This window comes from Neomonachus schauinslandi, chromosome X, assembly GCF_002201575.2.
Source record: "Neomonachus schauinslandi chromosome X, ASM220157v2, whole genome shotgun sequence".
Classification (NCBI taxonomy): domain Eukaryota; kingdom Metazoa; phylum Chordata; class Mammalia; order Carnivora; family Phocidae; genus Neomonachus; species Neomonachus schauinslandi.
In genome coordinates, this window is record NC_058419.1 from 117060796 (window position 1) to 117132534 (window position 71739).

At 47.0% G+C, this 71739-nt stretch overlaps 2 protein-coding genes across 2 annotated transcripts in view; both read right to left on the reverse strand.

The window, feature by feature from the left end:
• Nucleotides 1-28326: 28326 nt before the first annotated feature.
• Nucleotides 28327-44694, reverse strand: TLR8 (toll like receptor 8). The gene is made up of 2 exons (XM_021683956.1): nucleotides 44594-44694; nucleotides 28327-31499 (listed from the first exon to the last, which is right to left on the reverse strand). The coding sequence occupies exon 2, from the start codon at nucleotides 31491-31493 to the stop codon at nucleotides 28374-28376; it is 3120 nt and encodes a 1039-aa protein (XP_021539631.1). The 5' UTR covers nucleotides 31494-31499; nucleotides 44594-44694; the 3' UTR covers nucleotides 28327-28373.
• Nucleotides 44695-63318: 18624 nt separating this feature from the next.
• TLR7 (toll like receptor 7) overlaps nucleotides 63319-71739 on the reverse strand; it is a 22580-nt gene continuing 14159 nt past the window's right edge. The window contains exon 2 of the mRNA XM_021683970.1: nucleotides 63319-66979. Within this exon, the coding sequence (XP_021539645.1) occupies nucleotides 63830-66979 (3150 nt within the window). The 3' untranslated portion in view covers nucleotides 63319-63829. The remainder of the gene's footprint in view (nucleotides 66980-71739) is intronic.

Here is a 71739-nt window from a genome sequence, read left to right on the forward strand (position 1 = left end):
AAAGACCTAGTTGAGATTATTTTGAGACGCAAAGCAGTACACACAATACTTTTTATCCCTTTCCTCATCCTGAGGAAATGTTTCCAGAAACCCCTTGCTAATCGTGTTTATGGCAGAGGCTTTTGTCCCGTGAGGATTAAAGTCAAGTGTTAGATAGACCCTCAAAAGCCATTGCAGGAGCAGCTCGGACTTCCCCATTTCTTTATCCACTTGACTTCCTTCTTGGGGGGGGAGGCGGGAAGGGGGGCAGGGGCAGGTGACTGTCTGGCTCCTCAGTTCATGCTCTGGTGGGTGACGGCCATTCTGCTCTTCAAACAGGATGTCACCTCTCTGGTTACACCTCCCCCCTGACCCTACCCTAGCTGACTGGCCTGAGAGCTCCCTTCACTGGGGAAGCTCTTTAAGGATCACGCAGAATGAATTTTTGGCCCATGGCAGCGGGCAGTTGCATGATACACCGTCTCTAAGTTCCATGATTCCATGTTGCCTCATCCAGCTGCCGTCAGAAATCACTTCTTTCCTCCCGGGTGTCTCTGGATACAAAGGAAGGCCACTACCAACCCAGTGCTGCTTCTCCCCAAGGCCTTTTCCTTAGAAAGGCTTAGGCCTTACAGAGCCATGTCTCCAGAAGAGACAGAGGAGTGGAAATTTGGAAATGCCTGGAGAATGTTTCTCGTCTGGTAGCAAGCTGCCTTCTGTTGTGTTTAGATATTGACAGAAAAAAAGAAGGGGACTCGTTAAAAGGAAGAGAGTCTTCCATACTGGGCTTGCCTTGCCCCTGGTCAGTGACCCAGAGAGAGCCCGAAGTGGGGGGAGGCAGATGAAGGAGAACGCAAACTAAAGGAATATTTTTAAGGGTTGTGTGACCCTGGCCATGTGAATTAATTTTTCAGGGCCTGAGTTTTCTCATCTGTAAAATGAGATCATTGCAGTAACCTACCTCATGGGGCTCATGGGGAGCCCTATAAAGGCTTAGGACAGTGCATGACACTTAGTAAGTGTTCTGTATTATTGTTATTTAGGATGGAAAGTTGAGGGGAAAAATATAATGTTTAGTGTTTGGAATTGCAAATTTTGGAGGTTTTTAGATTCGTCATTTCTCTTAAAAAGTACCAGTAAAAATGAGAGCTTTTGTTAGTTTTATAGCAAATAAAAACTAACAACCCCCGTTGGTTCATGCCTTGTAAGAGCCGGACACGGTCATGGGTGCTTTACGTTTGCTTCTGCCTTTCCCCTCTGCTGCCCCCCCCCTCCATGAGGAGAGGTTTACAGATGGGGAAACTGAGCTTAGAGATCCATCCTTGTGATAACTCAGCCGGTAGCCACTGTCTGTTATTTGTGCTAAGGGTTTCATAAAAGTCTTCACACACACACACCACCACCACCACCCCACTCCCCCCACTCCGGTCCCCCAAGTCTGCGCCTGAGAATCATCAGGAAGCATGTGAGGGGACAGGCTGCTTTGTTTCCTGCAGCGCCTGGGAGAGAGCACTTGCTCAAACAGTTAGGGCCTTGCATTGAGCTGACTTGCTTGAGCGAGGAAGGTCCCTGAACCCGGCTCAGCCAAACTCTGAACCTGTGGCTCGAGCCATCTTGCTTTCTTCCCCAGATCATTCAAACCTGTCGGTATTAATGTTTCACATGTCAGGGTTAGTTCCCGCCTCACTGAAGCTACCGTTCTAAGTGGGTTAGCGTGTGCTGGGCACGACCAGCATGGAGGTGGGGGTTTTCAATCCCGAGTGGAAAGACAGAGGCTGAGAGCAGCAACGGAACCGCAGGGTGCGCTCCCAAGCTCGGGGCTCTCGGGGAGAAGAACTCACCCGGCACCCATGTGCCAAGAGAGCCTGCCTTGGACGGTGGCCCACCTCCAAAGCCCATGCCCGGTGCAACCAGGAAGAGGTGTCAGGGCACACTCTGTTTTATTTTCCTTTCCAGGGTAGGCCTGGGGCAGATGTGTAGCTATTTCCAAGGCTGGAGAAACAGCCACAGAGGTCTGGGTACATGAAAATTAGTCCTATTATTTTTAACCTATTAAATTCTGTGCAGAGCGCTGAAAGGAACAGAAGAAAGTGACCACAGCAAGGCTCCCAACCCTTTGCTTTCTCGAGCCCAGGTCCCTTTGTCTCGGTTTCAGGGCCTCCTACCATCTGCCCTCCCTGCCTGCACCCCACTCTCCCCGGTGACCCTGCGATCTCTATCGGTTCAGGTAAATCCCCTTAGAGGCACAGCCCGAGTCCCCTCCCTAACGACAGGGAAGGGATATTCAGTGGGCTCTCTGTATACCATATCTAATTCAATTCTCACCCTCTGCAGTGGGCATTAATACCTGCATTTTACTACTGAAAACCCTGAAGCTCAGAGAATCTAAGCAAGCTTGCTCACGATCAAACACACAGGCTCTGTCTCCCGAGCCTCTGCCCACCCAACGGGGCCATCTGTCCCCGACCTAAGTGTGTCTCCAGGACTCCCACCTGCGGCAGCTCCACCTTGCGCTCAGTGTGATGGAACAGAAGGTTCCCTCGGCTAGTGTGCTAAAAATGAATGCAGGAGACCGGCGAAGCAGAGAGGAATCAAAGAACGCTCTCGAGAATGTCAAACGTGCCCGCTAACTCTCCCGTTCACTTTGTCGATCTGATGGAATCTTAGAGCCAAGAGGAACTTTCAGGGGGCTCTCATTCAACCCAGTTCCCTGTGGTGGCTTGATTTCGCCTCTACAACATCCCCTCCAAGTGGTTGCTCAGTCTATGCACAGCAAGGGCAAGAAAAAGCAGGCAGAGAAGCTTCAAGCATATACAGGGGCAGTGAGTAGCTTTGTTTGGCTGGGGCTTGTGCAGAATGAAAGTGACAGGAAATAAGGTGGGGAGGCAGGCGGGGGCCAGATTCAATAATAACAGTAATAATAATAATAATAATTAATAAGAACAACAGCAGCAGCAGTCCTGTCTGTAATGCTAACATTTTCTGAGTGCTTACCATATACAGGGGAGCTCTCCATGCATAATCTCCCTAAACCCTTACACAACCCCATGACAGAGGCACTGTTATGTTCCTCATTTTGCCGATGAGGGTGTCCTGGGGAGATTAAATAATTTACCCGAAACCGCACAGCGAAAACCAGAGGCAGGGTTCGAGCTCAGACTGGCTGGTTCAGAAGCCACCTCAGTTAAATATTCCGCTTTTCTAGAATCCTAAGATAAGACCCTTAGATTTTGTTGTGTAGGCCAGCTAAGGGTAAAGTTCTATCCCATCACAATAAACCATCCAACGTTTCCATCACTAAAACTTTGAAACACAGATATCATGGTCATGTATCATATAAATTAAAAAGTTGCCTGCTTCAATTGTCAAATGATTTCATTACACAAATTCAGTCTGCTCTCTGCCTCATCCGACAGAGCCCAGTGCACTCGCTATAAAGGGAATTCTTATCTTGAACATTGGCAGTTTCACACAGCTTTTCACTATTTTAATATTTTTCGCAGCAGTCATTCATATTACACTGGTTACAAAAAATTAGCAGGTCAGGGGCGCCTGGGTGGCTCAGTTGGTTAAGCGACTGCCTTCAGCTCAGGTCATGATCCTGGAGTCCCGGGATCGAGTCCCGCATCTGGCTCCCTGCTCGGTAGGGAGTCTGCTTCTCCCTCTGACCCTCCCCCCTCTCATGCTCTCTGTCTCTCGCTCTCTCTCTCTCAAATAAATAAATAAAATCTTTAAAAAAAAAAAATTAGCAGGTCAAATCACATATTGAAAGGGGAGGCATTCCATACTCCAGATGGCCTTCTGTGTTAAAAGTGATACACTTTTTATTCTGTCGTGAAGCAGAATTATCATTAGCAAGTAGTAAGTGTTCATGTATTTTAATGTGCTTCTTCTGGGGACGTCAGTGCTCTTTAAATAGAATATAGCTCCCACACCATCAGCAGAAGGTGGCTAATGGCTTCGTGGTAAGGAAAATGAAGCACAGGTGGGCACTGGATTTGATCACATAGGCCAAGATCAACCTCCTTGGCCGACCCAGACCCTCTCCCCTCTGCAGGGCTGGCTCCAAGGGCCCCACACTCACAGAGACCCTTTGCTCAGCTTCGTGCTCTGCTGCCGCCATCTTGAAATTGTTAATAATTTTGAACAAAGGGCCCCACGCTTTCATTTTGTAGCAGTTATGAAGCCAGTCCAGCCCCTCTTATTCTCCTTCTCTGTGTGCCCCCAATGCCCTCCCTAGTTTTTCCTAGGACCCAGGGACGGGCCCATCTACTCATGTGCCCCTTCCTCTGCCTGCAATGCCCTCTCTGATCCTTCCTGCCTGTGCTACCCGGGTGTGAGAAGGTCTGAGTGTGTGCACGGGATGGTTCAGCCTCTGCACCCTCTGCTAAGCTTCCATCTGAGCCCAGTTGCCCTTGGAGCTGGTGATCGCCACGCATTTCTAGGGACTGTGCCAGGGACGCACACCAGTTCTCCTCCCTTCCTTTCTGCCTAGCGGTTTTGTCCTGTCCAAGGGATGCTTGCGGCTCTTAGCTTCCTCGCACGTCAGAATTCCCCAGCATGTGCCAGGGCCAGGGAAGGAGCAAGCCTTTACCGCCATCTCTGCCCACTTCTCCAATGCTCTCTGATGCCTTCACTCACAGGAGGCTTCCCTGCGGCGGAATTCCACAGAAAGAATTTGCACCCAAGCCAGAAGAGGAGGATGTCATTTTCTCACACGAAGGCCAAACGCGGGGCAAATGAAAGCACCAGGAGAGGATGCTTGAGTTCTAGGCTTCTACTGTGCCATTTATAGCCAGGACTCAGTTGTCTGAATTGGTCAAGATGACATGGACAATTGAGATTCACAGACCCTACAGTTACTAAATCGCGCTTTAGCGAATAGATTCAGTCAAAAGCATGTATTCAAACAAATACTTGTCTTCTTGTCCATAGCAACACCAATCCAATTAGCCAAAAGGTGGAAGGAGCCAAATGCCCATTGACGGATGAATGGATAAATGAAATATGGTGTAGTCATCCGATGGGACACTGTTCCGCCATAAAAAGGAATGAAGTCCGTGCACGCTACAACATGGATGAACCTGGAAAGCATGCTGTGTGAAAGAAGCCAGGTCCCAAAGACCACACATGGCAGTATTCCACTTCTGTGAAACATCCAGAATGGACAAATCCATAGAGAGAGAAGGAGATTAGAGGTGGCCAAGGGCTGAGAGGGGGGAGCCAAGGGGAGCAACTGCTGTCTGGGTACAGGGTTTCATTTTAGGGTGATGAAAATGTCTGGGAACTAGACAGAGGAGGGGGCTGCGCAACACGGTGATGTATGAAATGTCACTGAAGTGTTCGCTCTCAAAGTGTTAATTTCATGTTATGTGAATTTTACCTTGATTAAAAAAAAAAGCGGGGGGGGTGTAAAAGGAGAGAGAGAGAGGAAGAAAGAAAAGTAAATCATAGTCCCATTTCCTCACACCCCTGTGTCTGGTTCAGAGGAAATGGGAGGGGAGTCAGGGGTGGAGTGAGAGTCTGGTTCTTAACTCTTTCTGTGCCGTGCCAATTTGATGAAGCCCAGAGACCCTATCTCAGAATTATTTAAATACCTAAAATTAAAAAAAAAAAAAATGAATGAAAGCAATTAGATTGCCATACAGTTACCAAAAGAGTTTTATTAAACACTGTGATGGAGTCATCTACGTGCTGCTTTGTGCATTAAATCACACAATCCCATAGTCGGTCTCAGATCCAGCATAAATTCAAAATAGTGGGGAGTGTGTAGATAGCTGCAAAATGTTAGCAGATAGAAAAATATCTGTGGTGTCTGTTGTTGACACAGTCACAGGAACTGCTAATGCTAGAGAGTTTCCTTGCCGTTATGGACTGAACGTTTGTCTGAAGGAAGGCACTGTCCGTAAGCCAAGCAAGAAGCAGGTTCTTGTTAGGAACTAAATGTGCCCACACCTTGATCTTGGACTTCCCAGCCTCCGGAACGGTGAGAAATGCATGTGTGTTGTTTGAGCTGCTCGTTCCGTGGTATTTTGATATGGCAGCCCATGCTTAGAGACTTGCTTGCCGGCGTCCCTGAAGGAAATGCTAACGCTCAGTTAGAGGTGAATGAAAAGGTGTAATTTTTTCCTTTCTAAATTTATGGACTCCCTGGATTCTCTGGGATGTCTGTGCACCCTGGTCTATCGAAGGGAGAGGGTCTCTGGAATGAGAAAAAGTCACCAACAGAATTTCTGAGAGGGAATGGAAGAGATAATGGGGTGGCTACCAATGAACCAGATAAACCACCGAATATCTGCTTTGGAAATGTAATTTACCATTGCCTCCTGCATCTTCTCGTCCCGGCCTCAATTCCACGGTCCATACCAGCAGCTTACTCAAAAGGGCTTAGGCACCAGCTCAGAGCAACCTGTCAGTTGGACAACAGTTGGGAAAAAAAAAAAAAAAAAAAAACCAGCTTATAGGTGTCACCTTACATCTTGGGCTCCAATAATTCCTTATGTAACACGAGTCGCATTTATCTGGTGTTTGTGAACTTTGTCAATGCACTTTTTCATCTTTTGTGTCATTTTATCCTTAAAGCACTCTTAACGCTGATAAAGGGGCTAGGTATTGGCATCAATTTTTTGCAGAGGGTGAAACCCAGCACAGAGAGGTTAAGTGACCTGCCCAAGGGCATTCAGCCGGTTAGCAGAGCCACGGCCAGAAACCAAAACTCCTTACTTTGAGCCGTGGGCCTATAGTCCTTTCGGCATGATTTTAGGAGCAGGAGGTCAAATACTTCAGGAAGCAGCTTATACGCGTCAGATGAGCAGGAGCCCAGGCCCGTCCTTTATGAAAGTCAGTCATCTAGGAGCAATATCGTAGCTCACTAGAGGACGATTTATTGGTACTGGAAGTGTTCCCGATGCTAAGTAAGCAGCAGCACTCCTGGTTTTGTTGTGGTCGTGGCAGGGATGGTGATGGTAGTGTGCTTGGTTACTTAGTTTTGTCATCCAAGAATCCATTGCCCAGATTTGAACCTGCATGCTAGGCTTCCAAAGACCTCAATTTCCTCATTCCTGGAAATGGCTTTCCTGACATACCACCCCCACCCCCCTTTTTTGACTACCAGTAGTCCTCGGCACAAAGAAAAAGCATACATCTGGACTTAAATCTTTCCATTTTTCTGTCTACTTACAGACTGGGGCACAACTTTAGTTTGGGCCAGAAGGAGGTATTTTAATGTTTGAATATTGTATTTTGTACTCTACAGAGATGTTTGCACAAATGTCTTACTTTTATAGCTAGGAGGCTGGATCTGGTTTTGCGTCATAAACAAATGTGATTGACCTTGGTCTAAACCTTTTCCATTTCCCAAGTGGTAGGAGTGTCTTTGTTATTCCTGGTGAGCCCCTTGGACTGTGCCTGATTGTTTATGATAATGAGGTGGCTTGCGGAAAAGTTGCAAAAATACAGTGAAGAATTCCTGTATACCTTGCCCCCAGATTCATCAGTTGTTGAATATTTTGCTCCGTGTGCTTTATCATTCTCTCTACGTATCTTCTAAACCCCGAGAGCAAGTTACGAATCTAACAAAAAACAAGACATTCTCCGACACAGCCACATTCCCATTGCTACAATACTGCTATCTACAAATCTTACTCAAATTTTGCCTATTAGCCCAATAACGTCCTTATAGCAATTTTTTCTTCTGGTCCAGATTCCAGTCCAGGAGCATGCATCGCATTTAGACGGCACGTCCCTTTAGTGTCTTTTAATTTAGAACTTCCCCAGGCTCTCTGGCTCTTCCACGACACTAACATTTTGGAAGACAACAGGCCACTCGTTCTGTGGATTTCCCCTTTATTTCGGTTTGTCCAATGTTTCCTGATGATTAGATTTGGGCTTTGCCCATTTGGCAGGAATCCTACACGAGGGAGGCCGTGACCTTCTCGGGGTCTTGAGTCCGGAGGCGCATGATGTTGGCCTGACCCGTTATTGGGGGTGCTCACTTTGATCACTTGATGAAGGTGTTACCTGCCAGGTTTCTCCACTGTGAAGCTATTCGTTTTTGAGACCTGCTCTTTCCCGCATCTCTACTGCCTATGTGGTGTGGCCGTGTCACCTGTCTTCACAGAGTGCCGAGCTCAGGGTCTCCGGGCATTCAGGCCGCCACAAGGAAATCCCACAGACTGGGGGCTTACAAAAAACAGACGTTTATTTCTCGCAGTTCTGGAAGCTGGCCGTCCAAAATCAGGGGGCCAGCGTGGTCGGGTGAGAGGCCTCTTCCCAGTCACGGACTTCTTGTCCTGTCCTCGCGTGGCGGGAGGGGGAGGGCGCTGGTCCCATTCAGGAAGGCTCTACCCTCCTGACCTAGTCACCTCCCCAAGGGCCGCCTCCTGCTATCGTAGTCATGGGGGTTCCGATGTCAACATGTGAATTGGGGGGAGACACGAATATTTGGATCATAGCTCTCTGCACTGGTGGGATTAGATGTAGCCTCAGGGGAGGTGAATTTCTCTCCCCACCCCGCACAAGCCCACGTGAGAGTCTGTGGCACTGAAGGAAACCATGTCAGTGCCAACCCCACTTACAAGTGACTTCGATGTCACTGGAACCACCCCACAGGATTCAGAGTGCACCCCGCTTCCAAAGGAGAAAAAAGAATAAAACATGGCCAATTATCTTTTCACAAAGTAGGCCCATGAAGGTCTTACCCCAGCCACGGGAAATGGGGACTTGTTCACTCCACGGGCTTGCTGAGCGCTGCAGGATAGACTTCTGTCTCCAAGGACAGGCCAGAAAATTGCAGCCTGCCCTTTCCAGCCAGTGCTCCTACTGCAGTGTTTATGGTCCCCAAGGGCCTTCAACGAGGCCGGCATTGAGTAGGTGCTGTGCATCATCCAGAGTCCAGGGGACTTCACCTGTCCTGCTGGGGGACATGGGCTGAGCAGCTGGGGGCGGGGGATCTATGGCTAGGAATAACCACACGGGTCATCCAGAGTGCTTGCCAGAGCCAGGCACTGTCCTGTGTCCCTTTTGATTCCCCGAGCGACTGGGCTGGGTAAAGTGAACACCCCATCTTACAGAAAAGAAACTGGGGCTCCAAGACATAACACACGCCAGGTCACTCGCTGGTCAGACGCACCGTTTGATGTGATCATTTCAGTTTTCTCTTTCAGCATTTTATTTGCATTTTCCTCCCTCAAGCAGGGGCAGCAAGTAAGAAGGGGAGATCTCAGACATTGCAGAAACTGTTCCCGGGCCTCGGACTGGGCCAGTCGAAATTGGGTTTTCTGGTTTTCGTTTTGCTTTGGTGGGAATCACACTAACATTTGTCCTGCTGGCTTTTGGACTGCTTGCTTGGAGCCTTTCCATCACCCCATGGTTTTGGTCTTAGGGTGCTTATTTTATTTTATTTTTATTTATTTATTTATTTATTATTTTTAGATTTTATTTACTTGTCAGAGAGAGAGAGCAAGCACGTGCACACAAACGGGGGAGTGGGAGAGGGAGAAGCAGACTCCCTGCTGAGCAGGGAGCCCGATGTGGGGCTCAATCCCAGGACCCCGGGATCACGACCTAAGCGGAAGGCAGACCCTTAACTATTGAGCCACCCAGGCACCCCAGGATGCTTATTTTACAGAAGGAAAGACTGAGGCCCTGCACATCACTATCGGCAAGTGCCTGAACTAGGATGGCATCCAGCTCTCTCAGGTTCCAAAGTCTGGCCCCTAAGCCCCTCCTCACTGAGTCAGGATTAATACGGGAAGATGCCCCTGGGTTGCAGGCTTTCAAATGCAAATCAAACAACCAGGCCCTCTCTGCCCCCTTCCAACTGACAAAAATGAAAATGTTGAGTACTGTCTGAGGTTGGGCAGAAGGCAGGGAAAGAAGAGTGAGAGCCGCGCTCACGTGCTCTTGCTGGAATTGTAAACTGGTAAAGACTTTTCAGGGGTACCACCCGCTCTCACAGTCAAAACAGCATTTCCAGTTTGATGCAGCGGTTCCACTGTTAGAAATGTTTTCTAGGGGCACCTGGGTGGCTCAGACGGTTAAGCGTCTGCCTTCGGCTCAGGTCATGATCTCAGGGTCCTGGGATCGAGTCCCGCATCGGGCTCCCTGCTCCTTGGGAGCCTGCTTCTCCCTCTGCCTCTCTCTCTCTCATGAATAAATAAATAAAATCTTAAAAAAAAAAAAAAAGAAATGTTTTCTAGGCCATATTTGAACAGGTAGGCCAAGATATGTGTCTATATATTTGTACACATGCACATACCTATATATATTTTCCCCATAGCATTGTAGGTAAGAGGAAACACTAGAATTAACCTAAGTGTATATTAATTAGGAAATTAGTTAAATACATGATAGAACACCCAAACAATGGAAAGTTACGCAGCCGCTAGAAAATGACTGAGGGTACCCTGGGTGGTTCAGTCGGTTGAGCGTCTGACTCTTGGTTTCGGCTCAGGTCATGATCTTGGGGTGCTGGGATCGAGCCCCGCGTTGGGTTTCCTGCTCAGTGTGGAGTCTGCTTGGGATTCTCTCTCTCCCTCTCCCTTTGCTCCTGCCCCTGCTCGGTCTCTCTGTCTCTCTAAATAAAGCAAGAAAAAGATTGAGGCAGCTTTATTCATGATGCCATGGAAAGACAGCCAAAGTATACTTTTTTAAAGTTTTTTTGTTGTTGTTGTTTTTGTTTTTTAAGAAATCTCTACACCCAACATGGGGCTCGAACCTAGGACCTTTGAGATCAAAAGTCGCATGCTCCACCAACAGAGCCAGCCAGGCGCCCCTCATGTATACTCCTAAGTAGAAAAAAGAGAACCTTATAAATACCGTATGATCTTTGTCTGTGTAATAAAAAAAGTGAGGTTATAGAGACAAGTTCCAGAAGGGAATTTTAAGAACTATTAACAGAAGTGACCTCTGGGGAAGGGGAATGGAGAATCTTCTACCACTTGCATTTTTACTGGAAGCATGTATTACTTTTATATTTTAAAATATTTAAAACACCATTTATGTTTTACCTTCATCTTTTATATATTTAAAAATATTATTTGTGTCAATAATGGGGAGCCTGTGCACGTGTGTGGAAAGGGGGCATATGGGAAATCTCTGTACCTTCCACTCAGTTTTGCTGCGAATGTAAAACTGCTCTAAAAAATAAAGGCTATTTAAAAATAAAAAGTAAAAAAAGTATATATATATTTGTGTATTTTCCTGCCCCAGAAATCTCATGAAACCAACACAAAGGCAGTTGAGTATGCCTTTGAAAGAAACAGACGTGACCTTGGACTTGGGGTTTCTTTAGTAAGAAAACACCTCTGGAAGGAAGTGAAACACACAGCCAAGATAGAGTAGGGGCACTTCCTGCTTATCTGCAATTGACGGACTTCTGTTCTTAAAGGGGCAGGAGGACAGTTACTAAGACTATCACCCTCATAATCCTAAATCAAAGGGACTGTAGACAGGTCCGCAATAGGCCTCCTTTCTAGAATGCAGCTGAAGCACACACCGAGTTCAATTACAGAAGCTGTGTTTTCCATGTTTCCCTGTAAAATGCCAGCACAGTGTTACATTTTGGTGAACCAAATCATATTTTCAGTGAGGTAGAGAAGCTACTCTTTGAATCATGCAACAATGTGTGTATGTGTCAGAATATTCATGTATTGGATTTCTCTAAGTAGAAGCACCTCTAGCCGGGTTGAGCCACCATAAATTTGTACAGATGCTTCATTTTAAATGTTACCAGTATTTTGCAGCTGCCAGCTCATTCCTGCCTCCTGGCAGCCCCGGAAGGGTACGACTGGGCAGCTGCATCCCATCTACAAATGCAAATCCGGGGCACATGGTAAGTGACTTGTCCAAGGTCTCTGGGCATGTGGTGAGGCCAGAAGTGGGTCCCAAGCCTAGCAGGTTGGCCTCTGGCCTGGTGCCCCGGCAGGGGAAGAACGGCGGTTTCCTGGAGTTTCATCATCCGTCCATCTGTTTACTTGCAAGTAATTTTCCACTGACTTCTCCTATGCCGACCTAGAGAGTTCGGTGCTAGGGCAGCCCTGAGGTGAAGGTTCTGAGGAGGGAGGGGCCACGTGGGTAGCGGGTGGGGTGAGCCTGGGAAAGCAGGTGAGGCGGGTGGCGCAGGAGGGGCATCTGCCTCCCTCTCAGCCAGCCCCCCCGCACCCGCCCGTCTACCCCAGCTGGCTTCGAGAACGGAGGGAGGAGCCACACAGCGGAGGTGGCTGTCGGGAGGAAATGGAGCACATTCACAGCCTGTTCTGCCAACTGCTGTTCTCCCATGTGAATTATGGGATGATCGGATAAGTCGAGCAGAGCACCCTCGCACCCACCCTGTGATCCCCATTATGGACATTGATTCCGATGCCCTGGGGAACAACCATGAAGGCTTGGCCCCCCCCTTGCTCCCCTGAAAGTGCTGTGTGCGGGTTTAGCAAAATAGGCTCTTCTCCCCTTTCCCGTGGCTGCCCACCACACCCCAGTAGGGTTGTTAGATGTAGCCAATCAAAATGCAAAACAGCCAGTTAAATTGGAATTTCAGATGAATAACAAGACTTTTTTTTTTTTAAAGATTTTATTTATTTATTTGAGAGAGAGAGTGAGAGAGAGAAAGAGCACAAGAGGGGGGAGCGGGAGAGGGAGAAGCAGACTCCCCGCTGAGCAGGTAGCCCGATGCGGGACTCGATCCCGGGACTCCAGGATCATGACCTGAGCCGAAGGCAGTCGCTTAACCAACTGAGCCACCCAGGCGCCCAAAGACTTTTGAGGATAAGTTATCCCGTGCAATATTTGAGACATAGTTAAAAATTATTTCTCTGAAATTCCCATTTAACTGGGAGTCCTGTATTTTATCTGGCAACCCTACCTTGGCGGGAGGGAAACTGAGGCCCTTTCACCAGACTGATCAGTACTTTAGCTGTCTGTCCATCCAGATCCACCGAAACACAAGAGACAGACACAGAAAGACAGACAGACAGACACACACACACACACACACACACACACACAGGCCTTGGTAAGTCTCAGGCCTCACAGTTCTGGCTTAGGAGCTCCCGCCAGCCCTGCCCCAGCTGGGTCTGCCGCCTGGGGGAGGGGGGAAGGGAGGGGGGAAGAGAAAGAGAGAGAGGCTCGGAAGAGAAAGAGAGAGAGGCTCGGAAGAGAACGGTATTGGGGGAGGGGGCTGACAGCTCAGCCCCGCAGAGTCTGTAGGCCATGAACTCCAAGGGCAGATGGGAGCCACTGACTGATAAATGTGCCCTCAGGGCTTGGAGCTGGTCGGCCAATAGGGCCCAGCATTCAGAGCAGAAGACAAGTAAGCAGGAAGACTTCCCTGAACCGCCTAAGGCCTGGCGAGGTCAGCGCATTTAGCGGAGGCTCCTCCCCTGCAGAGGCCGGCTTCAGCCCCCGGCTCCTGGTGGCCGCACAAAGGCGGGATTCAGACCCAGGAGCAATAGGGAGCCGGCTCCCGGGGACACAGAAAGCTTCAGCATGCTCAGCCCTTCAGGGTGTCATTCAGCAGAGAATCCACTAAGTACCAGGCAGTGTGCTGACGCGACAACACGGTCCCTGTATGTGCGGACTCTGTTCACACTCAACTTGATTGAGGTTTCATTTACAGAAAACAAAATGCATTCATTTTATGGCTGCTTAAGATGGGTACTGACGGCCACGCGTGCCTGTGGAACCACCATCCCCAACGAGATACAGAATTTTTCCATCAGCCCAGAAAGTTCCCTGTCTGGCAGCCATTTTAGAGACTTGTGCTTGAATGCTGGCCTTGGGCGGGGGTGAAAGCCTTCTTTACTCCCTGAGGCAGAATGCTGTCCTCATACTCCCGTGCCTGGGAAAGTCTTCTCTTGTGACGTTTGTCCCTGTTTTGCTACCTGTTTCTTCCCTGTCTCCTCTCCCTGTCGGGCTGGGTCCCCTCAGTGGTGGGCCCAGGTCTTCTCTCGGTATCTCCGGCGCATGACAACGTGGGGCCCGAATGAGTGCCTGTTGAATGCTGGGCCACAACCATACTGGGCAGCAGAATTCCAATCCCGCGTCACGGAAAGTAGCGAGACTGTTATTCATCCAGAGAGCTCCTCTTTCAAAACACGTACGGATGTAGATCTGTTTCTCTGCTCCTCTGTGGCCTTGCTCACCTCACCTCAGGTTGCTGAATCCGTCAAAAACTGTTGTCAGCCCATGTGGGAAGAAGAGCCCATGAGCCCTTCTTTCTAGGCCTTCCAGGCTTGACCTTTGTGGCCCACTGGGGATAGACACGCAATAATAATGATAATACAACTTCATGTAGATGTTTCTGATCTTAAATGTCACTCGGGATCATTGTAGATCATCTAGAGAATGTAAGTGACATTTATGGCCTGCTTTCTGCTAGCCACGGACTAGTCAAGGCATTGCTCAGTAACACAATAGGATTGAGGTAAGAACTAGTATTGTTACCCCCACTTGAGAGAAGGGATCCAGGTTCCCTAACTTGACCAAAGTCCCACTGCTAGTGGGTGGGAGCTGGGATTTGAGCCCAGGCGGCTGGGCCTGAGGTGCCCCACTTCTCAGGGCCCTACCAAGTTTGAGAGAAGAATATGGTAGAGATTTGGAAGAAGATTTTTTTTTTTTTGGTTTTGGTTTTAATCGTAGGGTTTCCTCTGAAATGTACAATTATTATAGGACATAATTACCTGCAAATATGAGCTATAGGATACATAGATTATATCATAATCAAAGGACTGATAAATGCCTCGGAAAATCAGAAAGGAAGATTTCAGGGGAAAAAACCCAAATTGAGAAATGGCTGAGTTTATAGACAGTAACAGCTGTTCTTTTTAGGAAATTAAACTGATTTTTTTTTCTTCTCAAAGAGTTTCTACTTCCTCAAGAAATGTACCCTGTCTGCTGTGTGCTCCAAGGCAAACTGCGTATGTGATTAACATGCTCAGATGGGCCTGATGTCCGCAAAACAGAAGGCCGTCAGGCATCAGCAGCTTTTTCTTTTTCCCCTCGGTTCTTGATATCCAGCTTGTAACCCAGACTTGTCATTTCCATTTACCCCTAAGTTGTCTGCCTCTCCCCGTTTCCCCTGCCCCTTCTCCAGGAGCCCCTCTTCACGGCGCCCCGCGAGTGTTGCTGTACCAGTCTCCTCTAGGGGGCGCTCTCTCTCCCCAGCCCGCCCTGTTCCACCCTGCCCCCTAGGGTAAGTCCCCTGACCTGTGTCCACATGGCCTCCAGCTTCTAAACCGTCCAGCACTCGCCACCACCCGCAGCTTCAAGTGCAAGGGCCTTCGGAGTGCCACAGCTTGGAACCAGGACTATCCGCCAGCACATTTCTCTTTCCTCCAAGTCACCACAGCGGTAGCCACAAGGGTTTATCATTCTTTAGGCATATCCCTGGCCGGACCATTATTCATGCTGTTCCCTCTGCCAGGAATGCATTAGTCTCACTCACAACCTCGCAACCACCTTAGGAGACGGCCATCATAGCACAGATGCCAAGATAGAAGGCTCTGGAGTCAGACTGCCCAGGGCCGGCTTCTTGGCTGTGCAACCTGCGGGGTCACCTCGTGCGAGCCCCAGGCTTGGTCCAGTGTTGTGCTGCTGCCATCAGGAGGTTTAGTCAGTTTGGAAGAAGGTTGCTGGGCTCACAAATTACGTAGCCGGCCCCGATTCCAACACTGAGAAGCTGTATGACGGTGTAAGAAGGGTAATGGCGAAGGGCTTGAATGGGAAAGGGTGGGCTGCTTGGGAAGTGATCAATAAATGGGACCTGTCATGATCGCCACCTCACCCCCGAGGAAACAGGCGCTCGGTGACTTGCTCGGCAGCACACAGCTGTCACATGACAGAAAGTGACGCAATTCACTTTCACTTCCCATGTCAGCGTGAACTTTCCTAGGTAGTCCGGGCTCTTCTTAGCACGTGGTCACATCGGCTCCTAGGCTATCAACTACGTGACAGGACTCAAGGCCTGGCCAGACCTCTTTCATTCCTTTTTTCATAAGCCTTGAAAGCAAGCAGAGCACAGAGCGGCTCTTTTTCACGTTTGATAAATGAGGCCAGAGTAAACAAGTGACTAGCCCGAAGGCCCAAATCCGACACAGGCTTTGCTGAGACAAAGATGGGAGCAGCAGAGTCTGCGGCTCCGGGAACCCATCCATCGTGCCTGTTTCTCCGCGCTCTGGAGCCAGAACCCTCCTTGCTCTGCAAAAGGGGCTGACACACGCTGGGCTGGGGGCAAGGCTTCTTGTGCGGAGCCATGGGGAGAATGGGCCGTCTTGCTCTTTCCTGCGCCTCCCGGGGCGCACTGGAGGGAGGGGGGCAGGTAGCTCCCGATGCCACCAAGAGCAGCTTTGAACGATCCCGCAGCATTGACAGCTCAGCGCCAGCATTTCTGGTGGTGACGAAGGGCTGGTGCCGTTTCTACGGTCCGAGTCAAGCGTTCATTCATCTAACCCCCCATTCAGGCTCGCTGGGTCTGGGGCTTATGCTCTGCTCCTGGGGAAGGCGCCGCGCTGGTGGAAAGGCAGGCCAAAGTGAGGGAATGCTATCTTGCCCTCAGGGATGAGGCCGAGGATGCAGAGCAGAAGCACCTCAGGGTAAGTGCTCAAAGCCAGATATTATGGCAGCTCAGGGGAGAAAGCCCAGGCCTAGAAAGGGCGAGAAAAAGCAGCCTCCCCACCTTCCCCAGGAGCTGAAATGTGCACTGAGACTTGAAGAGGAGGAGGCCTAACTGAGCTCAGCTCTTTGGCGGTGGGAACAGTTGTCGCACACTTAGCAACTTAAGCCACACAATGTACGCGCTTACACTTCTGGAGGTCCGAAGTCCCAGGCAGGTCTCTCGGGGCCAAAGTCAAGGGCCTGGAGACTGTGTCCCTCTCTGCAGGCTCTGGCGGGGGGGCATCTCCTTTCTTGCCTTTTGGCTCCTGTGGCCCCTTCCTCCATCTGCAAAGCCAGCAATGTTGCATCTCTCCGCCCCTCCGCCTGCCGTTCCCTTTCCCTCTGGTCTCCTGTCCCGCCCCCCTCTTCCACGTGCAAGGGCTAAGGACCCTTGTGATGACACTGGCCCCACCTGGCTAACTCAGGACTCTCCCTACTTTAAGGTCCGCTGACTAGCAGCCTTAATTCTAGCTGCAGCCTACCTACTCACAGGTGCCAGGGATTAGGATGTGGCCATCCTGGGGGGGGGGGGCATTATTCTGCCCACGCTGCCCATTTTACGGGTCACTCACTCCGCGGCCTTCAGCAATTGGTTTCAGTCTCTCTGAGCCCGGAGGCTTCTCATCCCCACCCCGCCGTTGCGCAGTGTTGCCCTGAGAATTTAATGAGAGAGTGTCTGTAAAAATGCTTTAAAAACGGGAAAGCCCTGGGTGGGCATAAAGGTTCCTCTGGGGTGAAGACAGGGGGGATGTGATGGGTCGTGAGTCCCCAGTTCCATATTTGCCAGCGTCACCTCAGTAGCTTGCAGTCAGCCGGCGAACACTGCAAATCAGGGTGCACCCCAACCCCCGCCCCCCGCCCTTTAGACAACGTGGAAGTGTTTTAAGGTCAGCAAATACAAGTGCTCTGTTCCAAAGATAAAGTAAATAACAGGCCCGTATTCTTTGGGAGCAGTTAGTGGTGGCAATTCGAGAGAGAGAGAGAGAGAGAGAGAGAGAGAAAGGAAAAAAACACCTGACTTGGCTTTATGTTCAGTTTCAATCTGCTTCCTATCCCTCTGACCCTGTGCTAACTTTCTCTGAACTAAGCCTTGGGTTTTATCTTAACTATGCTCAAGGCATAAGGAATGTATACTAGTTGGCGGGTGTGAGAATTTCATTAACCCGGGAGGCCAGGTCACGCATCTAACAATGGCATGCCGTCTTGGCGGCACACTGGCGTCACCCGGGGGTCTTTCCAAACTCCAGGCGCCCAGGTGGTATCCAGACCAGTTCATCAGAACCTGGGGAGGGGCCCTGGCATGTGCGCGGGCACAGGAAACTCCCAGGTGGTTTCCGGGTGCAGCCGAGGGCCGCCCCGGCGGTTTATTTTCCTCGCTCCCACTTTGCATTGCTGTTTCTTGGGTTTTCTGTTGTTTTCAAAGACGTTTGGCAAAAGCTTCGTATCCACTTACAACCAAAGGCTCTGGTTCGGCAGGAGGTGAAAGGGCTCAGGGCTTTTTATTTATTTATTCTCTAGATGTTTCAGGGATTAAGAAGCCCCACACCGAGAAAACCAGTTCTCCCAGCTTCGTGTGACATCACCCGGAGCCAATAAAAAACTTCCACTTGAGTTTACCAGTTAATGTCTAAATTGATTAAGCCTGGACATTGCTGGACAAACCGTGTAGGATGAGGGCCCCCCAAAACTGTTTTGGTTTTTTTTTAATGAGGGAGAGCCCATTCTCTGATTTGCAGTCGACCCGGCCTTTCCTGAGCTCTCTTAGTTCCAACACGTTTGCTCCAAGTCGGCCGGAGTGCTGTTGCGAGGAAAATGTGAGCCCACCGCGAGGTGAGAAGCCGGGTTTCAGAGTCAACAATGAACCTTCCACGCCCTTGAACGCTCTCTGAAGCGAAACCCAAAGCTTTAGGCAGGCTGTTGCTGCCACCTGTCGGCGGCAGCGAGTCATTGGTGTGGGACCCCGCCCCCCGCCCCGACCCTGCGCCCCGGAAAGAGTCGCAAGCCCCCTGGCGGCGGGCGGGTGAATCCCAGCCCGACCGTCCCCTGCGGTGGCGGCGACCTCCCCGGCCGGGCGGAGGCAGAAAGGGCTAGGTCCTCAGATGTAGCAGGTGGCGGTAACGAGAACGGGGAGGTGCGCTCACCTAGTGCCGTACATGATCTTTGGGCCGTGTTCATGTCACTCTTAAACGAGCGTCTGAGAAGGTTAATGTTAATCATTCTATACAAGAATGATATTGCTAGTGATAATTGGTGATAGTGATATTTACTGGATCACCTTCCAGAATTTTATTCCACACTTTTTTAAACAACAGCTAGCCAAGATTTACTGTGCTTGATACTCTGGGTGATACTGTCGCTGTGAGTAAAAACTGTGGTCCCTGCCTTCAAGGAATTTTTCATCTTGTCCGGGAGAGAGATGAGATCACTGTGTCCAAGACAGAACAAAGAAGTGCACTGATACGGGAGCAAAGTGCTATCCACTGTGGAGGTGGAAATCATTGATTTTGAGTGTGCTACTTGGCTGATGTTTAGACCGGTGGTTCTCAGGGTGCCGTCCCCAACCAGCAGCAGCACCTGGGAACTTCTTAGAAATGCAAATTCTCAGGCTTGCCCCAGACTGTTTTATTTAATTTTATTTTTTTAAAGATTTTTATTTATTTATTTGAGAGAGAGAGCGCGCGAGTGAGAGAGACAGCAAGAGCAGGTGGGGGGGGAGGGGCAGAGGGAGAGGGAGAAACAGGCTCCCCTCTGAGCAGGGAGCCCAATGGGGGGCTCGATCCCAGGACCCCGAGATCATGACCTAAGCCAAAGGCAGCCGCTTAACTGATAGAGCCACCCAGGCGCCCCCCCCAGACTATTTTAATAAGCCCTCCCGCTGATGCACTCGTCAAAGTTTAAGAACCACTGCTTCGGGGGCACCTGGGTGGCTCAGTCGTTAAGCGTCTGCCTTCGGCTTGGGTCATGATCCCAGGGTCCTGGGATCAAGCCCCGCATCGGGCTCCCTGCTCCGCGGGAAGCCTGCTTCCCCCTGTCCCACTCCTCCTGCTTGTGTTCCCTCTCTCGCTGTGTCTCTCTGTCAAATAAATAAACAAAATCTTAAAACAAAAAAAAAACACTGCTTCAAAGAGAAGATGATATAAGATAAAAAGAGGCCTCAAAAGACACATAGTACTTTTCCAATTAAGGGATGGCGGGAGGGCATTTATGCTACTGATCTCTTACATCGGCATAATGCATTACACCCTATTATCTGATTTGACCTTTACAACAGCAGACATGAGACAGAGAGGGAAGTGCAAGAAGTTTAGGTTTGGAAGCAAATAAGAATTGGATACAAATCCTCACTCTGACACAAAGCTGTGCTGGCTGGGGCACATCCCTTACCCTTTTGGAACCCACTTTGTCACCTGTAAATGGGAACGGTGATATTCACAGTGGGGGGAGGGGTTCAGTAAAGATTAGATAGGATACATATAATACAGAGAGTTGTTGCTCACCGAATGGCTATTATTTCTATTATTTTAAAAAATATTTATTGATTTTAAAGAGACAGGGAGAACACGAATGGAAGGGGCAGAGGGAGAGAAAATGTCAAGCATACTCCCTGCTGAACGTGGAGCCCGACGCGGGGCTCCATCCCAGTGTTAGAGGACCGCAGGGTTCTCGTCTCACGGAGTCGAAGAATGAATCTTGCAGACACAAAAGGGTGAAGTGAAGTGAGAGTTTATTAAGTGAAGGTGAGAGCAGAAAGGAAAGAAAAGAGCTCTCTAGAGTGAGAGGGGTCCCGAATGGGTTGCCACGGGGGGCTGTCACTGGCGGTCTTTTATTGAGAACCGACCAGAGAGTCTGTGGCCTTGAGATGGTTGTGCCATCTTGGTCTGAGCAGGGACTATTGATAACACCCTTAGGGACTTAATTCTTTGAGGTTTGGCCATTTTCTATGATTACACTGTAGTCACCAAAGAAAAATACTCCCTCACACCTGGGACCAGGTGGCCTGTTTCCTTATCTCTTGTCCACTCTGGCTTAGCACTTCTGCCTGCCAGGAATAGTTTCAGAGCCCAGCCAGAGGCCCCCTACCTCTCCCTGCCTAGACCTTAATCCTTTCCTTATTCACCAGGACCCTGAGATCATGACCTGAGTCGAAACCAAGAGTCAGACGCTTAACCGACTGCGCCACCCAAGAGCCCCCTATTTATTATGTTTATAATCCCCTATTGGCCACGAGAAAACCCAAGCTTAATTGTGGGCATGAGGCTGCCACTTGGGTTCCTGGAGAGTCTCAGTCCTGCGCTGGTTTCCTTACCCCACAGTTTTCACTACAGATGGATTCTCTATAGATGCCTTCCTCCTGTTCATAGATTTATTCGCATTTCTGGGGTTATCCAATGTGGAACTGTGGGGAGCTCCACTGTTCGGTGTGCAAATGGCAGCCACTGAGGCAGAGCTGGAACAGACGGAATTAAATCAAGAAGTATCGAGGGGGCTGAGTCGCCCACAAACACCTGTGAACATCTTGCTTTCTCCTCCAAACAAGCCACTTTTGGGAAACAGATATGCATAAACCCTCTCTTGTTTTTCCCAAGTTTAAGGACAAAAGCGGTCCACTTTCTATAAACTATTGCTATTGGATAGAGACGTGGACTCTTTTAAGAATTTAGTAAATTGGGGCACCTGGGTGGCTCAGTTGGTTAATCATCTGCCTTCAGCTCAGGTCATGATCCCAGGGTCCTGGGATCGAGCCCCGCATCGGGCTCCCTGCTCAGCGGGGGGCCTGCTTCTCCTTCTCCCTCTGCTGCTGCCCCTGCTCATGCTCTCTCTCTCTCTCTCTCAAATAAATAAACAAATCTTTAAAAGAAATTGCATTCACTTAGTATTTTAATATCTACTCATCAGTCAATAATGACCATCTTTAGATAGTTCTCCACATACATCCGTATGTGTACATTAAACATACATACACTTGGCTGGATCTGGTTTGCTGATTTAATGGTGGAAATTCTTTCCAGATCAGAGACTAACCGCTGTAGTCATTCCCACTGGATTTAACATCTTTGAAGCCACAATATTCCTTAAGTCACTAGAGAGCTCGTTCAGCCACAGCAAAGGTTAGCCCAATCAATGGAAGTACCATGTCCGTTTTCAGTTCATGTCAAGTACTAAAATTACCCTTTATATGGCTACTAATGTTTTCGAAATGAACATGAATCACCTCATCCTAAAGAAGAATCTATCATTTTACAGTTTCATTATTTATTGCTTCTGACTTATAATCTGCTGTATTGTCACTTCTCTCTTTGGAAGCAATAATGTGGAGACCTGGTAGGCCTAGTTCAAGGAGCCAATCGCTGGACTATAAAAGCCTCAAGGCATGTGGCCTAAATTATTATTTCTTTCTGCTTTTATTTATTTGAGAGAGAGAGCACGAGAGAATGGGAGAAGCAGACTCGAGCCCAATATGGGACTCGATCCCAGGACCCTGGGATCATGACCTGAGCCGAAGGCAGATGCTTAACCGACTGAGCCACCCAGGTGCCCTTCTTTCTGCTTTTTTTTTTTTAAGATTTTTTTTTTTAAAGATTTTATTTATTTATTTGACAGAGAGAGAGCACAAGTAGGCAGAGAGGCAGGCAGAGGGAGAGGGAGAAGCAGGCTCCCCGCCGAGCAGGGAGCCTGATGTGGGACTCGATCCCAGGACCCTGGGATCATGACCTGAGCTGAAGGCAGCCAATTAACCAACTGAGCCACCCAGGCGCCCCAAGATTTTTTATTTTTTATTAGAAAGAGAGAGTACAAGCAGGGGGAGCAGCAGGTAGAGGGAGAGGGAGAAGCAGGCTCCCTGCTCAGCAGGGAGCCCGATGTGGGGCTCGATCCCAGGACCCTGGGATCATGACCTGAGCCGAAGGCAGATGCTTAACTGACTGAGCCAGCCAGGCACCCCTCTTTCTGCTTTTAAAACAAAACAATCCATGTCAGAATAATGACTGCCAACATACACCTGGAAACATTTCCAGGGGCTCACCAGGTTGGCTGACTCTCTATCAGGCTTTCAAATCAGCATTTCCCAAAGAGAAAGAGAAACATTAATTCCAGCAGATGCCTTGCAAGAAAAAAAGGAAGCCATGGTCAAACAAGTTTGCGACACAGCGTAATATCGCTCCCTCTTGGAGATCACAATGCCTATTAGAAATACTATAATAACCAAGCAGTTCCCAAACGTATTTGACCTCGGAAACATTTTTGGTGGAGTGCTTACTAACATGGTATGGGATTAACTTGGGGAAACTTTGCTTTGATTGGGGCCATAGAACCTGTAAACCAGCCCATGCTGACACCGTTCTATGAGCCTGATTTCAGACTCACTGTTATGATGTATTTGTTTATGGACCATCACATGATCTCTATACAGTGGTAGCCAACTTCTTCTGTTTCATGACCTCTTCCCTTGGTTCCTTCTCTGTCTATGCTATACTTGCTCTGAACCAAAGCCTGACATTCAGATGAGAATGCAAGTGACTGCGGTGCCTGGGTGGCTCAGTCGTTAAGCGTCTGCCTTCGACTCAGGTCATGATCCCAGGGTCCTGGGATCGAGCCCCGCATCGGGCTCCCTGCTCCGCGGGAAGCCTGCTTCTCCCTCTCCCACTCCCCTTGCTTGTGTTCCCTCTCTCTCTGTGTCTCTCTCTGTCAAATAAATAAATAAAATCTTAAAAAAAAAAAAAAAAAAAGAATGCAAGTGACTCTTGCCCAGGCTCAGAGCCTCCTGGAATCAGCATCATGGCCTCCAAGATTGTTGGTGCTATATGGTACCCAAGAGTCGACCAGCATGCTTGCTACTGGGACTGGGAAAGGGGAAAATGAAGGGGGAAGAAGCCCAGCCCCCTGCATAGATGTCACAGTGTGACATTTGACAGTGTGACCTCCTACTCATAGCTCATCTGTCCTAGTGTGCAGCTCGAGAAGTCTCTCTGAACTTTCATTCATTCACTCATTCACTTGAAAAGTATTTATTGAGGGCCCTTATTGTGTATCAGGCATGGTAATCGACATTAGGGACAGAGTGATGGGCAAAAGGCAACTTCCCTCATCTCTGAAGCCTACAGTCCTAATGGAACACCCATGTGTTAATACCACTCCATCCATTTCGCTATTATCTACCCAACCAAACTTGTGATGAATGCTAAGACGATAGTATAAGGGGGCACCCAAGTGAAATTTGGAAGTTAGGGGAAAGTCTCTCTATGTGACATTTAACCTCTTCCTGTAGGATGAGCAGGAAGTAGCGAAGTGAAGTCTGCAGGAAGAGGTGACTCAGGGCAGTGGCATGTGTGTGGGTGCTGAGGCAGGAGAATTTGGTTGTTCTCAGCATTAACCAAAGGCTACTGATGGGGGTGCTCAGAGCGGAGGCTGGAGGGGCAGGAAATGGGAGGTCACAGAGGGCCTTGTGCATCTTGCTCAGGAGTTAAGGTTTTTAGACTTAATTCAGCAGTCACACCTTTTACAAGAATCACTCTGGCCGCTGGAACTGAATTGGAGGGGCCAGAGTGGATACCAGGAAGCCAATGGGAAATGCTGGCCAGGACAAGGGGTGTCAACGATAGAGTTGGAGATGGAGGATGGGTGGGAAAGAAATTTAGGAGGTTGAATCAAGAGTGCTTGGTGAATGGTTGGGTGTGGAGTCAGATGAAAGAGTCAACAAGGAGCCTCAGGTTTCTGGCTTGGGCAACTGCATTTGGGGCTTTTCTTGCAAACCCAGACATTACTCTTGATCATCTCTGCTCTTCTGGTGTCATCATTACTGTGATAACTAAGGAGTTATCCCTAAAATAGTCCAGATACAATGTCAAAGGAGAGGAAGACTGGGAAGATAAGACAGAGGGGTCTTTTCTTTCTACCCTTAGAAATGCATTTCTCACTAGAAAAGAAATAAAAAGAGTCAAACAGCTTCCCAGTGGCAAAATTCTGCTATCATAAGTGGCATTTTGGTTTCTGTTTTTCTGTTAATATCTTATGAATTTGAAATCTAGTCTCTTCTCTTTGTACACTGGAGGGACATTTATAAAGACCATTTTCCATTTTGGGTCATTAGCACAGGAAGTCCTGAGATGTCCCCTTCAGGTTTAAAACAGTTATCCCCTGCCTTGTATCCTCCAAGACTACATGATTTCTGAGTAAGACATGGGGCTTTATCAATTCCCCCATTCCCTAAAGGTACTCAAGGGCAGAGGGGAAGAGAACACAACTGTGTAAACTTCTTTTGTACTCATTGGAAATAATGGCTACTATTATGGCTTTAAGTTCAAGGATAATGACAGTGGAAACCTGGCCATATCACCATAATAGTTTTATTAATAGCTGAGAGGGAAATTGCCTTTATTCTTTCAACAATCATAAATGACTTTCCCATTCACAAGGGCATTTTCAACTTCCACGAAATTCTGAGTAACTTCCAAAGAAGAAAAGCTGTGGTCGTTTGAACTGTGTCCCCTGGCCCCCCCTCAAATTTTATGTCTAAGTCCTAATCCCTAGTATCTCAGAATGTGACCTCTTTTGAAAAATAGGGCTATTGCAGATGTTCTTGTTAAGATGAAGCCTCACTGGAGTAGGGTGGGCCTTTGATCCAAAATGACTGGTGTCCATGTAAGAAAAGAAGAGAGACATGGAAGGAAGACAGCCATGTGACATTGGAGGCAGAGATTGGAGCGATGTATCTACAAACCAAAGAACACCGAGGATTGCCAGCAAACACCGGAAGTTAGAAGAGGCAAGTAGGGACCCTCCCATCAAGGTTTCAGAGGGAGCATGGCCCTGCAGATACCTTGATTTCAGACTTCTAGCCTCTAGAACTATGAGACAATAAACTTACATTGTTTTAAGCCACCTAGTTCATGGTACTTTGCTATGGTGGCCCTAGGAAACTAATATAGTTGTAATATTTGAGAATACCTTGGAGGGGAAAACTGTTCGTGACCTTCATTAACTTTTGATTTTGTCAACAGAACACTACCAAACTGTGTGAGCCTCACATAGATCCATAATTACTAATGCTACTGAAAATTCTACCTTTTTCTTTTACCAAAACAATCAGGAAACAAATGAATGAGTTTCTACTAGACAAGGAATGAACGTGGCCTCAACAGGAATGATCTGTACCTGCCCCCGCCCACCATTCTTTTGAGGGTGTACCTTCCTGGAATGATCCTGCTTTTAGATATTTGTCCCCATGCCTCAACAAACTCAAGCATAAATACCTTCCTATAAACATCATGGTCATGGTCACAAAACAGGGTCCAATGTGACAAAGCTAAAATTGTCCTTGGCAAACTTGTGCTGATTTCCACTTTGTCCTTATTAAATAACACTATGACATACCATTTTGTTCAGTTCGGGTTTTTTTTTGAGGGAGAGAGAGCACGAGCGGAGGCAGAGGCAGAAGGAGAGAGAGAATCTCAAGCAGACCCCACGCCCAGTGCGGAGCCAGACAAGGGGCTCGATTCCAGGACCCTGAGATCATGACCTGAGCCCAAATCATGAGTTGGGTGCTTAACCGACTGAGCCACCCAAGCGCCCCCATGTTGTTCAGTTCCTTAAAAACACATAATTAAAGATAACTCATCCTACAAGATTAACTAAGAGACTACTTAAGGATGGATGGTGCATTGGGGAGTTTTCTTCCTTTCCTTCTGAAGGGACTTTTTTTTTTAGATTTTATTTTTTTTTAAAGATTTTATTTATTTATTTGAGAGAGAGAGAATGAGAGACAGAGAGCACGAGAGGGAAGAGGGCAGAGGGAGAAGCAGACCCCCCGCTGAGCAGGGAGCCCGATGTGGGACTCGATCCCGGGACTCCAGGATCATGACCTGAGCCGAAGGCAGTCGCTTAACCAACTGAGCCACCCAGGCGCCCTGAAGGGACTTTTTTAAAGCTTGGCTAATTTCCAGTTATTCTCAGGTAAATTTCCTAAGGTGCCTCTTCAAGATTCATACTTGTAGTGGAGAGAGGATGCCATAAGCTGTGGCAGAGGAACTACGGGGGTAGTAGGGGTGGCAGAGAGAGCCAAAGTTGTTTCATTTGGGAGAACTGCATAAAGGGCACCAGGAGGTAGGCATTCTGACTTCGTCTTCTGAGTGGGGAGTAAAGATAGAATTAATTCCTCTATTAATAATTACCTTAATATATAAACTTCATCAAAACTTTTTGCCCTTTGGTTTTTGGGGTTTTTTTTAAAGATTTTATTTATTTATTTCACAGAGTGAGAGAGCGAGCACAAGCAGGGGGAGTGGCAGGCAGAGGGAGAGGGAGAAGCGGGCTTCCTGCAGAGCAGGGAGCTCAACATGGGGCTTGATTCCAGGACACTGGGGTCATGACCTGGGCCAAGGGCAGATGCTTAACCGACTGAGCCAACCAGGTACCCCATGCCCTTTGGTTTTTACCAAAGATTTTTTTTAAGTATTCCCAAAAAATCCAGTGTAGATGGCAATTTCTTTTACATTATAGATCTATTCCCCTACTGTATATTTAACATATGCTCACCATGTGAAATGAAGTATTCTTAATCATTCAGGATTTACAGCAATGGCAATCGGCAGATACTTCAAATGCATCTAATTTGGCGGCATACTTTAAAAAAAATGGTTAGATGGGCGCCTGGGTGGCTCAGTCGGTTAAGCGACTGCCTTTGGCTCAGGTCATGATCCTGGAGTCCCGGGATCGAGTCCCGCATCGGGCTCCCTGCTCGGCAGGGAGTCTGCTCCTCCCTCTGACCCTCCTCCCTCTCATGCTCTCTGTCTCTCATTCTCTCTGTCTCAAATAAATAAATAAAATCTTAAAAAAAAACATAAATAAAATAAAATAAAATAAAAAATAAATAAATGGTTAGGAAATTTAAAAAAACACCTGAAAATATCCCTCTTAAGCCTTTAAATGGCCTCTAAACCTTAGAGGTCAAATATTATAGCCAATATTTATAAAAGTATTTGTAAAAGGAAGACTAATGCAACCACAGCGTAATATAACCCTGTAGCCATGGATAAATCTAAATAGCAACTTGACATCAGAACCATGAGTTATAGTTACAAAAGTTCTTAGATACTGAAAAGAAGGTGTAGCAAGCCAACTGTTAAGCTGGCCGACAATAATCCCTGCCTCCTGGTATTCACAATCTATGACCAAGAGGGCAGGCCAAACGTGGCCATTTTGGTCATGGACTAGTTTCCCTGGACTGAGGTGATGACTCCCACAGAGCTGGCAGGACCTGCGATTTACTTCCAACAAACAGAATATGGCCCAAGTGATGGGATACCACTTCCCTGATTAGATTATCAAAGATGGTGACGTCCACCTTGCTAGCAACCTCTCTCTCGCTGGCTTTGATGAAGCAAGCTGGCACGTGGGAGAGATCCCTGTGGCCAGAAACGGAGAGCAGCCTTTGACCGACAGTGCGGGAGGAACTGATTCCTGCAAACAACCACATGAGTTTGAGCTTGCACGTGGATCCTAAGCCTGGGAGATGCCTGTGGCCCTAACCGACGACACCCAGCCTGCAGCCTTTGAGAGACGCTCTCGCTCAGCGGAAGACTCAGCCAAGCCTCACCTGCACTCCTGACCAGAGACGGTAAGATCACAAGAGTGTGCCACTGTAAGCCACTAAGTTTGGGGGTAATTTGTTACACAGCAATAAATACCTAAGACAGAAGGGTAATTGCTTTGCATTTTTATTATGGTGGTGAACCGTGGCTTAACACCAGTTAGTACTGTTTAATGGAATCAACATACAAATTGTTATACCGGGAATTGTTTTCAGTTAAGACCACATTTTTCAGACTTTGCCAAAACAAGCCTTCCGCCTTGGGGTTGTCCGGCCATTGAAGGATGGAGCTTTTGCAGATCCTCTGCCGCAGCCTCAAATACTGAGAATGCTGTAACACTGGCTCCAGCAGAATAAATATAATCACATCCATATTCTCATCCATGAGCCGCTGCAAGGCCAAGTAGAAAGCTGTTTTAAAGTTCCAGTTCTGGGCATATTCTTTGGTTAAGACGAATATGGTTTTCTTGCTTTGGTTTATGCTCTGCATGAGGTTATCGATGATGGCTAATCCGGGGTCCCAGTCCCTCTCCTCTAAACAGAGGAGCACGTTTTTCCCTTCACTCTCCTCTAGGTGGAAGCGCAGCTCATTTATCACCCAGTCGGTAACAGAGGCATCTTTGGTGTCATAAGACACGTAGGCATCATAGAAAGTTTGGGACGTGGAAAGAGACCTGTAGCCTTTTACCTTAGCTAAACACACATGATAGATAAACCAAACATCCCAGTAAAACCAATGGTGACCCAAGGCAGCCAACATCACAGTGATGGTGATCAAGGATGTGAAGAAACACAGCACTGCCGCGATGGTATCTGAAATACAAGTTGTTAGCTCCAGACTCATGATGCTCTTCCCTTTTTGATCCCCAGGACTAGAGCAGATGATGTCTGTCAACCTAGGGATTGTGACATTCAGATTTTCATCTATCCATCTTCGAAAATCTCCAATGTCACAGGTACAGTCAAAAGGGTTTCTACCTAGTTCCAAAATGCTTAAACTGGTGTTGGTCTTAGTTTGAAGCGTGGATTTGTTGATCATCTTCAGCAGGTTGGAACTCAAATCGAGGTGGATCAGGCTGCTGGCTTCGGAAAGAAAGCTGGAGGGCAGGTGAGAAATCCTGTTTCGATGCAGTAGCAGCGTCCGCAGGGAAGGCGTGAATTTGGAGAGGCTGTTAGTTACAGAGGATAGTCTGTTTCCACTCAAGTCCAGCACCTGGAGATGTGGAAACTGTTGGAGTAATGTCCAGTTAAAGAAATTTAATGCGTTATTATTTATGTATAGTTGGGTGAGACTGTGGGGCAAGTTCAGGAAAGCTTCATTCGGGATGCGCCTAAGGTTATTCAAGGATAAATCGAGCCGTGTCAGATTCCTGAGACTTGTAAAAATTTTCCAGTACTTGTCACCTTCAGCATTCCACAGAATGTCAAGGCGGTTTCCACTGAAAACTAATTCTTCCAGGGACATGCTTTTCAGGTCTTGCTCCGTTAAAGTATAAATGCTGTTGTGGCTCAAGTTTAAAACTTTCAGTTGTGTTAAATTTTGAATAAATCCCAGGCGGTGTGTCACCCCTGCTATTCGGAAGTAGTGTGCATTGTAGCTGAGATCTAGAACTTCTAACTCGGGCAGATCACGGAGAGCGCTGTCATCGTCAAAGTCTAGTCTATTGTTTGTCAGATCCAAATATTTGATATGCGGCACAGCTGAAAATTCAGTCCCATGTAGCACTTGACCGTTGCCATTTGAAGACAGATTTAAGCAGGCAATGTCATGAAAAGCTTCAAATTGCTCTCGCCCAATGAAGAAGATACTGTTCAGGCTTAAATCTAAGGCTTTGCCATAAACTGAACATTGTGGCCTTATTAAAGGATTGGTGTTATGATAAAAATTTGAATGTGGGTCAAACTCAACATCCGCTGAGCGTGGCTTAAGGACATGACTTGGAGAAGAGGAACCACTTAGGTCATTTTGCTGGATATCATTTACCAAGGGTGATATTCTGTTTTCTGACAAGTAAATGATCGTCAGGTTGGAGAAATTTTGGAAAAGTGTAAAATTAATTTGCTTAATGAAGTTGACGCCCAAGTTGATAGTCTTTAGATTTGAGAGACTCATCAGAGGCTGGAAGTCTTCTGCTCTAAGTTCCTGGAACACATAACCTCTTAAGTGCAATGCCTGGAGCAACTTAAGATTAGAGAAGTTTCGGGAAATATTAATATATTTTGGATATTTCGCCTTTACGTAGTTAAAAGATAAGTCAAGTATTTCCAAGGAGGGCAGTTTCGTTAAAAATTCCCCAGAGGCCATTTCGTCAACTAAGTAATTGAATTCCAGATGCAGCACCTTCAGATTATGCATATTCTCAAACCACGTTGCCGGAATCTTCTGGAGGGAAGTGCTAGAGAGGTTCAGGTAGCGAAGTTCCGTCAGGGTTTGAAAAGCAAGAGGATGGATCTGAATTGAAGAGCCTCCTTCACAAGGTGTACAGGGAAATGGGGCGTTGAAACACCTCGGACAGTTCCCGCTTAAATCTAGCACTCTTAAATTTCTCAATCCCTTGAAATCTTCCTGACTGATGATTTTAATCTTGGCGTTGCTAAGATAAAGTTCTCTTAGGGAGTCTGGCAGTTTAGGTGGCACATGGACAAGCTTATTAAAAGACAGTGACAGCACCTTCAAATTCGTAAGACTTGCAAACGTTCCATCTTCTATGTCGAAAGTTTTATTGTCACAATTATTGCCGAAATAGCAGTTCCAGCTCAAGTAGAGCCTTTCCAGATTTGTAAGCCCAGAAGTGTTCTTTTTAGTTACCCAAATTATGTTGTTTTGAATTAGACTAAGTTCCTTCAAAGACCCTGGCAAGCCAGCAGGTATTTGGTATAACTGGTTGTCTTCAAGCAGTAACTGGTTTAGGTTCTGTAGGTTGAGGAACGCCCCATCTGTGATATTCATGCCATTTTTGTTTGTATCAGGATTTTCATTCAGGTGTTGTGGATTGGCATTGTGGTTTAGATTTATTTTAGTAAGATTCTGCAGCCCTTGAAATGATTCATTTGTTATGTGTGTGATGTAATTATCAGACAGGTCTAGTGCTGTCACATACTTGCCCACTGTTTGGGGAACTTCTTGCAGTCGACGGCTGTTGCACTCTGCAATAACAGAGCCATTTTGTCTTCTCTCATCACAAGGATAGCTTCTAGAATAATCTGCTTTGGTGAAGAATTCATAGGAATCAGAGATGAGCAGGAAAAGGCAGGTCAGAAGCAAAAACAGGAGGGTCATGTTTTCCTAAGGAAAATCAAAAGTGGAGGCACGAAGTTAGATTTGCAGTGTTGACTAGGCATTTCACCATGAAATTAACGGTGCTTCACCACACTGTGCATGTGTTTTGAAGTGTGAATTCTCGTACCAATTAAACAAACTGTGTTAAATTAGGTTCGGAACAATTTCATTTAAAAAAAATTTTTTTTTCTTTTTCAAATTTGTATTTACATTCTAGTTAGTTAACATACAGTGCAATATTGGTTTCAGGGGTAGAATTTAGTGATTCATCACTTACATACAACAAATTGTGTTAAATTTGAACCAGTGCCAGGTTCAGAACAATTTTAATTTCTCACCGCATTCAGCTTCAAGGTGCTCAAAGAAGTTGAAGTGAAACTGAGATGATGATGGTGAGAAAGCCCGGGAAGCTTTTGCAGAGGCATTCATCGAGATGCCCCATCACCATAACGGGTCTGATGCTGGCCTATGGCTATGGTTCATGCTAGATCTGTAGCACAGCAAGCTATAGAGTCATAGCTTCGACCTATTAGCAGAACTCTTGATGAAAGTTGGCCCGTCCCAAGGAGAGTTCAGATCCAGCTTTCGTTATGGTATCATCTGAGATCTGCAAGCCAGAGTCACCTCTACCTTATCTATATTGCCATCTCTCTACACAACCGTATCTCTCATTGGCCTTCCCCACAGTTTTTCTCTACCTCTCCGGGGGTACGTATCTGGATCTCTTCTCTCCTGGAGTGACGGGGACACGTTCTGTTGATAATGATAACAAAGTATCAGGTAGTGTGCTAACCATAAACATTTTCTCACCCACGTTAATGCCCGGAGCAACAAAATGAGATAGGTTCTACGTTACCCACATTTTTCGAGGGGAGAAACAAACTCAAGACACTTCAGTGGCTTTCAGAAGGATGATACGTTGTAGAGCTGGATTCCAGTCATTCTGATTCCAACAGTAGCCATGATGCTTTTGACGGCACTCAAAAAACAGATTGTGGAACGGCTACCAGTACTCCTGTGTCCCTTATCATATGAACATTGGCGCTAATAGCTATTCTTTGGCTAATATGGTAAACTTCTGTAGGGAAGACGTGATGTTTTATATTTTCACACAACCTCTGTAACACTCAGTAGAGTGCCTCACTTTGTGCAGCTCTCTCTTAACCAAGGGCTGAATATATTACCTTTGGTAGTTATACGATGCAATAAACAGATTAATGTGATTGGTGTGATAAGTGTTGTGGTCAAAAGAACTCTCAAAATCTTATTTCACTGGGTCTGGAGACCAACCTTCACGAAACTGTATTTTTCACTAGAGCCCAACTCCTGTCCTGCTTGTGAGTTTGGCCAGGTAAGCGCTTCCTTTTTAAGTTCTTCTAAAGCTGAGGGTTAATGAACTAACAGTCACTGTCATACCCTTAGTATGTGGATAGCGATTCTTCTGAGGATCAGTGATCACTGCCAGTTCATAGCAGGCGAGGAAGAGCCAGCTGCTGCAGAGATGAAAAATCGGGCGAAACAGAACTCCCAGGCATTCTCAGTTACTTGCAGTTATTTTCAAATACAGCGCTACCCAGGTGCCGCTGCTTGATGTTTTACTTTTACTAAAAGAAAGCCAGGCTTTACCTGGTTTGGGAGGCAGGATCCCCAGAGGGCCCCTCTAAACCTCGCTGCCTCCTGCTACTGCCGTCACCGTGCTATGTCATGCGGCCAAAGGGAGATTATCTAGATGGGCCTAATTTAATCGTATGTGCCTTTAAAAGCAGAGCGTTTTCTCTGGCTAGCAGCAGAGAGGAGAATCAGAGAGGTTGCAAGCAGGAGAATAATTGCACTCACTCTTGCTGACTTAAAGGTGGAGGGGGCCACTGACAAGGAACGCAGGCAGCCTTTAGAAGCGGAGAACACTGCTCTGCCGACACCTGGCAAGGAAACGCCCCCTCCCCCATGCTACAACCACAGAACTCAAATTGACTGACGACCTGAATGAACTTGGAAATGGATCCTCACTCACAGCCTGGCCAATACATCCGATTTTAGCCTTATGAGATCTAGAGCAGAGAACCCAGGCAAGCCCACCCGGACTCTGACCTACAGAAATTTGAGCTGATAAACGGTATTGTTTGAAGCTTCTAGTAATATTAATTTGACGTGTTAAATTTGAGTTTGTGATCTTGCAGCGGAGAGGTCCAGTAGGCGGTTACATATATGCCCCTTTGGCTCAGAGGAGAGCGCTCATGGAGGGATGAACTTGGGAGTCGTGGCAAGTACAGCCCCAGGTATGAATCAGATCATCCAGGGTAACATATGCCGTAAAGGACACTAGACACTTCAGTTCTATCAACAATGATTTTCTCATCTTTTTTTTTTTTAAGATTTTTTATTTATTTATTTATTTGAGACAGAGAGAATGAGAGAGAGCACATGAGAGGGGGAGGGCCAGAGGGAGAAGCAGACTCCCTGCCGAGCAGGGAGCCCGATGCGGGACTCGATCCCAGGACTCCAGGATCATGACCTGAGCCGAAAGCAGCCGCTCTAACCAACTGAGCCACCCAGGCGCCCTTCTGATAATTTCATGATTTCATTTTCTTACACTAAAATATCTTATCCCACTGGGATTGTTTTGGCATAAAATACGAGGGGCAGACCCACATTTTTTTTTTCTAAATGGAGACCTGCTGGCCCCAACATCATTTACGTATTTATTTATGTATTAATTTTTACTGAAATAGAGTTGACACAAAATGTTACATTAGTTTCAGGCGTACAACACAGTGATTCGACAAGTCCATATGTTATGCTGTGCTCCCCACAAGTGTAGCTCCCGTCTGCCATTATACTGCGCTATTACGGTACCTCTGACCACATTCCCTATGCTGTACCTTTCATCCCCATGACTTATTCATTCCGTAACTGGAAACTGTACCTCCCACTCCCCTTTGCCCATTTTGCTCATTCCCCCACCACCCTCTCCTCTGGCAACCTCTAGTGTGTTCTCTGTATTTATGGGTCTGTTTCTTTTATTTGTTCATTTGTTTTGTTTTTTAGATTCCACGTATAAATGAAATCCTATAGTATTTGTCTTTGACTTATTTCATTTAGCATAATACCCTCTAGGTCCATCGACGTTGTCGCAAATGGCAAGATCCCATTCTTGTATAGCTGTGTGTGTACACTCCATCTTCCTTATCTGTTCATCTATCAATGGACACTTAGGTTCTTTTCTCTACATCCCATCAACATGGTTTTTTTTGGTGTGTGTTTTATTTTAGCCATTGTGGTGGGTATGAGGTGAGCTCTCATGGTGGTTGTGATTAGCATTTCCCTGATGATGAGTGATGTGGAGCATCCTTTCATGTGTCTGTTGGCCATCTGTATGTCTTCTTTGGGAAAATGTCTATTCAGGTCCTCTGTCCATTTTTAATCAGACTATTTTTTTGGTGTTAAGTTCTTTATGTATTTTGGATATCAACCCTTTATCAGACATACCATTGCAAATATCTTCTTCCATTCAGTAGGTTGCTTTTGTTTTGTTGATGTGCAACATCATTTGTTGAATAATTTTTTGCTCACCCAACTTGATATACTCCTTTTATCATATACTAACTTTCCTGTGTATTTAGATCTGTTTCTAGACTCTCTGCTTCATCAATCTGTTCATCATTCACGTGCTGGCAGCACATGTTTTAATAATTACAGTTTGGGGGGATGTTAGTATCTGATAGGGCAAGTCCTGCTCATTGCTCTCCTTTTGTGAATGGATTACTTCTGTTTTACCCTCTAACAGGTCCTTGCTGATATACATTAAGACTACTGATTTCCATATATTAGTTTTATACCAAATCACTATACTAAATTCTCTGGTTATTTAGAATAGTTGTTTCTCCTTGTGATTTTCTTGGGTAAGCAATTAAACCATCTGCAAATAGCGATTACCTTCCTAATATCCTTTATGCAGTCTAATTTATTTTTATTGTCTAACTGCATTGCCTAGTTAATCCAGAACAATGAAAAAATAGAGCAGAAGCCAAAAAAAAAAAAAAAAAGCAGACACTGACCAATGCAGCCACATCCAAATTAAAATTTTGCCTCACAACAAAACATGGCAAACAATGCCAAAAGTGAAACAATAAATTAGGAGAAACTATTTGCAGTCCTTATCACAGATAAGGGAGTAAGAGATTTGACACATAAAGACATTTTATGCATAAGTGAGAAGACAAATAACCCAACAGAAAAATGGACAAAGACATAGTAAAAGACAGCTCACAGGAAAAGGAAACACAAATAGCTTTTTAAATGTAGGAAAAGATACTCAACCTCACTCAAAAACTTATACCAAGATACCTTTTTTTTTTTTAACCAATTCTGTGTAGGTGAGGGCATGGAGAAACAGGTGCTCTCATATTTTGCTGACAGGAATCTAAATTAATGCCACCTTTAAGACAGTAAGAAATTCGTAATATTCATCAAAATTGGAGACATAGGGGCCCTGGGTGGCTCAGTCGGTTAGGCCTCTGCCTTCAGCTCAGGCCATGATCCAGGATCCTGGGATGGAGCCCCGCATCGGGCTCCCTGCTCAGTGGGGAGCCTGCTTCTCCCTCTCCCTCTGCCCCTCCCCCTGTTTGTGCTCTCTCTCTCTCTCTCTCAAATAAATAAAATCTTAAAAAAAAATTGGAGACATAGACTCAGCAATTCCTAGAAGTAGATCCTAAAGATAGACCCTCACATACGCAAATGACTACGCACAAGGATGTTCAATGTAAGGCTGTTGGCAATAGCAAAAGATCAGAAATCATCCAAATGCCTTTGAGTAGTGGTCATACAAGGGAATACCGTGCCACGGTTCAAAAGCTCTATCGCTATGTATTCATTCATGCAGAAATATTTATTAAGCATATACTTTACTTCAGGAATTATTTTCAAGCTGGGACTATAGCAATGAACAAAATAGATTAAAATGCCTGCCCATTTGGAGCTTACCCTACAGGATAGTATGTTAGATGGTGGAAATTACTATGGAGAAAAGTAAAGACAGGGAAGAGGATGGTTATGTAGACTGTCCCTCAGTTGGGATTTGTTTCCTTCACGATGAAGCTGGGGTAACGGGTCTTGGGGAGGAAGAGCACAAAAGTAAAGTGCCTATGTAGCCCCGTCACACCGGGAGCACAGAGTAGCAGGTGACTCTCCTTCGATGTGGCCCGGGAGCACCCGGCTGAGGCAGTGCTTGTCAGGTGCCTGCTCTGAGTTTTTAATTATCCATTAATAAAACATTCAAAATTCATGTTTAAAAAGGCCCCCGAGGAACTGATGGCTGGGGAAGGCCAGATCGGAGACTCTTCCCGTCTCCGGGAAGTCATGATGAACAGCTCTGTTGGTAGGAGAGGCATTTTTCAGTGGTTACTTGGGCAGGTCCAGAGGACAGAGCTGTCCTGTGTGGCCTCCACGTCTCATTTCAGAGGCGAGGGTCTCTCCTACAACAAGGAACAAGTGAGCGGAAAAGCCTCTAGGGGGCACTAGAGACCAGGAGGAGAACTTGTTGACACTCACTGGTTTGGTTTGGTTTTTTTCCCCAGGGTGAAAATGGCCTCCCAGAGAGTCTGAAGCAACTTAAAGTAAATGGCACACCATGGAAGGGATTAGAATATTCTGCAGATTTGTGGGTGAGGAGCTTGAGCTTCCGAAGTCCACCCTTCCAAGAATCCTGAGGTACCAACATGAGTTGCTTCAGTTCCACATAACCTCAATTTGAAGGGAAACACATGGTGGGGCGGAATGAGAAGTGGCGAGCAGGCAGCTAGCCAAGACTTGAGGAGAAAACCCCGACCCGCCAAGCCTCTCTCCATCTGCCTCAGGGCCTCACAGCGGCGAATGGACCCCAAGGGCCCCGTCATCTCCCGAAGTGCGGGGCGGAGGCCGCGCAGAGCAGGCCCTAGTTCACTGGTCCGCCGGGAGCGGAGGGGAGAGGGGGGACCCCCCCACACACAGCCCAGCAGGAGCTGCGCCTCCCCGGCCAGGCCCCCCCTCTTGGCCACCCCCATGCCTCTCGCTACCAAGAGTGGCTCCGAAAGCACTTCCAAGGGACCCAGATCCCCGACGGAGGGAGAAGGGTGCCAGGGAGAATTATGCTCACCAAGGTGTCACCAAAAACCATCGAGCCTGGCTGAAGAGAAGTGGCCACTCGGCACCCCACCCACCCAAATAGGGAAATGGCCACTCTGCAAATCAAATAGAGGGGGAAAGGGGCAATTACGCGAGTAAGACAGAAAGTGCAACTCTGCAAATAACACCGAACCTGAGACAGAGAGGAGAGAGGACACTTACTTCTGCCATCCGCCCCCCACCCCCGGCAGGTCCGGGCTCCCGCCAAAGTGCTCGTCAAGGGCGACATGCCCGCTGAGGAGAGAGACCACCCGCCGCAGACCAGGAACCGGCACCAAGCGGAGGAAGATGGAGAGCGGGCGGACGGGCAGGGGGCGGCAGAGAAGGGCGCAGGCGGCTAAGGCCGAGCAGAGCCAAGTCAGTCACATGGCAGAGATACCCCACTCCGGCACCGCGGCCGGAGACTGGAGCATCGCCCTGGGCAAATGGTCAAGCACGGTAGCAGGGCTGTGGGTGTCACATTTAAGGGGGCACCCCAACACTGTGTCATCAAGACGAATGCTAGTGTAACAACTTCAGATCTCTGATGGGCTAAATATTCAACATGTTAAATAAAGACAGAATCCAAGCCTGCAGTCCTGAGGCACCGCCCCACTCGCCTCACCCTGATCGCGGCTCTGGTTCCAATAAAACTTTATTCACCACAAACAGGCAACTGGCTTGCAGGCTGGAGTTGGCCAGTTTGATTTTTTTTTTAATAGAACATTAAAATATTGTTTATCTTGAGGGGCACCCGGGTGGCTCAGTCCTTAAGCGTCTGCCTTCGGCTCGGGTCATGGTCCCAGGGTCCTGGGATCGAGCCCGGCATCGGGCTCCCTGCTCGGCAGGAAGCCTGCTTCTCCCTCTCCCACTCCCCCTGCTCGTGTTCCCTCTCTCACTGTATCTGTCTGTCAAATAAATAAAAGCTTTAAAAAAATAAAATAAAATATTGTTTATCTTGATTATGGAGCAAATTTTGGGCATCCTCCCTTCCTTAAATTTTGCCCCCAAATGAGTGCCTTAACTCTCCTCACCCTGGCCTCAGCCCTGCACTGCGGAAAGGATCTGCGATCACGTTGGCACGCTCTGAAAAACGACTCACAGCCATTCATCTTGGGCAGAGACTCATCTGTTGGAAAGTTCTGGCCTTGAAACTGAAGCTTCTCATCAGTTATTTGGCGTTCTACCCTTGAATATGAAATAACAGTCAGTACCCATCACCTGAGCAATTCACCTGGCATGTGAGAAAGCATCACAAGCAAAAAGCAAAAAAAAAAAAAAAAAAAAAAAAAAATCAGACACAGCGATTGATAGAATGAGGCGTCTGACACCCAGGACAGTGGTTTATGTTTCTTTTCTTAATGCAGGTCCCATCTTGCACAGATTCTCAGTCCCCTCTCTGCAAGTCTGAAATCCTAAAAAATCTGAGCACCAGAAGACTTTGTTTTTTTATAACTTATTTGGCAGCAAAACCTGACCTGAAAGGACCTAAGGCTGCCATAACCGGTATTTAGCTATTAGCGTGAGCATTCTTGTTTCACGGCAGAAACAGCCGTGTTGCATGACCTGGACCCACTGAAAGTGTTTTGTAATGTATCATGCATGCACCATATCATCTTGCTAAAATATGAATTCTGAACTCTGACGCCACGCTGGCCCACAGGTTTCAGGTAAGGGATTGTGGATCAATACTTAAATCTCCTGGGGGGCCCGCGTGGCGCAGTCAGTTAAGCGTCCAACGCTTGGTTTCGGCTCAGGTCATGATCTCAGGGTCGTGAGTTCGAGCCCCACGTCGGGCTCTGTGCTCAGCACGGAGTCGGCTTGGCCCTCTCCCTCTGCTCCTCCCCCTGCTCGCATGAGTGCCCATGGTCGTGCTCTCACTCTATCTATGTATCTATCTAAAATAAATACATTTTTTAAAATACTTAAATCTCCTTCACTGGGGACCTATTAGCAATTCCTGAATTTTCCTCGGCACATCTGGTAAATCAGAAAATAGAATGTGGTTGTCAACAGGGCCAAGTTACGACTTTCAAGGGCCCAAGAGCACTTTGGCCTTTGTCGGCCTCTTCTTCCATTAAAAAACAATAATAATATATATATATATATATATATATATATATATATATATAATTCTCTTTTACTACCTCATTGGCATATAGACAGACACAATCTGGGCTGGATTATATTATTTTCCTGAGTTTAAAGAAAACGAAACCTTTCCCAAAAGTGTCACGGGCCCTAGGCCCTGTGCCTTCTAAGAAAAGAAGAGCTCTCTAAAGAGGAGCCAGCCCCGGTTGTCCATGGTGTCACCCTGGGGCTCAGATCACAGGAGCAAGGTGAGGAGATAGCTGCAGGCAGAAAGAGAAGTATTAGAACAGGAGTGACCGAGGTGGAGGGCAAGGAGAGTGTTGCGGGTTCAGTTGTAACCCCCCAAAAAGACGTGCTGAACCTCTAACCTCTGTACCTGTGAGTATGACCTGCTTTGGAAGTAGGGTCTTTAGCAATGGAATCGAGTCAAAGTGAGGTCATGCCGCGTGAGGGTGCCCCCTAGTCCAGCGCCTGATGTCCTTAGGAGAAGAGGGAAGTTTGTAAGGAACACGGAGGGCTGCCGGCCACCGCCAAGAGCCAGGAGAAGGGCCTGGAACGTTTCCCTCTGAGCCGCCAAGAAGCAACCGACCCTGCCGATAACCCCCGGCGTTTGGACTTCTGGCCTCCAGAATGGTGAGAGGACACAGTTCTGTTGTTTTGAGCCACCGAGTTTGTGGTGCCTGAAAGAGTGAGGACGGGCAGCGGGGACTGAGAGCAGCCGGTGGGACCCACTGCCCAGACAAGGCCCAGCCGCCCGAAGAAGCCCTTGTCCAGACATGCCAGGGAGCTCCCTGCCTAGAAAGCTCCCTGAGGATGGCTGGGTCTGCATGGCCTGGATCTCTCACTGGGTGTTGCCTGGGAACACCCAGAAAAACTCAGGACCCGTTTCGTTAAAGAAAGCATATGAATCTCACACACACACACGCACACGCACACACACACACACACACAGAAATCTGCTTAACTTCCCCTCCCTGCCAAAGACCGCTGTTGCCAGCTATACAGGAAACGATTTCACAACTGTTTTCCTATTTTCCGTGCATACTCTGTTCTTTGGTTGGGTCCGTGGCGCACGGTAGACGAGCTCTCACTTCGGGCTCTGAAGGACCCAAACAGCCCAACGAGAACAACCCACCCTAGTCCTCCCTCAAATCTTCCTTCTCTGCTTGGACGCCAATGGACACCAAAAACAGTTTTCAAAGACCAGGGCAGTTTGAAGAAGGGTTCAGAAAAGTCTGCCTTGGCTAAGGACACCGTGAGGGGCCACCCCCAGAACCCCGCCCGCGGGGTGAGGGACCATGCTGGGCACAAAGGGAGTACCCCCACTGGGCGATGCTAACCTCAATCCCACACGTTTTCCTACACAATTTCACAATCTTGGGCAAAAACCGTCTGCGGGGCGCTTGGGGGTGGGGGATGGGGGCAGAGCCTGCCTTCCTGAAATAAAACAGCTTTTTATCTTTCCACATCCCCTTCCTAAGCTGCAAACGGCCTTTCTGCAATGATGCCTCCTTCCTTCTCCCTCTTCAAAGGCTTCCTTTGCCTCAGACCATCTCCCGAGCTGCACCCCCCTTTCTCAGGATGGGTCCCCCTGATAACCCCTAACGCTAAAGGGTCAAGAGAACCTATTGATTATAAAACATGATTAATCCTCCCAGTTGAATTACTTAGCTGTTTGGCTATGATGTGGCGTTCAACCAGATCTGAATTTTTGCCAGACTGGATATATTTCTAATTTTCATGGGTTCTGATTCATTTGCAGTTGACTGGTGACCACGGAGACATTACGAAAGTAAATTAATAAAGAAGCGGTTGACAGGATTTGTCACCTTAGAGGAAGCTTAAAATTAATCAATAGATATGTTATCCATCCCAAATCTGATGGATTCACTAACGGCTTTGGAAGAGAAAAGAAACCACTACCACATTAAATGCTCATGTCAATGAAGACATGAATCCTGATTTCCTATACATAGAAATATGACAAATCATGCTATTTGAATTCCCAGAAATACAGTAGGGAGCACTTGGTGAGTGCTTTACCAGGAAGCAAACACTGGGACAAGTGCAAGTCACACATTTCTGTATGTAATCCTCATAAAAATCAATGCAGTGGGTGCTACTCTAAGCCCCCATTTTATAGATGGGGAACCTGAGGCTCAGAGAGGCTAATTTACCCGGGGTCACTCAAATGGTAGGTGACAGAGCTGCAACTGAGCCTAGAGATCCCCGAGGAGTTAGCAAATTGGTAGTTCTAGAAGCAAGCACCTGGTTGGCAATGGTCTGGTTTCGACGATCTGCAGAGACCTCATAGCCACGCCTGGAACGTTCAGGATTCAAATGCCAGGGGTGGATTATCTACCTTGCCTTTCTGCACTGATCCGTCTACCACCAGGCACTTCCAGACGTCTGTAATTCCACAGAACAACTGGAAACCCACTGACTGTAGACATACGCACCCACCAGGAGTGATCTGTAACCTTCTGGAAAGTCAGCACAGCCCGTACTTGCTAATGCTAACCCAGAACCAACGGGTTATTGCATTCAGATTTACTCTGTGTTCATAGCCCCGGAAGAGTCATAAATTGGAGATAAAGAATTTAAAAAACAACAAATCCCTCAGCTCTGCTTAATAACTAGGCTGAAGTCAAGACATTCCACTGGAATGATGATCCCCTCAATGGACTCTGGAGGTGACCCTAAGATGCCCTTACAAATAATCTCCAACTGACTTGCAAAGACTAACCATGAGTAACGTCATCCTCCCCCATGCACATGCCCTGATGTTCCTTAAGTCTAGATTTTCCACGTCACCACCCCCCACCACCCCCCACCGTGCAGTGTTGAGGATTGCTACACGGCAGGATGAGAAGCAGCCCCTGGAGAAGAATGAGTGTCAGCCCCTGCCCTCGCCCTGAACCACAGCCTGGGCTTTTCAGATAAGCACACTCGGAGCCTTTATTTCACTTTCTGAGATCCAAGCAAGGGGCTAATGAGGGAGCTTCGGGTCTTCCTGGGACCTTCTCACCCCCTACGAAAGGACTGTGCTCTTTAAGCCAAGGACCAAAAGAGCTGTTGGGGTGCTGTTCTAAGGCCGTGGCTCCTGGGCTCACCTTGAGAGAGCTCTGAGGTTGAGAAGCTACGAACAGCCAGGCCCAGCCCCCGACATTCTGATTTCATCGGCCAGGGGCCCACGAGGTCCTTGACCTCTCCCTATATCACCAGTGGGAGGGAGGGAGGCAGGGCACCCTTCCAGGCTTAGTTTGATTTTGTTATTCCTCTATTTTCACTTTCTTATAATACAATTATATTGGCTGTGGCTCCCACAGCAGCTTCACGTGCCAAGTAGAAATCGGATAACTTCAACCCCAATTCCACACATGTCAGTGGCCCCGTTGGGCCGTTGCAGTCTGTTTATAAAGCATCATAAAACTCCGGTACAGACTGAATTTCCTTTCAAGATCTCAAACGGGCATCACATGCATTTCAAAACTAACTTCATTCGGCCATCGAAAAGAATGAAATCTTGCCATTTGCAATCATGTGGATGGAGTTAGACAGTATAATGTTAAGCGAAGTAAGTCAGAGAAAGACAAATACCGTATGATCTCACTCATTTGTGAAATTTAAGAAACAAAACACATGAGCAAAGGGGGTGAGGAAAGAGAGCGAGGCAAACCAAGGAACAGACTCTTAACTCTAGAGAACACACTGATGGTGATGGGGGGGGGGCAGGTGATGCGGATGAAGGAATACATTTGTGATGAGCACTGCGTGTTGTACGGAAGTGTTGAATCACTGTATTGTACACCTGAAATTAATATTACAGTCTGTTGACTAGCTGGAAATAAAATTAAAACTTTAAAAAAAAGAAAAAAGAAAGAAAATTCACCTCAAAAACTTAAATATACACTAAATGGCTGTAAAAATAAATAACTCCAAGAACTCTACTAAGCACTGGATGAGCATGGAAACAAGATAAGGTACATTTTGGATGAGATTCTCTTGAAACCAGACTTTTCTTTTTTTCTTTTTTTAAAGATTTTATTTATTTGACAGAGAGAGAGAGACAGCGAGAGAGGGAACACAAGCAGGGGGAGTGGGAGAGGGAGAAGCAGGCTTCCCGCTGAGCAGGGAGCTTGACGCGGGGCTCGATCCCAGGACCCTGGGATCATGACCTGAGCCAAGGGCAGATGCTTAACGACTGAGCCACCCAGGCGCCCCAAAACCAGACTTTTCAACTGCTCTCAAATCTCACCAAATTTTTTAGAAAACATCACTTCTTAAAACTGTAAAGTTTGGTTTTCAATCTGACGGTTCTCAACAGTAACAAAAACGGATCACCTGCTATGTCTAAACACTATAGAATACAATTGTAGAAATGGTAACATGTTCACTTAAAAAATCCCCGAACAAGAAAAGTAGCAAATAATTTTGAACACTAAGCGCCTAGGAGTATATTAATTTCAGGCTTTGCCTAGGCCCTAGCAAGTGACTGGAACATGTGAGATGAGAGTTTGTCCTTTTTTTTGTAGAGTTAGCAAAGGAAAAACACTTCCGCCACTCACTTCACTTCCAACCCTTTGGTTCTAGAAGAGAATATTGTTTCTGGCAGGACCAGAGAGTAATAGTCAGCTCCTAACTTGGAATTTGCTCATTCTCCTGTTCAAATTAGTAAGACCACAGCATTTGATTTTTAACATCTACTACCTGTCACTGAGAGTTGCTTCAATACTTAACCTTTTTATACTTACTGGCCCCATTCAGCCCTTTCTGTGTTCACACCATTTGCCACCAAACCATATTTCGGAGTCAGTCAGAAATCATGTATTTTGTAGGAAAGCTGTGTTAAGAGAATAGAAGTGGCTTACCGGGCTCTCTCGTCGTCCTAATTTCTCATTCGGTCACCTGCAGCACTGGGGAGGGCCACCGTCTGTCAGTAGGCACCCTCAGGAGAAAGAAACTGGCCAACTTCCTGAACTTGGCAGCTTTACCATCAGCAGAACCTAGCACACGGTTTGCAGAAGTTTATGTGGGAAGAAGGGAACTTGTGATTTCTTAAGTGTTGCCAAATCATTTCTTGACTGTGCTTTAAAATTTCAAAACTGAAATTCAGGGGGAGAAAGTTATTTATAAAATGATTTAAATGAATGATACAAATACAACACATATGGGGTTGTGTGTGTGTGTGTGTGTGTGTGTGTGTGAATTTGTGTATATTTGGGTGTATGTGTGTGTGTAGTGGGGGTAGGAGGAGATGGCTGCAGGATCCTCATCAAAATGTTAACATGGGTTTGTTCTGGAGAGCAGGATCAAGGGAAAAGGAGGGAGAGAAACAGGGACATTTTTTCTTAGACTTAGAAAACTTTGGTGTGTTTTTGTAAACTTTACCACACATTTGAAGTCAGTGTAGGATTGCCCAAACTCATCTTTTGTTATATAATGCAGCGAAATAACATTTGCATTGCTCCATCTGTGTTCCACACGTTTCCAAGACAGCACAGAGCAAGGTGGGTGTGGGTCCCCCACGAGGTGTGGTGCAGAGAAGGAGTCTCACCTCCAGTGTCCCCGCAGTTCAGCCAGCACCTAGCCCATGGTAGAAGCTCAATAAACATCCAGTGAATGAGTGAGTGAGTGACTGGATGAGCATGGGCGTTCGTGAGGCAGGAAACGTTAATTTCTTGATTCTGTCAGACAAGTGAACAGGATTTGGGGCTCTCAGAGCCCCTCCAAAGGTCTAACTATGCACAGGGGCCAGCAAACTGCAGCATGTTGGCCAAATCCAGCCCCGGGGTGGGGGGGATGGGGGTGAAGAATAATTTTTACAAATAAACATTTGCAATCAATCTGATGATAAGGAACATTAACCTTAAACTTCAGTTACACAGAAAGTGATCATCCCCCAAAAGAATTCCATTCTTGTCATTATTAGGCCTATGTTACAAAAAAGTGCACTCGGTTATTATATTTTGAATTTTATCAATTAAATAATCGTGCAATGTGTTTTTCTCTTATTATGTAAGTACCTACATCATGTCTTTAATGTGCCTCTTGGCCCACAGAGTCTAAAATATTTACTTTCCCGAAAGCATTGGCTGACCCCTGACCAAGAGAGTCATTTGGAATGGGATAGTATGTGCTTCATCTTGCCTGACACTGGGGACAGGGTGGGGCAGGGGTGATATTTTCGTGTGCGCATGTGCGCGCGCGCGCGCGCACACACACACACATTGTATCATTATTATTCCCCCCTCCCAGGGTTCCCATGACACCAGGGAACACAGACTGTGGCTTCATGGGCTCCCCCGAAGCCTTCATGATAGTGAGCTCAGGGATCTCATCTACCTGCCACCAGTCTCTTGGCTTCCCTTGAACCATTTGCTCCAAAATAAAGTTTGAAAAAGTAAGTAAAGGGGCGCCTGGGTGGCTCAGTTGATTAAGCATCTGCCTTTGGCTCAGGTCATGATCCCAGGGTCCTGAGATCACTTTGTTTCAGGCTCCCTGCTCAGTGGGGAGTCGGCTTCTCCCTCTCCCTCTGCCCCCTCCCCCTCAATTGTGCTCTATCATTCACTCTCTCTCTCAAATAAATCAATAAAAGCTTAAAAAAAAAAGAAGAAGAAGTAAAAATGACTGCCAGTAGTGGGCTGAACTTCAGGCTGGATTGCTGGCCAGCCTTTCTAGAAAAGCCAGACACACATGCCCTGGCTCCCCGGCCACAAAGTGTCAGCCGATCACAGACCAGTCAACTGGGCTCCCGTCAAGCACGGCGCACGGTTGGGTGATACTCACGCCCAGTCTGGTCAGTGCCTGCGCCTGGCAAGCTCGGGAACATGGGCCACTTACTCAAATCAAGTGAACCGTCGCAGGTGTTTCCACCCAACCGGTAACCATGAAAGAGGACAATGACATTGACACCAGGGCAGGACAGTCACTGCAAACCGGAAGCTTAGTCCCATGTGGAAAGTGGCCAGAGGAGCGGGCCCTCTGCCTGAGCCCCAAACCTGGCCCTCAGTGGCCAGGCCCACTTTCCCTGCCTTGCCCTGCGTGGGTCCAAAGTCTCGGCCCCCCCTTCCTTGTTCTTCCCTTTGCCCCCCATGCTGACACAGGTCTTTATTTCAAAATGGAGATGATCTGTCGTTAAGTGCTCCAGTCAGGCAACAGCACGTCCCAGATGAACCTCCCTGAGCCTCAGTTTTCCCATCTCTCAAACGGGGGTAAAAACACCAGATCTTCTTCCTATGGTGGCTTTGAGGATTAAGCCAGGCTCGTGGAACCCTTAGGACAGTACCTGGCACAGAGTAAACCCTCCCCAAGTACAGTCAGTGTCATCACTACTCCTTCGTCCTGGGCTTCTCGCTCCCCTGGGCTGTTGCCCACAGCGGGCCAAGGGAGCCACGGTCGGGGTGCTGGCCGCGCCCCTCTCCCTCTGGCGTCAGTGGGCACCTGAGCAGTCCCAGGGCAGCGGATGGCTTCTGCACATCCAGGCCACAGCGAAGTGCCACACAGGGAAATCCCGTGGAGCCCTGGAGAAGGCTCAAGACCTAGGACAGCACCAGGTACCTGCCATCAGTTGTGTGTCCGAAAAAAATCAACATGGCTACAGTGGGAGGAGTCATGGAAAAGAACCCTTGAAAAGCAGTGGATTTGGATGAAGACATGCACAAGAGGATTCCTCTACACAAAGGCCGATCTGATGTGAGTCCATCCTGGCTTGAAATTGAGGTGCAGAGCTCCTGAGGGCACGGCTGCCATGGGCCAACGTCTGGGAGCCCCACTGCAGCTTCTCAGGGCGCCTCCAGGCCCGCGGCCCCTCCCTGGTCAGCGCACACACCGGTAACGTGGGCCGCACGTAGCAGCTACTGTCCATCTCATGGCCCTCCCGCACCTGTTCCCACAATTCCATAGCTTTTCCCCTACTCCCCCTCCCTCCCTCACTCCCGAGTCCCTTAACCCACCCTCCAGAGCACTCTGTTAGCACTCAGACTTACACCTGCTCCATTATGCTCCTTCCCAACCAGTTCTTCTCCATTTGTACTATTATTTCTCATTTCAAACAAAAGCTTAAAGTGTTAGTCTATACAATACCTCAATACCCATCAGAAAATGGCAGCACTCTGGATGAAAAAGTTAGCTAAAGGCACTCTTCCTATGGCCTATATAGCCCCAGATCAGGGCACAGAGCTAGGTATGAAGAGGGAGGGCTGGATTACAGCCTCACTTGCTCATATGGCCAACTACTCTTGAGCAGTGGACAACCTGCGCAACTGTACATGGTGGCTCACCTAAACCAAATTGAAGCCTATTTCAGCATCATAAATAGAACTGTCTCCTTTCAACAGCACATCTGACCGCACAAGCAGGGCCAAGGCAAGGTCTTGCAATCCTCCACAAATTCCCTTCTTGAGGCAGTCCCAGGTTGCAGACCAGTTATCTGAAAATCTGGGTCTTTCCATCCATTGCAACGCATTCCTGTGTTTCCTGAAGCCAGTGTCTCAAATAATGGGCCAAAACACCACAAAAAGCCATCGCCCTTGAGAGCTGGAAGGGCCACCTTATTTCAGGGCTGTGGAAACTGAAAGCAAAGGTCAGGAGGGCAGTAGCGGTAGAAAGGAGTATGGGAACCCACCACCCCACTTCTGCTCTGTGTGCTTTCAACTTCTCCCTTCACGAATGCCCTAAGTGAAAAGCCAGACAGGATCAAGCCTCCCATCCACGTTTTGAGAAGAGGATGAGGGTGAGTTTTCTGGCTCCCACCAACTCTGTGTTCTTACTCCCTACCTCTTCTGCTAACAGCTCATCATCATCATAAAATTTCTCTCTCCGGTGACGCACTGCGTGTGTGCTGACGTCCCTTCTGCCTGTTCCTGGTCCACCAAAGCCAATTCAGGTGTTGACAGGGGTTCCCAGGCCAAAAGGGATTAGGGAGACAGAAAGGCCTCATAAGACATTTCCCAGTGAGAGTCCTCCCCCCACCCCCCGACCTCCCTCCGGTGGGAAGGGGGCTCTGAGGCGGTCACTGCTTCAGGGAAGGGTCGGCGCCACAGGACCCGAGAAAAGAGCAGTTGCAAAAGTTGCAGTTGAGTTCTAGATGTTTGAAATATATGAAACCACACATAAAACGGCATTTCCTTTCCCTGGACCAGGTTTAATTTATCCAGCCTGAGGAGGAGGGGATGGTCAGAGAGGAGCCTGACAGGGAGAGAGAGACATGCCAGCTGGGTCTCAGACAAGGGCCTGGCCTGTGCTAAGTTCAAGAGGAAACTCAGAAGCCGCAGATAAGTTTTGGGAATGAGGAGCAGGGGAAGCAGTGTCTGGAACTTTCCTCACTACCTGAGAGCGGTGGGGAGGACGGAGGCAAAGGAGGCCTGACACGGCTGTGCCCTGGTTTGCTCTAAACCCCACAGCATCGTGGAGGGAAAGGCTTCCGAGAGGGGAGTGAAAGCTGGCGTGACACAGTGGGAGGCTTTCAAGGTCAGGTGGTGGGGACAGAGCGAAGGAGGGGCCACAGTTGAAGGAGTTGGGTGATGAAGCGAGACCATCCTGTGTGATTGTTCCATTGAGCCTGCAGTCACATGGAAAGGTGTTTATAGCTTGTAAAGCTTTAAGCCTTAGCCATCCTTATCCATGACTAAAGAGGGGGGTGGCGAGGGGGTGAGGGGGTTTTTTAGAAAGTTAAGATATAAAGGGGCTCGGTCAAAAATAGAGCTTATGGCCAGGGGCGGGGGGGAGGGGTGGGGGGAGCAGGACAGAAAGAACCACGCGGCAATGGGTTGGTTGGAGACATCAGTGGGAACCCATATTTAGCTTAATAGATACTGATGGACAAAGGGAAAAAGAATTTTGTTGCTAACAGGTATCCCTGGTATGATGTGTCAAGAATGGCACTTCAGGGGCGCCTGGGTGGCTCAGTCGTTAAGTGTCTGCCTTCGGCTCAGGTCATGATCTCAGGGTGCTGGGATCGAGCCCTGCATTGGGCTCCCTGCTCCGTGGGAAGCCTGCTTCTCCCTCTCCCACTCCCCCTGCTTGTGTTCCCTCTCTCGCTGTGTGTCTCTCTCTCTGTCAAATAAATAAATAAAAATCTTTAAAAAAAAAAAGAATGGCACTTCACCTCTGTGGTTCTTCCTCCTCAAAACCCATAACCCCGGTCTCATCATGAGAAAAACATCGGAAAAACCCAAATTGTGGGGTACTCTACAAAATCCCTGACCAGTAATCTTCAAAACTGTCAAGGTCATCAAAAACAAGGAAAATCTGAGTGACTGTCACAGCTCACAGGAGCCTAAGGAGATGTGCTGACTACATGGAATAAGGTATTCTGAGCGTTAGGGGAAAACTCATGAAACCCAAAGAAAGTATGGGGTTTAACTAATAATAACGTATCAACAAATGTAGCATAGTAATAGAAGATACTAACAACAGGGGCAACTGGGTGCCGGCTCTAAGGAACTCTCTGTATTCTCTTTGCAACTGTTTTGTAAATCCACAACCAGTCTAAAATAAGAGATTCGTTTAAACACTAAAAAGAAAAATGACTATATAAACTGAGCTAGGTTAAGATTCTCTGTATATGCATATGGGTGTAAAGATATATAAAATCAAAGGTGAATGTTCCCACTTGAAACAATGCAAGAAGACAAACAGCTTTTTCCAAAGAAAAGCAGAGGCAGAAGGTGTGGACATTCGTGATGTGTTGTTTCCCCTCCAAAGATACTTGATGTGACTTTGTAATTTAGAAAGAAAAAAAAATTAGGACAAACCCAAATGTTGATCAATAGGAGGCATCAGTAAGTAAAATGTTACATCCGCACAAAGAGTACTACGGGGGGGTGGGAAGCAGAGGGCAGATCCACAGATCCAAAACAGAGGGCTGGGTGGATAAACAAGACCGTTCCAACTCCCCAAGGGCAGCCCCCTTCCGACCCAGTCCTCCGTCTCCCCTCCCAAGTGCCATGCACAGTGCCCCCATGTCACCCCTCCATCCAAACTTGGCTCCCTTCTGGGACTCCTCCAAGACTCAGTTTGGACTCCATCAACTCCAAGTGGCCTCGTCTAAACTGCACCCCCCACCCCAGCCGGCGGGGCCTCATGCTCTGCACTCCCAAAGGGCCAAGCCATCCTCTGTTGCCCTTTTTCCAAAGTCTCAGCATACGTTCACTGATTAGTGAGTGTCCCTGAGGACAGGGACTTCATCACTGTATCCTCATGCACCCAGCCCAGGGGCTGTAGCATAGTGGCAAGCTCAGTCGATGTTTCTGGAATGAAGGGAGGGAGAGTCGGAGAAGAAAGGAAGGGCTCCCCAAGCCGTAGCTGAGCCTCAGTAGATTGGCCCTTCCGAACTTGCTCACCTCTCCCAGGAACCCCTGATGGAGGGGCTGTGGTTGTGCTCAGTTTTTATAGGAGGGAACTAAAGCACAAAGAGGTTGAAAAAGTCAGGTTACTCCGGCTCCAGAACTGTGCCCTTGACCACTACCGGATATTCCACCAACAGAAAGGATCCCGGGGACCTATAAAAAGTCACCTAATTTGGCAAACAGAAGCTGACCCGCGACATTCGACAAAGTCGTTTTGAGAGCAGAAGACTCAAAAGCCAGTTTAGAAGGGGTTTCACAGCAGCAGGCGAGGCAATCAGACCCGGTCACCGGGCCCACGTAGCAGCGAGCCCGGCACACCGCGGAAGCTTCCCAAAGGAGGGCACGGGCTACCAGCATCTCGGCCGGAGCGCCCATCATCAGCAGGGCCCCAGAGGGCGGCGATGTGAGCTTCTCTGCAATCTAGAGCCCAGCTCTTGCCAACTCTCCCTCTCCGTATGCTCAGACCTCAGCCCTGCTCCTGAGTTCACGCGACCGCCCTCGCCCGGTCCTGACTCTGCAGCCTTCTTCACCTGCCCCCCTGCGCCCCACTTTGGAGAGTCACGGGAGCTTGCCTTCGGTGAGCCGGTGCGCTCTCGGCCCCCCACTCTGCCGGCCCGCAGAGCAAGTAGGCGTCCTCCACACCCCTCCTGGCTTCCCGGGCACCCCTCCAAGGCTCTCCCCATCTACGGCCCACATTCAGCTTTGGTGGGGGTTACGGTTTCCACTTTCAGAGGAGGAAGCTGGCTTGCAAAGGTTCAGTAATTTGCCCACATGAACCGACAGCTCTGCAGCACTTGTCACATCCTGCCCTACACTCGATGTTCCCGGGTCCATTTTCCACTCTGCCAGACTGCAAACCTTTTAAGTCCGAGAGCTGTTTTATTCACCCAGCACGGCCCCAGTGCCCGTATCAGTTGATAAATGTTGGGGAAAAATGGAAGGGAGACACAGAGGATTAGATCGGTAAAATTAAGGGAAGTCATATATATATACACACATATATATACATATTTATATATATACACACATTTATATATATATATAAATCTTTCCTGATTATAATATTACCACAGAGTTCTAAACATTCAGATTCAGGAATGTATAACATAGAAGCTGAAAGCCCTCCAAATTCCACCCGTCAAAGAAAACCAGTAGTAACAATTTGGTGTATGATCTTGAAGATACTCCCTCTGCATATATGACCTGGCATTACAAGCAATTCCTTTTGCTTTTTTTTTTTTTTTTTTTTAAGATTTTATTTATTTGACGGAGAGAGACACAGCGAGAGAGGGAACACAAGCAGGGGGAGTGGGAGAGGGAGAAGCAGGCTCCCCGCCGAGCAGGGAGCCCGATGCGGGGGCTCGATCCCAGGACCCTGGGACGGTGACCTGAGCCGAAGGCAGAGGCTTAACGACTGAGCCACCCAGGCGCCCCGCGTTACAAGCAATTCTTTTGCAAAACTGGGATCAGACGACGAGTAACTACTCTGTACCATTTTTTCCACCTAGCCTTGTTTTGAATTTGTAGTTCTGTCTTATTATCATTTTTAATGGCTCTGCCGTGCACAGTGTACGGATGTAACATTTTACTTAACGAATCTCCCATTGATTGACATTTGGATTTTGCCTATTTTTTTTTTTTAATTACAAACAATGCCACAACCAACATCTTTGTAAGGAAAGTAACAGAACCATGTTCCGGGAAGACGAAACGCCTGCAGAGCGGAAAAGCGTGTTTGTACAACACACGGGCTATACCTGATGGAACAGGTTTTCCAAGTCGGCAAAAGTCATCGAGCCCAGAGCAGGCTGGGCGGGGTTTTCACTTTCCAAGGGGAAGGAACCCCTATGGGAGGCCCACCTCTCCTTGAGGAATAAGATAGGCATCTTGGTGGACGGGCTCTTTGCGGGGAGAATCTCATTTTTGTGCGATGGTGCGGAAGACCGTGACACCAAACATTCTGGTGTGGAGGGGAAGGCATTGGACAAAGTGCATGTCGGGGAGCCTCTGATGTCTTTGGGATGTAGGCGGTCAGGTTGGATACTTGGGGATGAGAGCGTCTGCTGGGGGGGAGGGGGTCAATACCAGAGCCTGAAAACATGCGGGAAGATTTGGGGAACAGCCAATTAATTCAAATAGGAGGGCATTCTGAAAACTGGAGAACAGTCTGTTAGGTTGGAGGCCCAGGGCTCCAGTGGAGAGGAAGACTCCATAAAGTCTTCCCCTGATTCCTCACCATCTCAAGTACCTCTTCCCCTCCCCCCACCCCCAACATGTTTTCTTTTCTCTTCCCTTCGAATTCGCTTTTTCCAGTCTCCAACTCTCTTACAGTGGTGTTCTTAGAGTTGGAGAAAACCATTTTTGCTTCTTCCTTTCTGCATCTGCACCCCAGGGGACTGCAGAAAGGCCTTCAAGGTCAGAAATTACTTCTGGAAGATCCAGCCAAGGGCAAGGGTGTTAATAACCATCCTGCCACCAGGTGGCGCTCCCAGCCCAATATTTCGGATTTCCTGACTAGCAGGCCCAGTCATTTGTGTGTGATAATGTATACAGGAGTATGAAAATTTAAATCACTGTAAAAGTTCATACAAATCTGCACGTGTATAAAGGCTTTATTCCTAGTTTGGGGGCAGTTTCAGTGAAGGCAGCGCAAGTTTCTAAATAAAAAGAATTGATATTCACGATTTGGCCTATGGGTCTCAAAAGGATTTGAGATTTAAGAAATGCAAACACTGCAAAACAAGAAACTTTTGCTCCCCCGTTTGGGAATAGGTAGAGAATTCTAACTAAGCGATGAGCTAGAGAAGGCTTAATTTTATAAATTTTAAGTGATAGGAAATCAAGCTCAGACTTCCCAATGCATATTCTAAGTCCACTTACTGAGTTTGATTTTGAGAAAACAAAACCAGATTTAGGCAGGAAATGTAGCCAGGTGGAAAACGCTCACGTAGTTGAACGCATGGCTAGTGTATGTGGTGTGAATGTCTACCCCCTGCGATGTGCAGAAAGAAACACTGATTTTCTAGGACTCAGTTTCTCTTCCATCTCTGAGCTTCACCCTACCCGACTCTCCCGAAGCCTAAGTCAGCCTTGGGGAGGCCTGGGGGAGCCATGCCTCCCAGGGCTTGCGCGCAGTTCCCGGGTGTGATGTAGTAGTTTCAGAGAGGTGTGCGCACGCGCGCGTGTGCATGCACCATCCATTTCATAATCATTATGCACATGAAGTTGGCACATTCCCTCTTTTCTCAGAATGAACAACGGGCCTCCCTGGCCTGCCTCTTCCCTTCCCTCTTCAAAACGGGTGGAGAAGCAGCTTTCTCCCCTTGCCCTTCCTGGAGACCCAGATGTCCTCGCGTCGCCTTACCTCCCCAACGTCCCCTATGATCCCCTAAGACCAGTAGGCCTCTAGAAGACAAAATCCAAATAACTTAGCCCACACATGTCCCCCAAGGCAACGTGCACAGAGCCGAAGGTCAGCTTGGATGGGAACAAAGGAAGAGGGGCAAAGGGAAAGAAAAGGTGACATTCTCAGCACCTAAAGTGGTACATATAAACTGTGCCCAGGGGACAGCTCTGTAAAGACGGGTCTTTAGATCACTTGGTAGGGGATCATCCGGCTCTTATTTAAAATGCAGCCATCAGGACTCAAACGTATGGACCCAGGAGCTCCAGGGCCGGGCCACCGAAGCCAGTGAAGTTTGGGGACCACTCAGGAGAGCACGGGTTTTCAAAGTGTGGTTCCCGACCCAGCAGCATTGGCATCCCGGGGGCCCGGCTTGTTAGAGATGCAAATTCTCGGGCTCAACTCCAGACCTACTGAATCAGAAACTGACGTGGGATCCACCAGCAGTGAGTTTTAATCAGCCCCTCGGGTGACTCTGCTGCGTGCTCAAGTCTGAGAAGAGGTTGTCATAGAGCAGTTATCCTGAAGCCGCCGTTCTCAACTTTGCCTGCATCCTGGACTCACCTGTGAGCTTTCACATCCAAAAGCCCTGGCTATCCCCCAGACCAGTTCAACCAAAGTCTGCGTACGTGGGGCCCAGGCATGGGGATTTTTAAAGCTCCCTAGGTAATTTCAAGGGGCAACCAAGGTTAAGAACCTACTAGGACAGGTGGGCGAGCCGATATCCAAATCTCTGTGACTGTCTCACAATGAATATGTCCTCCCTGCTGAGATACCCTGGTATTATCCCCAGCCTGAGAATCTCTGCGGTTACAACCCTCGTGATTCATGGGACAGAGTCATCTCCCACCTGTGTGTTTGCGTGGACTAAAGGCTTAAACGTAGGAACCGAAACCGTAAAACTCCTTAAAGGAAACATAAGGGGAAGGCTCTTTGACATTGGTCTTGGCAATGATTTTTTTTTTTAGCCAAAATCACAGGCAACAAAAACAGAAATCAACAAGTAGGAGCACATCAAACGAAAAAGCTTCTGCCCATTAAAGGAAACCATCAACAAAATGAAGAAGGCAGCCTACAGAATGGGAGAAAACATTTGCAAACCACAAATCTGGTTAGGGGTCAATATTTAAAATACAAAGGAACTCGTACAGCTCAACAGCAAAAACCAAACCAAAACCAAACAAAAAACAAGCAAAAAACCCACAACACAACAAAACAAAAAACCCAATTTCAAAAAATGGGCAAAGGAACTGAATAGACATGTTTCCAAAGAAGATACACAACCAGCCAATATATATATGGAAAGGTGCTCAACATCACTAATCACCAGAGAAATGCAAATCAAAATCACAATGAAGGACGGAGACATGTCCTTTTTGCCCTTCACCCCTTCCTGTGCTTCTCACGGCAGACAGAGTGACTTGTCATGTTGGCCACAGCTGGGAAATGGTCTCTGCTCCTGTTTGCTCCTGTCTCCTGGCTCTTCTTCTCTTGGGACCGTCTGCCCATAAGCAGAGTGTACCCTGTCTTTGCTTCCACTGCCCTAAATTAGCTCTGTATGGCAGGAAGTCCTCACTCTGGCTTGAAGGTTTGCATTTCTGTTTCTCGACCTATGCCTGGGTGGGTCACCTCAGCTGAGTCGGGGTGTTGGAGAGTCACAAGATGACAAGTCCAAGCTCTGGGCATCAAATTGGGCCAATGCTGGATCTGAGCCCCACCTGGCGCCAGTGTGTCTTGCTCAGCTGCCGAGAGATGTAAGTGACCTGGTCCCTCAGACACCAGCAATTCTGAAACCTGCAGACTTTCTGAGTGGAATTCGAAACGGCCAAGTGAGCTTCAGCAAGGCTGGGCGTGGTTCAACTTGGGCGACCAGCCCCTCTTATGGAGAGATTAAACCCTGCACATCACCGTCTCAGAAGAAAGCACTTTATATTTTTGGATATAAACCTTGATATGGTCTCTCTCAAGGAGGCTTTTTGAATAAAGTTTCATGAAAACAGGCTATATCAGGAAAAATGTAAACTCCCATGTGACAGTGAAGACCAATTATACCCAGAGTTAGGGCAAGTATCAGAATTCAGTTTTGATTCTTACAGATAAAGGACCATCGGGCACTTGGGTGGCTCAGTCGTTAAGCGTCTGCCTTCGGCTCAGGTCATGATCTCAGGGTCCTGGTCGAGCCCCACATCGGGCTCCCTGCTCCGCGGGGAGTCTGCTTCTCCCTCTCTCTCTGCCCTCTGCCTCCGCCCCTCCCTCTGCTCCTGCTCTTTCAAATAAATAAATAAAATCTTTAAAACAGAAAAAAAAGAACCATCACAGGGTTTCATGCAAGCCAACATTTGGCACTACTTCATATGTTTGGATTTTCTTATTTTTCTTCTTGTAAGATCATAGGAAAAAGCAGAACTGGGGAAATATAGGAACTTGGATCAACAAAAAGGGACTTTCCTCAAATAAATTTTAAGCAGGAAGTGGTCAGCATTCTCATGGTTAGATAGAAGATTAGGGAAAATGAAAAATTATATTTAAAAAAAGCCTACAGAAATGAGCTCTGGGTATCTGAGACATTTCTGGAAAGTCTGATAGATTTACAGCCAAAGAAAACAAGAGTAGACCAAGCAGTGATTGAGAATAGGTAATGAAGGGAAGACCTAACAAATTGAGTGTCATTCCTTACATGAAAAAATTTTAAAACAGTATATGAATATAGTACATGAAATGTTGAGCATAAACTTTATACACAGCAGAAATGGTTAGTAGAAGAAAATTCTCAGATACTGTGTGCTTAAAAAAAAGATTAAAACTATTCACCGTTCAAGAATATAAAATCGATCATATATCTAAAGTAATAAACTAAAAATAATAATATAAGCTAATATTTATGGAACACTTGGTAGATATCACACCCCATGCTGAGTACTTTTCTTGGATTATATCACTTAGTTTTACAACTGACCCATGTAGAAGTTAGACTTAGCAATTCTAATAACACACATACATACACATAAACACAAATATATACACCCATGCATATATATGTATGTATATACACACAAAACCGCACATATATATGAATGGATATATATATGCCATATACATATGTGTATATATATATGCATGTGAGCATTCCATCATCTTTGACTTGGTTAACTTTGTGGGAAGCGGGCATGGAGCACCCAAGCATCATGCCCACCCAGGGACAGTGCTCCTGAGCTCACAGGTCAGTAGGATGAAAAAGACCACTAACTCTCAAACTATCAAGTCTCAGCAGGCTTCAAAGATGCTATTTATGGACCGGTGGGGCGAGAGGGGTGGCAGGAGAGAATGGTTAGTGGTTAGATTATTCAGAAATATGAGTGGGGGGTGCTCAGCAAGAGAGGTTGAGAGTCGGAGAGCCAGAGACAAAAATAAGAGGGATTCCATTTTTGCTTAAACCGCAGTGTAACATTGGGGGCCACTGTCTATGAAAAACAGAAATGTGTCATAGGGAAAGAGGGCTGCTCAGGTTTTTCATCTACACCTGCACTTGCAAAGGGAAATGCATGACCCCCCCAACTTGAGACACCAAGCCAAAGCAAGGGAAATAAATGCTCAAAACCAAGATTCGATAATCTATGGTCTTCAACATTGTTTTATATTGTCCTCTCATCAATAAACAACATTTAACATACATCCTTACATATTTCTGTATTAACGCAATGGGTATATGATGAAATAGCCACAAACACACTTTTGAAAAGATGATATCTATTTTTGTATTTTCTTCCCACACCTCACTTTGGAGACCCAGCTGGGGGTGGCAGGAAATGAACAGCAACAGCCATGAGGTTCCGCTAGGTGGCGCTCTGCACCGTATACATAAAACCACGAATTCCGTCAGATAGTAGGAAAATTATAGCGAAGGCGCCCTTTAAATTGTGAATATAAGCAGCTCTATCTGTCAGGACTTAAGGGACTGTGAATCCAGTTGGCCACTTACCCGTCTCTACCTAAATCTGTCCCGTGTTCTTGTCCAAATTGTCTTCACATTTTAGCCTTGAACACATTTTAGCCTCGAACAATCCTATGTAAATTATATCCCTCCAAAACAAGTGCCTAGGGGGACCCTAGCAGCCGGGTAAGAGCTCTGAGGGTTAGACACAGAAGGAGAAAGAGAAACTGAGCATGCCTGGGGGAACGCGGGCTTTCCTTGCTAAAGTGACCCCTCTATTAACCGTCCCGGGTGTCCCAGAGGAAGCTGCGGTCCTTCCCAAACTGGGCTCTGCGGACCAGCTGCGCCAGAGGCACCTGGGCTCGTTTTAGAAACGTAGATTCCTGGGCCCCAGGGGTCAGGCTCTCTGGTGTGGAGGCCTGGAATCCACATGGTTTCCAAGCGCCGTAGGTGATTCTGGTCCCCAGTAAAACTGGAAAACCAATTGGACTGGTGGGACAGAGCTGGGTCCGTTTGGGGTGGGACAATGTCCGTCCTCGGTGACCTTGGGTAGCTGGCTTAACGCCTCTGATCTCACTACATCTCTGCGTTAACCCATCATCTTTAAGATGGAGCTCCTAATACTAGCCTCAGAGAGGCGACGTGAAGATTTAATGGAGTAAATGAAGCATTAATTTGCATTCACTGCTTAAGAAATGTGAATTCCTTCCCTCCTCCACACCCCATTTCATAACACCGTCCAGGTACCAGTAACTTCATCTTATACTGTTCTTCCTAAGATCCTCCTCACTCTCCCCTTGCCCTGTCATTCCTTTTGGGGGCCTTGCCCTTGGGAATGGGAGCCAAACTCGAGATTGTTTCAGATTCATTCTCTCCACTCAGAACACATTTCCTGTGTTCTGTCAACTGAGGTGGCCAGCTCTGGGGAGTTGATTAATCCATCATGATGTGTTAATGGAGAAGAGTCGTGTGTTAAAACAATAACTGGCAGGTTATAAATTAACCGGGTATTTCAGTTCCCGTGGTTCACTCGAAAGGCAACTGAATCGTGGGAAATGCAGGCCTAGGACAGAGAGGTGGGCGCTGGAAACCCTTGTATTTAAGGTGACGGAGGCCTGCTTGGCGGGCTCCCATATGGACCTGGCCCTGGGGGGGGATCACCCCCTGTCCCGGGGTTGCTACAGGTCAGGGGACTAGTTCTAATTTCCAAAATAGAGTACTCTGCTTAGCAGTGTGGCCCCTAGACAATGAGACTCAGTTACAGGCTCATGGAGGTGTTACTACACTTCTGCTCAAGATGTCGACTCATGCAATTCGCCATGATGGAAGCGCCTAGAATCTACGGCCCAGTGCGTTGCGTCAGCCCGTGAGAAGGGAAGCAGTCACGTGTATCATACAAGACAGATGGGGCTTCCTAGCTGGCTGGGCGGTCTGGCCTCGGCCCTCAGGGCTTGCCCCCTTCAGAGCCATTTGGTGTGTGTGGAAGCAGCTGCCCACCTCACCTTGCCCCACTGGGGGGCTCTAGGGCGGTCAGGAAACTGCCACACGGCCACCAGGACTTCCTCTCTCCTTCTAGATCCTACCAGACTGTTGCTGGACCATGCTCCTCGTGAGACACCGGAACTCAGGCCTCCTCAGCCAATGTGAGTCGGGGCTCTTCCAAAACAGTTAACGTAAATCTCCAAGAGGGAGAAGGGATCCATATAAATGTGGAGAAACACAACCACTGAAGCCTATGGCAACCCTGTTAGAAAGTGACTAGCATCCAAGATGAAGGTAATCTTAAAGGCAGAGGACCAGATCTTCTCCGGTTTCTTACCTCAATGGTTAAGATTTGAGATAAGGAGAAAATGAATTTGAATGGGGCAGAGAGTCCGGCCAGTGTCCCCTGGGGAAGGTCTCACCGAGCCGATTGTACAAGGTCGCGCTCACCGAGGCAGGTGGGGATTTACTCTGGGTGCGTGGCAAGGAGATCCGGTTTTACCCAACACTACACACCAAACCACCGCTTCCAGACAGAAGGATCCCACCTGCAGCCACTGCTCTTTCTCTTCACTCGTGTGCATTATCCGAGGCTCGCTGTGGGCGCATAAAGCCAAAGAGGAAACTGAGAGGCAGGGGGAGGCAAAAGAAGGAAAAAGCTAAAACAGCGTGAGCCCGCCCTGCTGTCTTGTCTGCACGAGCGCGTCGTGACCTGGGGACTCTTTCTCTTCTACCCTTCCCGTTCACTCTGTTGGGTGGGTGGGTGGTGGCTTGGTCTCCTGTTCTCCTGCATCACATTAACTCAGTGAAAGGAGTTAATTTTCGGTCCTGGGGCTCTCCAAAGCACAGCCCTTTTTGACTTCCCCTCCCACACTGCTGTTTGCGCCTCAGAAGCTACAAGTGGTCCCCAGCGTTCCTAGGGTCAAGGGCTCAATCTTCAGCAGAGATGACTGGCGGTGTGTCCCATGCCAACTGCTCCTGAATACGGGCACCCAAAGCTCCAAGGAGGGATGTGCCCCCACGGCCTGTCTCGTCAATCTGCTCACTTTAGCAGGTGCGGAAGAGGCGGCGGACAAATCGAACCTTATCCCCACCCCCATTTTAAAATTCAGCCAGATGTACGACCTGTTTCTTCCATTCATCCTGGTTAGGAGGAGAAGATGGAAGTACATAAAAAGCATGTTTGGGGGGAGGGGGCAGCCTCCCCACAAGGAAGGGCGTGTGTCCTTGTTACGCTTTTAGTTTCCTGGGAGCCTGGGGACCGACATGCCCAGGTTCTCGGGTCACCATCCCCCGCACCCCCCTCCCCAACGTGCTCTATACTTTCTGTTTACATTTAAGAGACCATCTAGCTCTAGGAGTGTCCAGAGCTGGAAACAGATGTGAGGATGGGGCCAGGAGACCCTGACGCAGGAACAGGGCTATGATCACGCTCATCCCCTCTCTCCTCTAGAGATGGCAGACGCCTGCTTTGCCTTTTCTCAGCTATAACACTTGCCCTGCCGAATGTCCCCCACCCCACCTGGCTTGGATCCCACAAAGACTTGGATCCCAAGTCTTGCTGAGGCACAGGATGCGTCTGAGGAAGAAGGACACAACCTCGCAAGTCCAGGGGGCAAAGGAGCTGGGGGCCAAGCCTTGACAGTGGAGTGGGATTCATGTGGACAGTCGAGAGTCCCTTCCGGGGTAGAGCCCACCAGAGGCGGGTCAGCCGAGCAGCAAGACATTCAGGGCTTTGGAGAGGACCTGGCAGTCATGCGCTCCTGGTAGCCTGAGTTAGTAGCTCTAGTCGTAGAGAAGTCCACAGAGGGCCCTCTGAAGGTTCAAAGAGTGACTACCCAAGATTACAAAGAATTTAAGATGAAAACCATCTGTCGATGTGCTTTTGGTTGTTTCCTACAACAAAGCCTGTACATAACCTCATTGTCAAAATATGCTGTGGTTTCTGAGATGCATTATTTTCAGTTTCCCTTCCTCTTAATCCATTTCACAAGATGTTTAAGCTGTCTTCAAGTGCTTTATGGTTTATAAATCACCAAAAGCGATTCAACCTTATGTGTTGATGTGTTTTAATCGAAGAAGCTTTATGATGGCCAAGAGCCAAGTTTTACGGCATCTTTGTTTTCACTGAAGAAGAAGAAAGGCATCTATTAAGTACAATAAAGCTTTAAAGACGTTGTCAAATAGTTGGTTCTAGCAGCTTATGTCTTTATTCATTTGAGAGACTGATTTGGGAATTTGTAATCCTTACTGATCACAAGTCCTTTGGAAAGAATGCATATACTGTGTATTTACAACTATACTTAAAGTCAAACCTTTGGCATTTCATACATACATAGTTATCTCCCAACGAATGCTCTAAGATTTGAACCCACGCACACTATTTTCCAAAGGGCACGGACACCTCTGTAGATAATCAGTCTCATGAAATAAAGCCAAGTGACTGGGTTTCAAATGTTGAACTCCTGTGACTTTAGACCCAGTTGGAAGTATGTGCGTCTTCAGTATGTCTTGGTCCTTTCTGTTGCTGCCTTTAAGTAGGAAAGTTGGCGTTCAAGACTGAAACCTTCTGAGCGTTGAGGTCTGTAAACCTCGGTTTCTCCTCTCCCTTCCTCCTCCTTGCAATGTAAAGGAATCCATATAATTGTCATCCCTGCCCGATAACTGTAAATAAATAAATGTTCCTGGGGTCCTCCTGCAGAGTTTACTATCAAAACCATCTAATGTTGACAGATCAAGTTGGCAGATAATTACAGATACACCATATTAGTTAGCAAAGCAGTCTGAAAGAACCATTGCATGAGACAATGTTACTTTGGACACAGAACTTTGCAACGCAGATAAAAATATTTGTTTGAGTCCGCTCAGGCTGCTGCATAAGGAAACATCATAAACCGGGTGACGTGAACAACACACACTTATTTCTCACAGTTCTGAAGGACAGAAATCCTGGCTCAGAGTACCAGCACTGTGTGGTTCTGGGGAGGGCCCTCTTCCGAGCTGCGGGCTGTTGACCTCTCTTTGTATCCTCACACGGGCACGGTGGGAACACAGCAAGCTAGGTCTCTGCTGTCTTCTTATAAGGCACTGACCCCATTCCTGAGGGCCCCACCATCATGACCTGATCACTTCCCAAAGGCCCACCTCCTGAAACCATCACACCGGGGGGTTAGCATTTCAGCATCTGAATTTGGGAGGGAACAGTCAGTCCATAGCAATATTTAAGCAGGTAAATTATCATCAAAGGGAAAGAGCCTCACTTTGTATAAAGGCAGATCACTTTAATTTTTTCCGTGTGTAAGTGCACTATGTCCATCAGTGGTATAGATGTTTTTCACTATTTCCACACGGAACCCTGCAACAGGCTCAACGGCGAAGAGAGAGTGGCACCTAGGCAACCACCCATCGGGAGCCAACTCTCAGTCTACACAGAAGGGGGCGCTGGGTGATACAGAAGCCATCGGTTAAGGAGTTGACTGTTTTCATTTCACTAACTCTGGTACATTGTAATGTCATAGACGCAGACCCTGAGCATCTCTTACCCTATTTCTAGACACGCCAGTACTTGTTATGGGTAGAAGTGCAATTCTTCTCAGTATTTCGAGATTGTGTGTATATTTCATAATCACAAGAGAGTTATGGGAGAATCAGAGCCTCGTGTCCTCTCCTTGCCGGTCTTCTCCCAATAGTATCTATCCAGGAACAGAAAGGAGAGGCTCAAGTGCAAATGGAGTCACAGAGAGATAAGAAAAGATGACTCGGTGCATTATACAAAGTCCATTGTTCCAATTTCTTTGTCACTGTGACTCTCCTCTCTGATACGGACCATCCCGGTCTTAAGAGAATTGGAAAACACCCTTCTAGTGAGCCATTTATTGGAAAATCTAGGCAGCCAACCTTCTCCTGGGTAAGTTAGGCAGTCCCATTTTGCAAAGAAGGGCTAGACCGTCTCTTTGAACACCTGACTATAGGTCACATGATTGTCTGTGGCCAGGGCATTTTTCAGACACTGCCAGAAGTACGGGTGAGCCTGTGGGTTTGTTGGCCATTCAAGGACAGAGCTCTTACAGAGCCTTTTCCGGAGCTGGAGGAACTTGGATTTCTGAAGGGGCTTCTCAAGGAATATCAAGATAATGACGTCCAATTTTTCATCCATGAGCCTCTGATGGGACAAGTAAAATGCTATCTTAAAGTTCTCAGTCTTTGCGTACTTGTTTGTCATCACAAACACCGTCTTTTTGCTAAGCTGTATGCTCTGGGAAAGGTTTTCCAAAACTGGCTGCCCTGGTAACCAATCCCTTTCCTCAAGACATAAATTAAAATGTTTCTCTCTCGGGTCTTCCAACTTGGCCACCAGCTCATCCAAAACCCACTCTGTCACCGCGGGATCTTTACTGTCATACACAACAAAAGCATCATAGCAAGAATCCAGGGATGTCAGACGCCGATACCCCTTTATTTTGGCCTTACAGAAATGGTAGCTATACCACACATCCCAGAAGTAGAGGTGGTTTGCTGTTGTAATCACCATTAGAGAAAGAGCCACCGACAGGGAAAGTGAGAACAGAATCAGATTAGTCAGATCTAACTCACAGGTATACAGATCCAGAGAGACTACACTCTGGCCCTTGTGTGCTCCTGGCCCCACACAAGTCACATCCGTGGCCAAGTAAGGAATGATCACCTCTGTATGGTTAACCCACCAGACAAACCACACAGCATCACAGGTGCACAGAAACTGATTGTGATGCAAAAGTAACATCTCCAGATTGTTGAGGACATTTTCTGGAAAGCTAGTCTTTTGGATAATCTGGATTTTATTTGAGCTGAGGTCCAGATACCGCAACTGGAAAGCATCTTGTAGAAAATACTTTGTCAGATGCCTGATTTGATTATACTTAAGAATCAGTTTCTTGAGGCTTCTGGAACAGTTGTATAATCTGTCAGGGACAGTCTTCAGCTTGTTGTAGCTGAGGTCTAAAGTTTCTAGACTCTTCAGATACCGGAGTTTTTCCCAGGTGAAGGATGTGAGCCCATTTTTGACCAAGGAGAGAGTCTTTAGATTCGGAGGCATGCCATCAAAAACTTCAGAAGGCAAGAAAGTCAGGGAATTTTCAGAGATGTCTAATTCCTCTAGGTTCAGCAGATTCTTGAAGAATTTTAAGTATCTGTTATCACCATCTCTCCAAAAAACATCCAAATGATTTCCTCTGAATTCCAGAATTCTAAGAGACTCGCTCTCCATGGTCCTGCTGGTGGAGGTAGCGATGTCATTGTTGTTCATCATCAGTTTCTTCAGAACTTTTAGGTTCTTGGTAAAGTTTAACATGTGAGTAATTCCTTCTGATTGAAAGTAATGGCTGTTACTGCTAATATCTAGAACTTCCAGGTTGCGTAGTTCCTCAAATGCTGTTGAGTAGAGTAAATCAAGCCGGTTGTTCGAGAAGTCCAAGTATTTCAAGTCCACTAAAGGCTGGAATTCACTGCCATTGAGAGTTTGGCCAATGGTATTTCCTGACAAATTTAGGCATTTGAGGAAAGAAAGATGCCGAAAATCAGAGGACTTGATAAAAAATATATTGTTTCTACTTAGGTCCAAGGTCTGCCCGTACCTGTAACAATCTTTATTAAAAGGCAAGAAAGAAGGAGTCTCTTTGTTTTTGAACCTGCAACTCCTTGCGTACTCGTCGTATCTGAAATAATGTAATGTTTCGAGGACCTGAGGTGCATGACCTTCTACAGAAGTTCTGGTGCTAGAGCAGAAGCCAACTTCGCTTGAATCTCCTGAAGGTGATATTTTATTCATTGAAAGATCTATGACTTTCAATGTTTTGAATTGTTCAAATAGGCTGAGGTCTGCAATTTTTATGAAGTTAGTGCCAAGATCAAGAACTTCAAGATTGGAAAGGCTCTGTAATGGGGATAGATTATGGCTGCTCAGCTCCTTAAAAACGTATCCTTTGATCCGCAACACTTTCAGATTTTTCAGTGAAGAAAATGCATTTGACAGATTCAGAGCTGCACGATAGACTTGAAGTTCGTAATTGAAAGACAGATCCAACTGGACAAGGTCATGAAGAAGATACAAAAATTTGGCATCCCCAATTTCTCTGGCCAAGAAGTTTTGGGAAAGATCTAGCTCCTTCAGTTTTTTAACGTTTTTAAACCATCTTTGGGGCACATGCTGAAGAGAGTTACTGTGCAGACGTAACACTTGTAATTCTGTCAGTGCATCGAAAGCCGATGGGTGGATCTGTAGGGGAGAATTATTTTCACAGGGCGTACAAGGAAATGGAACATTGTAACAACGAGGGCAATTTCCACTTAGGTCAAGAAGTTGCAGTTGATGGAGGTTATTAAAGTCCTCTTCTTGGATTTTTGCAATGGCGTTGTTATAAAGATAGAGTTCTATTAAAGTAGATGGCAAAGTAGTAGGGACATATGTGATATTGTTATCTTTTAGGGAGAGCAATTTTAGATTCTTCAGACTTAGGAAAGCATCTTTTTCGATGAAAAACGAAATGTTACAAGGGTTGCGAAAATAGCAGTTTTGGCCCAAGTAGAGCTTTTCTATATTGGTCAGTTCTGTTAGGTTATTTTTCATGATAGAAAAGATACTGTTGGCCTCAAGGCTCAGCAGCTGCAGGTTGGGAGGAAGACCCTCAGGTATTTCTAGAAGCTGGTTTCCATCCAGATAAAGGGATTTCAAATAAGTGAGTCTACTAAAGCTTCTGGGTTTAATCTGTGGCCTCCTGGTGCACAGATGGTCTTTGGGCCCTAGTCGAACAGGTATACAGTTGCATCTGAAATCGATCTCGACCAAATAGTCCAGCTGGTGGAAGGAGGCTGGAGAGATGCTGGGTATGTGGTTAATGGTGAGGGTGAGGTTGGTGGCATTGGTGGGAATACCTCCAGGGATTTCTGTCAAATGCTTGTCGGTGCAGTCCACAATCACATGGGCCTTTGGAGCATCCAGACTGACATCACAGGGCAGAGTTTTAGGAAACCATCTAGCTCCAAGGAGTTTGGAAATTAGGATTATGTTTAAAAAGATAAGGAACTGTCTCTTCAATGTCCACATTGGAAACACCTGAAAGCATAAGAAAGACCAAATCATCATCATTCAAAGTCATTCTAGAACATACCAAGAATCAGATTTGAAATTTCCCATCTGCTGCTTCTCTTTTGCTACAGTTTAAAGTAAACAACCCAGGGGCGCCTGGGTGGCTCAGTTGGTTAAGCAACTGCCTTCGGCTCAGGTCATGATCCTGGAGTCCCAGGATCGAGTCCCGCATCGGGCTCCCTGCTCGGCAGGGAGTCTGCTTCTCCCTCTGGCCCTCCTCCCTCTCATGCTCTCTGTCTCTCATTCTCTCTCTCTCAAATAAATAAATAAAATCTTAAAAAAAAAAAATAAAGTAAACAACCCAGGTCTTATTCTCAATTGCCTAAACAGCATCTCCCCACCCCCCATGACTGTACTTGCCCTACTACGGAGGTTCATAATAATCGAGTTACACATTTAGCTTTTAGCATGTTAGCTTTTCGATTCCATAGCTTTGAAGGTGGTAGAAGCAGCATTTTCCTATTCACTGTTATTTAAAATAGTACAATGAAGGAGCTGTCAACTAGCTGCCAAAGTCTGAAATTTGTGGATGAAGGAATATTAAAACAAAAATATGTTGGGAAGAATGACACATTAAGACTTTAGTGCAGGGCACCCGGGCGGCTCAGCCGGTTGAGCGTCAGCCTTCAGCTCAGGTCGTGATCCCAGGGTCCTGGGATGGAGCTCCACATCAGGCTCCGTCTTCAGCGGAGAGCCTGCTTCTCCCTCTACCTCTGCCCCTCCCCCTGCTTGTGCACTCTCTCTCTCTCAAATAAATAAAATCTTAAAAAAAAAAAAGACTTTAGTGCAGTTACTGTTTGCTTGCTAATAAGCCTGCTCTGGTACATATTACAAGAGGCTTTCACAATATTCAAGACTCTTAATATTCTTTTTTTTTTAAGATTTTTTTTTTTAATTTATTGAGAGGGAGAATGATAGAGAGAGAGCATGAGAGGGGGGAGAGTCAGAGGGAGAAGGAGACTCCCTGCTGAGCAGGGAGCCCGATGTGGGACTCGATGTGGGACTCGATCCCGGGACTCCACGATCATGACCTGAGCTGAAGGCAGTCGCTTGAACAACTGAGCCACCCAGGCGCCCCGATCCTCTTAATATTCTAAGTAGAAAAATTAAGAGATCCATTATCCCCATTTTATAGTTGAAGACCTAGCTCAGCAATAGTAGCTGATTTGCCCCAGGACACTCAACTCCCATTTTGGCGCTGCCATTCTATGAGCTTGTTTTCCTCTTGGCTTGTTTTTGGAAATCCAAGATGATTTGGGGATGAACATTTCCCCTACACATTGGCTTTACATTACGTAAATTTGGAAAGGAGAGAGCAAAGAGTCAGGACATTGCCTCAGTGAGTCCTGATTGATCAACGACGATACTTATGGGAGTGAAAGGAAGGGGGACCTAGTAATACTTATGCTAAGACTATAGGCAGAAAACCAAGACTCTCTCAGGCAAACTGGGGCATATGGAAACCTACCCATAATGGTGGTTCTTGGGCAACCAGGTTTAGCATGAGAGACAATGGGACCCTGGGGAGAAAGACCTTAAAAGGTGGTATGGGGAGTACTGAAGAGCTTTGCTAGTCACCATATTAACTTGAACTGGCCCTGCCTTAGAAGGTGGTTTAACCAGGGACTTGCCCTCAAGTTTCAGGATTTCTATCAATATTTTACTCCAGAACACTGGTTTCAGTTTAACTGGTGTTAACCCATGGAATGATCTAGCCTGTGTCTCTACAACAGGCTTCTAAATCAATTAATGTTTTTGTCATCCCAATTGACTGAATCAGCCAATTGTGTTGATATCTAATAAACCAAATGCCTACTTTCCTTAATTCCTCTAATAAATAAATAAGCAAATTTTCCCTCAGCTTTTTTTTTCTCTAATGCAAGATGTTTCAGAAGGATCTCGAGAGCTTCTTCATACATCTTTATGTGCCTAAAGTTTGTTGAGGTTAGAAGTGCAACACTGTCTTTTTTTTTTTTTTCTCTTTCACCACCTTATCTTCTCCTCATCATCAAAACCATTCACTGAGTCCAGTTGACATTCTTCATTGACCTTCTTGACATCCTCCTTGCTTCGCCATTTTAGCTGACACAATTTCAGCTGAGATGATCCCACCCTTGGTCCACTGTAAAACCTCATCCTTGTCCTCAGGCTCTCACTCTTCAAATCCACCCTAACCATTAAACTTCCAAAACATTAATCGGATGACATTATTCTAAAGTCTTTAAAATGATTTTTTTTCTTCTTTTTTACAGAATGAGCCCTAACTTTTTATCATGGCATCCAAAGTCTTCCATACTTTGTCCCCTATCTACTTGTCCAGGCTTCCCTGATACACTGCCCCTACCAGTTTCTCTAGTCACTAACCCAAGCCCAGTTTGTAGCTCCCTTACTTGCAAATCCTTTCACCTGGACTACTCTTTTCTGCCATTTCCACCCAGCAGAATTCTAGTCATCCTTTAAGGCTTTACCTCCCAATCTAGAGCATTCAGATCCCTGGGAAGATATGGCACTAGGCCAGGGTGTACAGGAGGCCCTTAGATAAATATGGCCTATCTCCCTTGAGCATGAACTTTACTCAAGGATTTAGGAGAAAAAGGGGCGCCGGGGTGGCTCAGTTGGTTAGGCGTCTGCCTTCGGCTCAGGTCATGGTCCCAGGGTCCTGGGATCGAGCACCACATCGGGCTCCCTGCTCCACGGGAAGCCTGCTTCTCCCTCTCCCACTCCCCCTGCTTGTGTTCCCTCTCTCGCTGTGTCTCTCTCTGCCAAATAAATTAATTAAAAAAAAAAAAGATTTAAGAGAAATGTTCATCACTCAGGGAAGAGGGGTTGAGCCAAGATGGAAAAAGGAGAGAAGTAGAGTGAGCTATTTTTATGGTCCCTGATTATAGGATCCCAGACCCTGGACCCCATCTCCAGCTATGCTTTTGTCAGAAGACATGATGGGTTCATGAACCCCAGTATCAGAAGGTAATAAGTAATGCTGCTAAGGGCGTTACTGTGGACCTGGGAGGTGTGCTGTATTCCAAAGGGGGCCAAAATAAATAAAGGACAAATTGGGAACCAGGTGCCCTCTTCTGATCCCACTCCCACGAACCTTGATGAGCTCCTGGGAAGAACTGGGAGGATCCCTGAATTAGCGGAGGTAAAAACACGAAGGGACAGCAATCACCACACCGAGTTTCCAGAATATACCTAGTTTAAGTATTTCTATGATGGGGGGAAGTAGATGCTCTAAGATGAAGGCAGTTCAATTATAGAAAAAATAACAGCGGTGTGTTAGTAAATGTTTAACAACCGGCTGTCCTCCCGCAACCCACATCTCTGATGCGCGAAGTCCTGATTTATAGCATCTGCCAGTTCCCATAGTGTGAGCTGCCACTGTGATGTCACCGAATGCGGAGGTGGGGAGAGACGTGCAGAACTGCTCTGGCAAGCCTATAGGAGCTGGGTCCAGCAAACCCTGCCCGTTAACACACCTGCGACAATGACTGTGAAATTTTTAGCCTCTACATATGGACATAGTATGAACTAGAAGGAAAAATTAATCAGAAAGTCTTTTTTTTCTCCCTTATTTCTAAACTTTGTCTGGCACCTGTCCACCTTTCCCCTTGTCTACTAGCACCTTCTTCCTGCCATTAGCCATTAGGTCTTACCTGGACTACCGCAAGAGACTCCTAACTGGTCCACCCAATTCTCCTTCTCCTCTACAATTCATTCATCAAATGGCATGAGAATAGTCTTTATAAACATGAATCACACCAACTGCAATGACTCCTTATTACACTTTGAATCTTTATGATTGCTTATATCATGCATGTTCTGACTCAAGCCTAGTTCCATGACCTTGAACCATCCTTCTCCTACTCTGACCACATGCCAGACATCTGGCCTGTTTTCTGTTCTGCATTTGAGCCAGTCTTAGCACTTGCTGTTCCCTCTTCCTGAAATTATCTTTCTCCTCCTCTTCCCGTAGCCAGGTCATTCTCATCCCTTAGGTGTCTGCACAAATAACACATATTCGGACAGACCTTCTCTGGCCAACTCATCCAATACCCTCCCATGTAATACTAGTGATAGTGACAGTAGCATTTATTAACTTAGGTATCACTTACTATATTCTGAGCATCATTTGCAGTGTTTAAATATATTAACTCATTTAATCCTCTTAATAACCACATGTGAGTGGTACTACAGATCCTCAATCCTTACCCAAAACCTTTGGGGCTAGATGTGTTTTGGAACTAAGAATTTTTCAGATCTTAGAAGGTAATATGATATATGTATCCACATTTTTTTTTAAAGATTTTATTTATTTATTTGAGAGAGAGAGAATGAGAGAGAGCACATGAGAGGGGGGAGGGTCAGAGGGAGAAGCAGACTCCCTGCCGAGCAGGGAGCCCAATGCGGGACTCGATCCAGGGACTCCAGGATCATGACCTGAGCCGAAGGCAGTCGCTTAACCAACTGAGCCACCCAGGCGCCCCTGTATCCACATATTATATAATATCCTTACTGAGGCCCAGGGCAGCATCCCATAATCAAACACACAAAAATTTGTGCAGTGAAACAAAGAACTCTCCACACTAAGTGAGGAGAGAAGGGAGAGAGGGAAATCAAGAAAAGCAAGCAAGCAAGCACGCAAGCACCCAAGCAAGAAAAGAACTAGCTTGTTCAGTTCAGATCAAGATTCACCTCCGAATGGATTCAGGTCATGTGTTTGCCATTGA

What these genes read in the sequence shown, in the direction of transcription:
- TLR8 (XM_021683956.1), bottom strand. Translation starts at nt 31,493, where the DNA reads ATGACCCTCCTGTTTTTGCTTCTGACCTGCCTTTTCCTGCTCATCTCT.